The 71,826-nt window shown below is 33.6% G+C and overlaps 6 protein-coding genes and 1 long non-coding RNA gene across 8 annotated transcripts; 2 read left to right on the top strand and 5 right to left on the bottom strand.

Annotated features, from left to right (window-relative positions):
- Nucleotides 1–270: 270 nt before the first annotated feature.
- Nucleotides 271–2,092, bottom strand: LOC106407092 (AAA-ATPase At1g43910). The gene is made up of 3 exons (XM_013847885.3): nt 1,595–2,092; nt 960–1,530; nt 271–878 (listed from the first exon to the last, which is right to left on the bottom strand). Exons 1-3 carry the CDS (start codon nt 2,026–2,028, stop codon nt 444–446), a joined length of 1,440 nt encoding a protein of 479 aa, XP_013703339.2. The 5' UTR covers nt 2,029–2,092; the 3' UTR covers nt 271–443.
- Nucleotides 2,093–2,239: 147 nt separating this feature from the next.
- LOC106352017 lies at nt 2,240–3,528 on the top strand. The gene is made up of 3 exons (XR_007317065.1): nt 2,240–2,730; nt 2,823–3,107; nt 3,207–3,528. It is a non-coding gene; the product is annotated as an uncharacterized LOC106352017 (long non-coding RNA).
- Nucleotides 3,529–10,041: 6,513 nt separating this feature from the next.
- Nucleotides 10,042–12,230, bottom strand: LOC106414149 (pentatricopeptide repeat-containing protein At1g43980, mitochondrial). The gene has a single exon (XM_013854857.3). It carries the CDS (start codon nt 12,104–12,106, stop codon nt 10,196–10,198), a length of 1,911 nt encoding a protein of 636 aa, XP_013710311.2. The 5' UTR covers nt 12,107–12,230; the 3' UTR covers nt 10,042–10,195.
- Nucleotides 12,231–24,889: 12,659 nt separating this feature from the next.
- On the bottom strand, nt 24,890–26,283 carry LOC106416069 (magnesium dechelatase SGRL, chloroplastic). Of its 2 annotated transcripts, none has more exons than XM_013856904.2 (4): nt 25,910–26,283; nt 25,451–25,795; nt 25,227–25,373; nt 24,890–25,130 (listed from the first exon to the last, which is right to left on the bottom strand). In XM_013856904.2, the coding sequence occupies exons 1-4, from the start codon at nt 26,081–26,083 to the stop codon at nt 25,023–25,025; spliced, it is 774 nt and encodes a 257-aa protein (XP_013712358.2). In that variant the 5' UTR covers nt 26,084–26,283; the 3' UTR covers nt 24,890–25,022. The 2 variants fall into 2 exon arrangements, with proteins under 2 accessions (XP_013712358.2, XP_022549500.2); XM_022693779.2 differs by having other exon boundaries at nt 24,890–25,121.
- Nucleotides 26,284–35,855: 9,572 nt separating this feature from the next.
- LOC111201349 (amino acid permease 5-like) lies at nt 35,856–39,268 on the bottom strand. The gene is made up of 5 exons (XM_048742706.1): nt 38,782–39,268; nt 38,143–38,376; nt 37,879–37,972; nt 36,766–37,120; nt 35,856–36,688 (listed from the first exon to the last, which is right to left on the bottom strand). The coding sequence occupies exons 1-5, from the start codon at nt 38,870–38,872 to the stop codon at nt 36,032–36,034; spliced, it is 1,431 nt and encodes a 476-aa protein (XP_048598663.1). The 5' UTR covers nt 38,873–39,268; the 3' UTR covers nt 35,856–36,031.
- A 7,927-nt stretch (nt 39,269–47,195) lies between these two features.
- On the bottom strand, nt 47,196–50,958 carry LOC106411749 (aspartic proteinase Asp1). Its single transcript, XM_013852567.3, has 8 exons — nt 49,408–50,958; nt 48,804–48,921; nt 48,512–48,738; nt 48,197–48,424; nt 47,963–48,101; nt 47,679–47,876; nt 47,511–47,583; nt 47,196–47,425 (listed from the first exon to the last, which is right to left on the bottom strand). The coding sequence occupies exons 1-8, from the start codon at nt 49,563–49,565 to the stop codon at nt 47,385–47,387; spliced, it is 1,182 nt and encodes a 393-aa protein (XP_013708021.2). The 5' UTR covers nt 49,566–50,958; the 3' UTR covers nt 47,196–47,384.
- A 14,688-nt stretch (nt 50,959–65,646) lies between these two features.
- Nucleotides 65,647–68,756, top strand: LOC106452095. The gene is made up of 2 exons (XM_013894115.3): nt 65,647–66,403; nt 66,853–68,756. Exon 2 carries the CDS (start codon nt 66,860–66,862, stop codon nt 68,585–68,587), a length of 1,728 nt encoding a protein of 575 aa, XP_013749569.2. The 5' UTR covers nt 65,647–66,403; nt 66,853–66,859; the 3' UTR covers nt 68,588–68,756.
- Nucleotides 68,757–71,826: the final 3,070 nt, after the last annotated feature.

Raw genomic sequence — 71,826 nt, 5'->3', positions numbered from 1 at the left:
GTCTACTTGTCGTCTTTTCTCAAATCCTAATGACGTTGGACCGGGCGTCTGTACTGGGGTAAAACCCGTCTCCAACAGGAAATATCATCAAATAAACGGTTTCAAGACACATACGCATGGGGTTACTGCGACCATAATACTTGCATGGTTGTAATTCGATTCAAGGTTTCTTAAAGAAAATTAATGCCATAGTATTTTGTTGTTAATTTTTCTTTTCCAGTGGATTTTTTTCAACCAAACAGTGAGTTATACACAAATGAAAAAGGGATATATACCAACTTATGAGACTCTATGTCCCAAATTTTTCATACATAAACTTGTAGTTCAGCCACAATTTGTCTCATCTTCTCTCAACAAACGATTCTAATTTGCAAAACGAAACTGAAATACAAGATTACTTCAAATTAGTCTTCAAGACATAATCAATAGCACTAGAGATCCACTTAAGTTTCTTCTTCTGGTTCTGCTTCTTTAGTCTCAGCATCTTCAATCTCTCCATCTTCTTCCACTTTGGTATCTTCTTCCTTTTTCATCATCTTTGTTTTCAGGAACTCAAGGAGACCTTTGAGCGCAATGTCAGCGACCTTACTGGCCATAAGTTGCTGTGTGACTTCAGCAGGAGTTGCACTCACTTCAAGGACAAGCTTCTCAATGGGATCAAACAGGGCGTGGTCATCAGTCTTAAGGTACATAGCCACAAGCTTCTTGAACACAAAGGGTGTGCAATTGTCCATGAGAATGTGAACGTCCATCCTTCCCGGCCTCAACAACGCCGGGTCGAGCTTCTCCTTGTGATTCGTTGTGAAAATTATGATCTTTTCTTCTCCGCAACTCGACCAAAGTCCATCCACAAAGTTCAGTAGACCGGACAAGGATATCTGTCCAGAAACAAGAAGATTCATGAGCCAAAGAAAAGAACATTAGGTTATAACAAAACATAGGATGTTTTGTCAACTTACACCAACTTCAAACTTCTTCTTGCCCTTTTGTGGCTCACCATCATCTTCACCGCCATCATCTTTCTTTTTCTTGGTCTGGCGTCTACGAGAAGCATCGGCTCCACAATCAATGTCTTCAATTAGAAGAATTGACCGGTTCTTAGTGGAGGTGAGAATCTCACGCAACTCACCATCATCTCTAACGCTCTGTATCTGAAGATCATATATATGATACTTCATGTGATTTGCTATTGCAGCGACCATAGAGGATTTTCCAGTACCGGGAGGACCGTAAAGAAGATATCCACGTTTCCAGGCACGTCCCACACTCTTGAAGAAGTCCTTTCCTTTAGAGAAAGCATCAAGATCTTCGATCAAGGTGTTCTTCAGTTGCGGCTCAACGGCTAGGGTCTCAAAGGTCGTGTGGTGCTCGAAAATCGCGGATTCCCATTTGGACCGGTCTTGGTTGTAAGTGTAGATCTTGAGATTCTCTCTATGGCTCATTATTTTCTCTGCTGATTTCGCCAAGTACGTGAAGTAATCTGTCATTATCTTCTCACGAAACTCCTTCTTACATGTCAAGTGAAAGTACCTTCAACATCAAACCAACACTGTTAGAACAAAAGAAGAAAGATTAAAGAAAAAAAATAGCCTACCGTTTCTCTGGGAGATACTTCTTTGTCTCAACAGAGTGTAGAGTCCATTCAAGATGAATCCCTTCAAACTCATCAATGATTTTAGTATTCACAGGGATTCCAAGTTTTGGCTCAGCCGCCGGATTCTTAAGATTGCTCGAACCCACGAGGAGTTTGCCGGTGGAGAGTCCGGCAAGACGTGTTGGTAAGTAAACTTCAGCCGCACGGAAAGTCTGGTTCTCCACAAACTCCCAACGTTGCTCGATCACGAACGTGAAATTCGACTGAAAGTAAGATGAGAACAAGTCCATAGCTTTCAGAGCGACGTATTCTCTGATTCGCTTGGGAACAATCTCGTTGAGGATTGTACGAAAGAGCATCGTGATGGCAGAAAAAGATGTGTAGAGAGAGAAAATTGCAGATACAGAAGGAACTTGATTATAGAGGGTCGCCATTTTTATTTTTTTTTGGCTTTGAAGGAAGGTGATGAAGCGCTTTGGTAAAGACAGTGAGATACTTAGACCATCATTAACGCATGTTTTAATGACGCCTCTTAAGGCAAATAAAATAAAAAAATTAATAAAAAAAGAAGAAAAGCATAGACTCGCCTCTTCCGTAAGGCGTAGAAGGCCCGCCTCTTCGTTGCCACGCGTCAAGCATAGAGACGCTCTCTCTTCGGTCTCTCTCTCTTTCTCTCGAAATCTCTCTCGACGAAAGGGATTCGGTTCTCCTTCACGAATCCCATCCTCTTGATCTCTCCAGTATCCCATGGTTCCATCTTATCTTCTTCAAATCTTCTCATCTCTCTGTTTTCCTCGTAGATCCCTCTGTTATCCCTTTCTATCCTTCACGACACGGCTGAGGATCAGGGTTTGGGGCTTTTGCGTGTGAGTGATTGGAAGATGGCTTTGATTATGAGGTTGGGGCTGGAGGTGAAGGAAGGGTTGTTGTTGTGGTGGCTTTCGAGAGGGATGACGGAGAACTTGTTTCGGTGGAAGTGATGAGGACGACACTTGTTGCAGTAGTGTGTTGACTGATAAAGATTTGTTTTTTTTTTCTCTATTGGTTGGGGCAAAGAAGGGTCAGTGATTAAGCAGAAGACAAGTGCTTGTCTCTAGTTATTGATCCAAGTTCACTCAGCTCTCTTGGACTCCTAGGTTGGTTTGTTTGTTGCATTTTGCTATTAAAAAAAGAAAGAACTTTGTGGTTTGATTGTTTTGAAGATCTAAGTATGTGATATCTTCTGCAGGGTGTTTTTTTTACAAAGGACTTCTTACAGATGAGGAATGTGATCATTTCATCAACTTGGCACTATCAATCAATCAATCATCTTCTTGATTATGCTTTTTGTTTGTTTGAGAACTTAGTGATGATGATCATGGAATGTTTTGAGACTGTGTGACTAACGTCAACTACTTTGTTTTTTTAGGCGAAAAGGAAACTTGAGAAGTCAATGGTTGCGGATAATGATTCAGGTGAGAGCGTGGCAAGTGGAGTGCACACTAGTTCTGGAATGTTTCTTTCCAAAAGACAGGTGAGAGCTTCTGTTCTGTAAAGGTTTCAAAATTTTGTTATTTCTTAATTTACATGGAGAATTCATTGAAAAGCTGAGTTTGTTATTTCTTTACAACAGAAGATGAGTTTTGCAGAGAGATAGAGCTTCTCGCCAGGCTGCATCACCGCCATCTAGTTGCTTTGAAAGGCTTTTGTGCTAAGAAGAACGAGAGGTGAACTATTATTACACTTTTGCCTCCTTTCTTTCTCCTCTGCTCATCAAACCTGAGAGTTTCCAGGTTCTTTATCTACAAATATATGGCAAATGAGAGCTTGACGGATCATCTACATTTTATGCTCATGACTCCTAAGTTTTCTTGCTATATTGTAGATTTGACTTCAGAATTTTTGACTTTTTATTTAAGAACCTTTAGTTTAGTTCTTGCATTGGAGCACTAAAATTAATTGTCTCTTAACAAAAGTTTTTAGCTTAACTTTATTATTTAAATATTCATTAAGAGATCCTAATGGGTTTCATGGTTAATGATGCTCTTATGTGCGTATTTATATAGAGTGGTGAACAAGAAAGCTTGCATTTTTAACATTTAAATAAATGAAATTTGTCCTTTTCATCATTTAATGAAAATAGAAAAGAAAATTTTGATTTTTAGGGAAAGTGTAGGAAACTTGGTGGAAAGCTCCGAGCATAGATGACAAAGTGGAAGACGTCATTTACGTCAAGAGAAAAAGACAAGGCGAGTCACATCTCACTTTTAGAAAAATACGTCCACAGATTATAAAACAAATTAACTGATTTTTTTTTCTGTTCCTATCACTATATTTATTTGCTTACAGTTCTAAAATGAATGTATTTACACAAATATCTGTCATTCATCTTTGGTCAAGAGACTGCATTTAATACATTGTAAATTAAATCAATGGCAATAAAAAAATGATTAATATTTGATGTGAGACTACTTGTGGTAATGAACATTAGCATGATATATTTTAAAAACAATCAATATAAGCTCAATATAGAGGCGTGCAATATATTATGTACATAAATATGCTTTTGGAGGGCTTCCAAAAACTTTAAATTTCTTAAGGTACCAAATATAGTCAACATCATGATGGTTTGTGGAGTTTCGAAGATTACAAAATCTAATTGGATCGGCAATGACAAGAAAATGTTTATAACATTTGTAAGTGGCAACAATGATATATTGAAGTGGTATATAGTGGTATAAGATGAGTTTTTAACCAAGATATACGCTTTCAGTTTAAATTCTAGACTCTTAACTATATTAGGAGTTTTATAGTTAAACCGCCCGATTGAGCGTAGGTGCCGTAACCTAATACTCGCAAACCAGTGGTGGAGGGAGAGGAGTAAGGGGGCAGCTGCCCCTTATAAAATGTTCAAATAATTTGCATTTTTATTGATAATTAGAAAATTTCATAGTTTCAATGGTAAAATCTCTTCTAATGCCCTCTATGAATTTATGTTCAAATCTCATGTTGCCCTCTTTTCATCTTTTTCTTCCAAATTTTGTCATTTTATTAGTTTTAATAATAATATCACTTATATTTTCTTTTATTATATATAGTATGCCCCCTATAAAATTCTGGTCTAGCTCCGCCATTGTCGTAAACACTAGACAACAAAACAATCGGGATGCTTGAATTTTTTATTTAAATTTGATATTGTATGTAAAATATGACACGCAAGGAAATAAGTGGAAGCTGACATATGAATGGACTTATATGTACAGCAAAAGAGACTGGTCGGTCTATTTCAAAGAAAATAAAAAGGGGAAATAAATAAACAAGAAAGTACTTGTTGGCGAAGTTACAAAGATTCTGAATGGAGGGTGGCAATTTGTTTGATTCTTTTTTCTTAAAAAATATTATTGAAAGACTAATGTTAAGACTTGAGATGGTCGCGGTGCCAGATGGAAAAAACAATTAGATGAAAAGTTTGAATTAGAAAAGCGATATATATCATCGTGTGACATGAATCTAGTCAAAAAGTATATATAGTGGGTTTCTTTCATATATTAACATTGCTAAGTGTGATTTACTAAAAAGTAATTACATCTAACGATTTAACGATGGTGCTACTTGGCCACTTAAACTGGTTTGTGAGTCAGACATTCAAGAAGAAGAAAATAGTTATATTACAGTATAGATATTTTTTTTCCAGAACAATGCAGTATATTCATGTCCACGACAATTTCACCTATGGAGGAGTAAACTGATTTATTTTGAGGTGAGTATTATACCTGTTATTAACCCAATTGTTGTAAGAAAGCAACTTGAAGGGGACACTACAAATAAACTGCAAAATAATGATAATTAACACAATTGTTGTAAGAAAGCAACATGAAGTAGACACTACAATAAACTGCAAATCCGTAATCGCCTTCAAAGTTTCAGACTTGCAAACCCTCGGGCCTTGTGGCGATGACTCAGCTTTGGTTTCGGGGATCATAAGCCGAGCGGAGGTAACATGATGACTACTGCATCAAACTCATGACGATCGCCTCTTCCTCTCTCTCGGTTTAGAAGATACAACTGGACCTTCCTCCTTAACTGCAAGTGGGCTTGCTATTTCCTCTTGTATGTGTATTTCTTTAAGAGTAAAAATACTGTGTCTTTTTCTTGACAAACTTAAGTCCATCTAAGCTTGTATGTTTTTTATTTTCTTTTTTAAATATGAATGAAAGTCAGCTTACAAAAAAAAAAGAAGTAGACACTACAATAAACTGCGAACTAAACGATGGTTACATTATTAGAAGAAAGAGAAACGATGGTTACATGCATCTTTAGTCTTCGAAGAATTCTAAAATAAGTTGTTGAAGTATTAGCAAATCATGAACAGTTGGTTGGAAGCCGAAGTGGGACATGTGCCCCTAAGAATGCCCCACCTAAATCCAGATTGACCCGTCTAGTAAAAATAATAGAACCATTTGGTGAGAAACCCACCACAATCAACAAGGCTATACTGCAAACGGCTTTCGAAAAATTGGGAAAACGACACATCGGTCGTGAAAACATGACAGAGTAACACGACATTAAACACCTCATGAAAACATGATAGAGTAACAATAGTCACGACCATGATCTCCAAAAAGTAGGAGCAAACGTCAGGCCTAACAACAACTCACGATATCCATAACTGAATGAGCAAATTGGCAATAAAAGATTGACTTCTCTAGAGAAGATGGATACAAAATCCTAAGAAGAAAACCTACAAATCACTACAAACTGTATATTTTTTTACTTATATTCAATAGCTCGTCCCGTAAATGACTTGTCTCTCTTCTTGTATTTGCTAAATTTTTAGTTTTACAAATGATAGGAGTCTCTCCAAACTCCACATTTATATAATTATTTATTTACTTTTTCTAAATCATCCAACATGTAACTTAGGATTCTTCTAATTTACTTCCAAACAAACATAGTATTTTATCTGAAATCTGAAGAACCGAATTGAACGAAAATACCAAATCCAAATCCAGACTGAAACTCACAAATACGTGAATGTTCTTGTTTCTTTAAATACCCATATACTAGGATAAGACATGCGCCTTACGCAAGGTAAATTTATATAAAGATTATTTAAGAAATATCATATGGAAAAAAATAATATTATTGATCGAATGAATATATTTGGCTCTTAAACAATTTTTCAAAATCTTTTTTTTTGTTAATTACATAATTTGTTTACTAATGAATTGACTCCATTTTTGAAAATATTTTAGGTCAGAAAATTATTTATCGCATAAAAATCTAACGTTTAGGCCGAAGAATCTCATGCCTACTATTCGGTTACAATGAAACTATGTCAACTCGGTTTTATATCATGATTTAGTAATTTAAAAGTTAATTATGGTTATGAAAAATTTATGTTCACGTGCCAGTCATATCTATCTTCACTATGTTTCTCCTTTTTGTTTCATTTTGATTATTGCTCGATATAAATATTGATTTTTGAGTTTATTCTCATTTTTTTCTTTTATTTTGGCATGAGATTTAGAAAATATTTAAGATTCAAAATTATTAAAGAGATACATACTTAGATTAAGATCTGCGCCTTGTGCAGAATAAATATTTATTTTATATTTTTCTGCATATTATGAAATAATAAAATAATAATTATATATTAAATAACTAAGAAATCAGTTACTATTATGTAATAAATTGGCTTGCACATATAAATCAAATGACCGCTCTTGTTTAATCGCAATCATTTTAGAATAAATAAGTCAAAACAATCAATCTTATCTATCGTATATGATATATACTTAAATTTAAACGATATGAAGTATACATATATATATATATATATATATATATATATATATATATAAACATAAACACATATTAAAATAAAATTATTTATTTATATGATTTATTATCGTTGTATCTTATTATAGAAAAAAAATTAAACATTGATCACAAAAGTTTATGTGAGACTTTTAATAGTTTTAGTAATTTATACTCGTTTTGAAAAATTCAAAATACAACATATACAAAAAATATAAATTTTTAATATATAATTAATGTAATTGTGTAATTTATTTTAATAGTAAAGAATTAAACAAAAATGATAGAAGACATACATATTATTAGCAAATCTTCATTATTTAAATCATTAATTACTATATATATATCATAATCACATTAGGTAATTTGGTAGGTTTTATTTAAGGAAATAATATATAATAAATAGCTATCTTGGTTTAGTTAATATCATATGATATCATATAGTTGGTATTAAATGTTTCTAGTGAGATATAAAAATTGAATTGGACCAACATGTTTTTCAATATTAATGTGGGACTGACACGTATAACTAATTAAATGTCTAATTGATTGACACATAAGTAAATAGTATTTTTTAATTATTACAAAATTGAAGTTACATCTTTTCAAATGTTCCTCAATTAATATATAAGTGATTTGAAAGGATAACTAATAACCATATAATATACGTTCATAATTACATATTACTAGGTTAAGACCCGCGCCTTGCACGGGATGAACATTATATATATAAATTATTTTATATATTATATGTTTATAACATATTATGATATAATAAATATATATTGAATAATTAAAAAGTCATTATATACTACTTATATAATTAAATTTGTGCGAACATATAAATAAATTTTATAAATCAAAAAAAAAAAATTCTATTTGATATGATATATAATTAAATTTAAATGATAGTAACATATATGTGGTATATTTTAATATTAATATTTATTAGATGATGCTTTTTGCTCATATTTTTTTTTATCATTTATATCTGTTATAGCAAAAAGGCTAATTAGTGATAACAAAATTTTCACTGTGAGATTAATGGTTTAAATAATTTATAATATTTTAAAAACTTAAGTTGTCAATATTTTTCAAAATTTCAATCAAAAAAATGTTCAAAATAAATTTCAAAATTAAGATATTTATGTATTTTTATATGGCATATAGTTTAATTTAAAATGATACATATATTTATATATCTTTTATTTTTGATACTTATTAAATGAGACTTTCAACTTATATTATTTTTTAATTATTTGTATCATGTCATAACAAAAGTTTTAAATCATAGATCACAAAATTTGAATGTGAAACTTTTAACAGTTTTAGTAATTTATACTCGTTTTTAAAAATTCAAAATATAATACTCTCTCCGTTCCTTAATGACAGACTTTCTAAAAAAAAACGTTTGTTTCAGAAAGATGTATTTTTGTGTTTTCTATGAAAAAATTGTAAACTTCAAAAAAATTAATTGTCTTTATTGAATTATTATTGGTTAAAAGTTATTAAAAATATAAAATTACAGAAAACGATACATTTATTATGGTAGTTTAATGTGTGTTTCTTAATATGTGTGAAAATACTAAAAAGTCTATCTTTTAGGAACGGAGGGAATATATAAATAATTTTTTTAATTTTTATTATATGGTTACTATGATTGTTTAATTTATTTTAATAGCTTAAAATGAAACAAATATAATTATAATACACACTTATTTTTATCAAATCTTTATTATTCAAAATCATTAATTGTTATATATACTTTAGCCACATTAGGCAATTCCGTAATCTTATTTAAGGAAATAATGAAGCACATTAATAATGTATTTATTGTGGTTTATAAAAAGCTTATTATATATTTAGATTGACCAACATATTTCTCTAAGGATTCTAAGAATCATTCTAATGATGACATGTGGCTACAAAAAAATGTTGCAATGCTTCTCAAATAATATATAAGGGATTACCAAAAATTCAAATTACCCAATATGTTTCAAATTACTCATTTGGAAGTTTGTTCCAAATTACTGATAAATATATATTATTACCAAAAATTAAAATTACCCAATATGTTCCAAATTACTCATAAATATATATTATTACCAACAAATCAAACTTCCAATTGAATATACCCTTCCAAAGGGGTGTGTATATTAAGTTTTAGGTGATTTGCAACAAAATGACAAATCCAATATTATTCAAAAATAAATTTTAAAATTTCATTTAAAATTTAGTGTTATTAAATTTGACATTTTATAAACTATTCTCAAATCCAGTATTATTGAAAATATTTTAATTTGTGGAGTTTTAAAGTTTTCAAGTGATTTTAGAATGTTTGGGTGAATTTTTTTATTTAAAAATTTTAAATTCAAATCTCATGGTTTTTGGTGATATTCTAGGGTGGTTTAACAAAAAAATCATTTTAATTTCCGCAATTAAGTGAAATCATCTAAAACCTCATTAAAAAACAAATCACTTTAAATTTTAGATTGAATACACCCCCTTCAATGTTTATCTTGAATAAACCGAATCATCTGATATTTTAGTGAATTGATCGGAATTGCCAAAAAACCTGAACCAAATACAATTTTTTGGGGGTATTAGTTGATTTCCAATACTTTTATGAGAACTAAACCAAAAACCCATAGAGCCAAACCAAAACTGACCATAATCTTATAAATACCCTAACTGTTAACAGAATGAGGTATTGAAAATTAGACGAGCTCCACCATTAATTGGAACATCCTAAGGTTAAAAGTATATGAAAAAAACACTCACTAATAATAGTGAGTAATCATGTTAGACAAACTGTTCTGCAGACCTCTGATCATCAGAGTCCCAAGACAGTAATTCCAAGGTTGCCCAAGTATCATGACCTCCATGAATCTGCAACTGGTTAGCCTCAAAGCAGTATACACTGTGCTTTATACCGATCTTGCTTGATCCCTGAGCGCATTTCAGCTTTTGTTTATCCAGGGCGTATCTTATTCTCACCGAGTTCTCCCAGCGCCAAGTCATCTCGTATAACTTAATGAGAACAAGATAAGGAAACGATGACTTTGGTTCAGATTCTAACATTCTTTCTGCTACTCTCTCAGCGAGTCTTGTGTCTCCAATATCAATGGATGCATAGAGAATAGGTTCCCAAATATGAGAGCTTGGTTCAAAAGGCATCTTCTCAGCAATGTCATTTGCTTCATTGATCATACCAACCCTGCACAGCAAATCAACTATACAGGCGTAATGCTCATTCTCGGGATCAACTCCATGAACCTTTTTCATCGAAGAGAATATCTGAATCCCTTGGTTAACAAAGTTAGCATAACAACAAGCTACCAAGACACCCATTAAAGTCACTTTGTCCGGTTTCAGACCTCGGTGGATCAACAATTGACGGAAAATGGCAAGGGACTCATCTGCTCTGCTGTTTCTTGCCAAACCCATTATCACTGTGTTCCAAAATAACAAATCTTTCTCATCAGTTGTTACAAACACTCGCATTGCTGAATCAACCAACCCGGTTTTGAAGTACATCTCCATGAGTGAGGTTGCCACAGGTGTGTCCAGATCAAACCCTAACTTGACAGCCAAAGAATGAACTTGAGCTCCGTGATCTACCATCACGACATTCAGTGAGCTCAAAACGCTACTGAAAGTGAACTTATCCGGCTGAACTCTCTGCCTCATAGCGAGAATAAAAAGCTTAAGAGCCTCTTCTCCAAAACCATGCCACGAATAGCTAGCAATCAAAGAGTTGCACAACACCGAGTCCCATTTCTCCAACTGTCGAAAAAGCTTAACCGCATACTCCAATCTGTTGCATTTGGAAAACATGTCAATCGCAGCTCCTGAAACAACGGCGTTAGAAAGAGACCCCATCTTGATGCAAAGAGCTAGAGCCTGCTCACCCTTGCACAAGTCTTGTAAATCCGAGCAAATAGATACAACTGTCGAGAATGTGTATTCGTCAGGTTGATACCCCATTTCTCTCATTACTCGAAACTGATCCAAAGCTACTTCTTTGTTTCCAGAATCAGAACAACACAAGATCAAAGAGTTCCACGAGATAACATCTCTACCCTCCATTGTTAAAAACACGGATAAAGCATAATCAAAAACTCCTAGCCTTCTATACATATCCATAAGAGAATTCCACACCACCGGACTGGACAAACTTCCACCGCTGCAAATAACATTACCATGAATTTGTTCCCCATGGCGTAGACAAGTAACCAGTGTAGCTAGAGTGGAAAACGTGAACTCCGTTGGCCTAATAACATATCTCTGCATATCCAAGAATGTCCTCATCGCATTTCTCGGATACCCACAAGAAGCAAACCCTGATATCATTGTGTTCCAGCTAACAGCATCCCGTTCAGGCATTTCCTCGAACAGGTAGAGTGCGTGATTGAGATAATCGTTTTTTAACAAACCCTTTAAGCAGACGTTCCATGATATGTTGTTCTTTTCGGGGATAGCCTCAAACAATTGCAAAGCATCGATGACGGAGCTGGATTTGAAGTAGAGCTGAAGACAGCGATTTCCCCAGAAAGTATTGTCTATCAATCCAACTTTCACGAGTTGGGCATGGACGATTCTGGCTAAAGTCGGACATTTTGAGAGCAGCGAACGGTCTACGAGACGCGAAAAGTAGAAAGAGGACGGCATGCAAAGTCCATGAGCTCGTCGTCGTCGGTGCTGTGAGAACATACATGTGCGGAGTTTTTATTTATTTATTTGAATTATCATGGCGGCACTAATTCTCTCAATGTTTAGTGTTTTTTTTTTTTTTTTTTTGTAAATGAAATATATATTTACAACGAAAATCGATTATATTATTCAACATAAGATGGTCTAGAGAGAATAACCAACAAAACTAATATCCCGAGAAAAAAATCCAACGATTCTAGCTAAAAGAATCATCGATTTCATTAAATTTTTTTTTTTTTTTTTTTGAATTAATGTTAAACTCATTCAAAAAAGTCTGTATACATCAAGTGCATCCTCTGTTTCTATAAAGAAAACTCAAGATCAACTACCCTCCCCTTCTTACATATTAGCTTCCTATTTACATTCTAGTAAGAAACCAAAATTGCATCAGTTGCTCCATGCCCTTCACCCTATCCCTTCTCAACAAAGAGATCTTGTTTCTAATTCCTTTCTCAGCCTGTGTTTTTATAGTTGGAAGAGGCAACAGCTTCTCTCCATGCATTAACTTGTTACGCTCTCTCCACACAGCATATAGCGCCGCCTGGAATGCATATCTTATGCAATATCTACTCATCTTCTCCCTTTTCTCATCCGATATAATCACCAGTATCTCAGACCAATCTTTAGTATAAGCAGATCCCAGAATACCTTTAGCAACATACTCCCATAACTGAGAAGAGTAATCACACTCGAAGAATAAATGGCTTCTCGTTTCAGTAGCTTTTTTACACTAAACACAACTTGTGTCTACCCCCTGACTCCATATAGCCACTCTGTCCATAGTAGACAATCTATTCTTTATCGCTAGCCATGCCATGAAAGCAAATTTTGGAGTAGCTTGAGGAAACCAAATACCACATGACCATGCACAATGCGGTTTTCTTTCCCTTAAAATGATCCACGTCTCTCGTGATGAAAACCTCTGTTTGTACCTTGATTTGCCTTTCCAAACATTTATATCTTCCTTCTCAGGATCCAATTTACTAGCAATAATATTTAACTCCCTTTCGATATCATTCAACAAGTCAGTACGATGCCTCCTCCTCCTTCTGACACTTAAAACAGCTTCCTCCAGGGTTGCATTCCTCCTGACCCCCAAGTCAATGATTCCTCTAAGACCCAAAATATCAAAGATAGCACCCCTCACCGACCATGTATCATACCAGAAAGAGACATGTCTGCCATTACCCAACTCTTTTTTATAAAACAGCTTCGCTTCAGTTCTCATTTTTAACATTTTATGCCACATCCAAGATCCATTCACCATTTTCGAGCTTAGTTCCCAAAAGCTTTTTTCCTTTCAGTAAATTTGCTTCAATCCACTTACCCCACAGTGATTCACTCGTAAGCATTCTCCAAATTAGCTTAAGACCATACACCTTGTTTACTTCCTTTAAATCTCTGATACCCAATCCACCCTCACACTTCAGACTACAAATATCTCTCCACGCCACTTTGGCACTCGTTGTTTTGAGACTTGGACCAGACCAGAGAAATGCAGCACAGATTTGCTCCACCTCTTTAATACAAGCGCCAGGAAGCCGAAATACAGCAGACCAAAATTAGCAATGCTCATACGAACAGAATTGATCAATTGTAATCTGCCTGCATAGGATAGAAACCGACAGGTCCAAGAACTGATTTTGCCTCTGATTTTCTCCATTAGAGGTAGATAGTCTTGCTTCCGCATAACTTGGGTCATAAGAGGGAGACCCAAGTATCTCACTGGTAGCTCACCAACAGCAAAGGGGAAATTGGTCAGTACACTTCTTTTCTCAGCCTCTTTTACTCCCGCCATGTATATTGTTGATTTCTCCAAGCTAATACTCAAACCTGACCAACTTTCAAAGTCTTTAAACACTGACAGAGCTCCCTCAATAGATTGCTTCGAACCTTCCACAAACACCATAAGATCATCCGCAAAACACAAATGTGTAAGAGCCAGACTTTTGCAACCTGGATGAAGCGCGAATTTCTTATCTGCCACTGCTCTATCAATCTTCAGTGATAGGACATTCATACACATCACGAAAAGGTAAGGGGATAATGAACAACCCTGACGAAGACCTCTGGAGCTTTGAAAGTAGCCTGCAAGATCCCCATTAACCTGTACCGAGAACCAAGGGCTCGTAATACACAACTTTATCCAATGTATAAACTTCTCCGGAAACCCCCAAGTCCTCAAGCTTTTCAATACAAACTCCCACTGCACTGAATCGAATGCTTTCGATATGTCTATATTCATAACACACCTAGGGGAGATGTTTTCTTTATGATATCCTTTCACCAGCTCAGAGGCAAGCAGTACATTCTCCATAAGAAGTCGTCCTTGCACAAATGCAGACTGCGATTCAGTAATAATTCTTGGAAGAATCTTTTTAAGTCTGTTGGCCAGAATCTTTGAGACAACCTTATATATAACATTGCAGCATGCTATCGGGCGATAATCCTTCATTTCCATCGAGTCTAACTTCTTAGGGATTAAAGCAAGTATAGTTGAGTTTATACCTTTTGGTAGAAACCCAAATCTAAAGACTGATTGTACTGCGATGGTAAAATCACGAGATAGAACCGGCCACGTAGTTTTAAAGAATTCACAAGGATACCCATCTGGTCCAGGAGATTTATTGTTTGGCATTGCAAAAAGAACTTTTCGGATTTCTTCTTCAGAAACTTCTGCTTCCAACTGATCACATTCTTCAGAAGAACATCGAAATTGCAACAGATCCTCCAGTTCCCCCTCAGATGCCCCCTTGTAGTTGACTGGCTTGTGATTCAAAAATTCCTCAAAGAACCGTTCTGCTTCAAGCTTTATCTCAGAATGAGTAGATACCACACTTCCATTCCCCCTTCTAATTTCTCTTATCATATTCTGAGCGTGACGGGATTTGATCGCCCTATGAAAAGTCTTATTGTTTTTATCTCCAACATCAAGCCAATGTAGCTTAGCTTTTTGTTTTAAAAAATCCTCCTCCAGACTGGCAATATGCAGCCACTTTCCATAAGCATCTGCCTCCGCTTGGACTGCAATATCGCTTGGATGTGCTAATGTTTCCTTCTGCTTATCACATAACAAATCAAAAGCCTCCTTCGCCCGTTTCGACAGATTACCCAATTTATCTCTCCCCATCTCGCGTATCAACGGTTTCAGAAATTTTAGCTTCTTGGAAAATCTGAACATTGCTGATGTAGAGTGATATAATCTCTCCGTTGAATCCCAATACCTCTGAACCATTGGTAATAAATCAGGTATACTTCCAATTACGTTGATGTACTTGAACGGCCTCTTGATCTTTTCTCCTGGAGGAAACAACTGCACAACAATCAGGTATACCTCATCGATTTCATTATATTCTCTCAGTATGTAGGATATCGTGAAGGCATGAAATCTTCTTCGAAGCTTTGCTATCTCCAACAATTCTATCGAGAATGTTAGCCATGCTTGAGGTTCTTTCAACATCGCAATCAAGTTTTTGAAATCTGTGTCTAAAGTTTTGGCATGTAAAATTTTGTAACATACATTCCATTGTTCATCTGAGCGCTTCTATCTCTGAATGTAAAATAGATTCTCTTTATCTTTGATTTCTTGTATCCATGCGCTGGTTTTTCCAGAAGTATCTTTCCTAACCCATCCACAAGCACTAAAGATAGATGTTGAGATCAAAGAAACATTTACCAAACATATATTCTAAAAGCATAAGGCTCGAGAAGGTAATGTTGAAGTTGAATCAAACTATCAGCTGGTGCATTTGCCGTGAACCAGACTTGACATTCCCCTTCTGCATATCTGATTAACTCACGTGAGTCCCTGTCGATCCTTCTGAATAATATATCATTCCTTACATTCCGTAGATACTAGATTATCCAATGATAAGGATTTATGTCCAATTCCGGATCTTCAATTCTTTTTTCGCCGAAAAAAATCCATATAGGTGTATATACAGGAAATGGCCAGATGAGAAGGTGTAGCTAATAAGGCTCATGCTTGTATGGCAGACGGACATTCAAAAATAACATGATTTGTAGATTCATATGGTTTCTCACATCTTGGACAAATATTGTCACATCGCATATGTCTACGTGTCAAATTCCTTCTGACAGCCACATGTGACTAATGGTTAGTTATGGCAATTGGACCACGGGTCGACCCGTAAACAAAGATATGTCTAGTTCCATTTTGGAGCGGGCATAGCGGAACAAGGATCATGCGGTTTGGGCTAGTGCGGGATGGGCTTGATTTGATCTTGCGGGCAAGAAAATAACCCGCAACAAATCATCATTTCGTATCTCTACCTGAAAAAGAGAGACGAAGAGAAAACAGATTCAAGTTCTCTAGAGCCACGACTTCCACCGACAATCATAGAGGAGCATCACCACCAAACGGTTCTTCTTCCCCTCTCATATATATGTACAGTGACACCGACATAATGAAGTAAACGATGATGACGATTGCGGTTATGTTGTTGATCTCGGCTCCTCTTCCTCTTCAGTCGAGGAACACAAGCTGGACAACTCATAGTCTTCTCCTTCTTCTCTTGTGAAGGTGCAATCAAAGACTTGTCTTATTCTTTTCATTTCTGCACGTCTCTTCACAGATTCTGAAAGAGTACTTCACCTCTTCTTTGATCGACGACTACAAATGATCATCTTCTTCTCCTTGTGTAGATCGACCAAGACGACCATGCATGCGGAAGGTATTTAGTTCGTGCCTCTCTGTTTACAAGATTGTAGTTGTCACACCCTCATTTACCTCTAATCTATAGATTATATGGTTGTTTAGGAAACAAGGAGAAGTTTGGTGGTCGTTTAAGGTCGAAGGAAACCGAAACCGAGAAGATAATTGTATATATTCGATGTTTCAAATGAATATATTTGGTCACTCAGACCGCTTGAACTTGTATGTTGTTGTTTACTCTTAATATTGTGATATACCATGGATTTTATCCAGTTTTAGCCATGGTATATAGGTGTTTTAGGAGCTATTTATTATATATTGGAGACTTTTTAGCACATTTACAGGTTCATGAGTGTTTTGGAAAAAAAGTGATGATTTGGGTGCATTTTGGAAATAAAATGAGAGAATCCCGTAGCTGACCATCGAACCAGTCCGAAGGTCGACATTCATAGTCAAACATCGATCGATGACATCCCGTAGCTGACTATCGATTCCTGGACATCAAGCTCAACTAGAATTCTTCTCTATTACTTGGGAGAGCCTTCATGGCAACTGTAGGAGCAGTATGACATGCGGACCAAGAAGTTGTGCCTGACACTCATAAACCTTACTGTCTACTATGATCCAGTGAGAGTTGTCAAGCAACAGACATGCTACATGAAAATTGGAGATAATCCATAATTCATTGCAGTTTTCCACTGCGACTATGAAGCTGAAGAGGAATCAGAGGCTGAAACATAGATCGATACTCAAACTGCCGTATCAATCGACAAGAAGCTTGTCGCGACGATCGACAATGAGTTTGAAGCAGCAATTGACATTGATCATGCGAATGAGATAGATGATTTTCCAAAAGGGTCTATCAACAGTTGGGAGAATGATTACTACCAACCTAGCTTCGAGATTCAGACTACTACACCTTCAAAGAGAAAGATTTGTGAAATGGAGCCATATGAGTATAATGAGGAGTACAAAGAAGAAAAGATCATTGAGTACCGTGGATTTACCATGGAAGAAGCAGAAGTTCTCAAGATTTCCCATGAGACCATAGGGGAAACATCGATCGACGGAAACATCAAGACATCGATCGATACTCATCACGGGACAAAGCCGAATGCTAGAGCAGAAGAATCGACATTGATCAATAAGAGAGATCAACCATCGATCGACGGTCACTTCGAGTTTGGACAGAGAGCTTATGATTTCAGCAGCAACAGAATATTCCAGTAGAAAAGAAAAAGATGAATATGGTGTATACAGAAACGAGCATGGATATGCACGAGCACCAGATGGCGGAATCATTCATGTGTCTAGGAAAAACATCAGAGACATTCTGGAAAGAGCTACAATGCATGGACAAGCTCTTATCTGTTTACCATAACATGCAAAGGAGTTCACCTGAACCTTGCCACAGCTAGGCAGTTACAGCAAAGCAGATATCGATGATATTGTCCATGGGATCTACAGAATCCAAGATATGTCACTGGATGATACCTATAAGAGGATCAATGATGTCTACTACCCACTTAATGACAACATTGACATGCTGACTACACGCATGGATGAGCTGAAAGAGGAGATGGACGTGATTCCAAGACATAATGCAGTCCGACCAGAAGCATCGATCGACGGTTACACTCGACCATCGATCGACGATAGGAACGCATCTTTGCAAACAAGGCTGGTAACAGTGAAGTTGTTAAAGAACAAGCTTGATGAGATTAATTTTTCTCAAGACTTGATAAGAGAATACTTCTCCCAGAGATTGGGGAACGTCGAGGAAACAATTCATGTCCGACTTAGAATGCAACATGGCAGCATTAACAACCTTCGGAAAAGAATGCATGTCAATGGGGTTAATAAGGAGATACTGAAAAACCAGTGGACCAGAGGAGGCCATAAGAATCTTTGTTGGTACATGGTTTCAGATGAGCAAAGAAGATGTAGACACTTGTTTTTCAACAAGTAGTCATCCACCTCCTTACTAGTCCGGCTAAATGACTTATAACAAAGCGTTGAGTGGGAGGCAGCCCACTATTAGGTAAGTTTTACTTAGTTTTATTTCAAATTATTACTGATTTTTGCATTTAATTTATTTATGTTCATTACAACACCAGCACCGAGGAGACGATTTCCCAGCCTATCAACTAATGAGATGTTTTCCTAGCTTATCGACCGATGAGACCTAGTCGACATCGATTGATAGTACAACACCAGCACCAATCGATGGACACTTTATTGTGTCGATCGACATCAAACATCAGCGGGCATGTATATCGTTCTACCTTGTTAATTTTGCACTTATGATTTATTTCTCACCAACCTTCGACTAAATATACACCAGAGACAGTGTAATTTTAGTCTGGGGGGGAGGTTTACTGATATCTAGTTTATTGCATGAGTTTTATAAAATGTTTTTCAAAAAGTTTTTATTGAGTCAAGAAGAGGATAATGAACTTTATAATTTCACTTATTATATAACCACTCTCTAGCACCACTCTTGGATTTATTGACTACATAGTATATTAGAGATACTAAAGTGGATCACCTGCCAATTATCCACACTTGCTGAGAATGTTTGAAGGAGCTAAAGCTGATCTCCAACCTAAAGGAGCTTAATTTGCTTGTCTTGGGACTTGGTATACATTAGATCGGATTCTTCCTGCAAGTCTGGAAGTTAAAAGTCTGTGTGTAGCTAGTTCCCCTCTCTCTCCCCTTCAATTTTTAAAAGGATTAGAACATGAGTTGGTGGCTGCTTAAAATTTCTAAAAAGAGATAAAGGTCAAAAAAGAAGTGAATAAGATCTGGTGGCTACAACCATTAGAGTTTGATTCATGGAAACTTGTCCAAATATCTCAGTTAATTAAAAAAATAAAATGATACTATTTAAAAAAGGAGATATTGACTGAGAGAAGTGAGAAGAGAGAGAGGAAAGGAACTAGAAAAGACTACATGTGTGTTCAGAAACTTGCTTGAGTTAGAGTCCATGTATCTTTTGATCCATACTCTCAAGGTAAAGCCAACACTATTTATATATGTATTAAATGAGATCAATAGAGGGGCGAGTCAGACAGTATTAGCTAATTTGCTAGTTAGATGAATTTTGTTGCTAAGCTAGGATATGGTATATAGAATACCTCTAAAATTAGAATTGATTTGATGTGGCTTGCAACATTGTAGAGCTGATGAAAGTGAGTTCTTAAATTGTGTGAGTTCCTGCTGTTTTCAAACCTCTTTTATAAAAACTACTCTTTATTTTGCTTGAGGACAAACAAAATGATAAGTCTTGAGGTGTTGATATACCATGAATTTTACCTACGTTTAGCCATGATATATAGGTATTTTAGGAACTATTTATTATATATTGGAGTATTTTTAGCACATTTAAAGATTCATGAGTGTTTTGGAGAAAAGTGATGATTTGGATGCATTTTGGAAATAAAATGAGAGAATCCCGTAGCTGACCATTGAACCAGTCCGAATGTCAACATTCAGAGTCAAACAACGATCGATGCACATCATGTGCCATCGATCGACAGCGAAGTGCGCAAGATCCGGCTAGGTTTTCAGCCGACTTAAATCCCAAGTCACTGCATAATTACAGAAATACTCCTGTCTGATTTTTAACCTAATATTTATGTACTCTGTCATTGTTATAGGCAACACACGCTTTCCTACTTTCTTGTTTTTCGCAGCAAATAACCTCTAGAGTTGTTAGTAGATTTGGAGAGAAGATCCAAGACTCATTTAGATCTTTGTGTTGGAACTCTAGCTTTTATACTCTATTCTATTTATGCAGTTTTATTTACATCTTGTTATGAATTGCTTTGCTATGTCTGAGTAGTTCAACTTGTTAGGTTTATGGTTCAAATAGGATTATGAAGGAGTTGCCCCAAATATATAATTTCTGAGTTGTTAGTGATATCCATCAATTGAGTTGATCTTATTGCTTGTGTTCTAGAGTAGCTAATTAGAACCCAGATATTATGATAATTAGGCGCAAGCGGAAGCCTGGTCTTTTACTTGAACTGATTCATATTGTGCTAGGATTGCTAGAAACAAACGGAAGTTGATCTAGGAAACCTAGTAAACATAATTCAAACATTCTCGCTAAAGCTTGTTGGAAGGAACATCGATCGACAACCCTATATGTGTATCGATCGACCTTCTGAAAGGTGTATCGATCGACTCTCCATCGATAGTATCGATAGAAACTTTCTCCAGATCAACAAACGACAGTTGAGATATGAGATTCAGACAATAGAAAATCTAAACAAACGGAAATTGATAGAATAGTACTTAGTTTGAGTTCTAGAATATCCAATATACAACCCTAGCTTTACTATTATAATCATGATTACCTGCATAGAAACTCTAATTCTAACACTTTCTCATATTGTTTACAAACCTCAAAACCAACCAACCGAACAACTGCCTTGTTCACCCTGGAATTTATTATTTACATTATTTACGTAGCTTAATCATAAACTGTTTAGATCTATTGTGTGCCCTAGATCCTTGTGGTTACACTGCAATTAAACCTTTTATTTGAGAGAGTAAATCACTCCTTAGAGTAATTTGAGTGATATCATGTTGTCACTGTTGTAGCTTGAATTTGTGTTTAGACTGAATGTATATGGCCATGTTAAAATTGTTGTGTGAATTGTAATTTGAATCTGTTTTTTGAATTTGTATATGGATAGGTTACTTGAATTTTTGTTTGAAATTCTATTTGAACTGTGGTTTGAATTTATTTCATGACTTGCGGTTACACTGAATGTATATGGTTAGGTTTTCGGATAGGGACATTTGCTTGTTGTTTGTAACTTGCTGAGTTGCTGTTTGTACACTTATTCAAGTTCACTGTTATTTTGTCACTTGTTGAGTTGATGCTATCAGAATTTATCAAAGTTTTATATTGTTTGTCAAGTTATGGTAAAACTTGTATTGTTCTATTTTTTGTTAATCTTTTCTTGTTTGTTATGTTTCTGACTAAGCTTGTCTTGTTTTGTTTCTGATTTTTGGTTAGCATGGCGATGAGTCTGGTGCTTGTATGATGGTGAAATTTGAAGAAGCCGAGATAAGTGCATAGGGAAAGCATAGCGATTCTGTTTTTTACTTGCTTCACGGATTCAAGTTCTACTCTTTCCAATGATTATTCGTTTATTATGTATTGTATGTTCTTGTGCATAGAAATGGTTATTAGTTTAGCTAGTCTTGTGTAGTACGAAATTGAATCATGCTAGGTTCTCGTTTGTTGTTTTGATATTGCTTGATCGTTTTGTCTAATATGACATGAACTGTTAGACTTTAAGTTAAACTATTAGAATTTTAATTGATCGTAATTTAAGGAGAGCTTAGATATCAAAATTTACTATTATAATATTTGATCAATAGGGAATAAGGAAATAATTGTTAGATTTTTAAAAATACATAAATATACAATGAAAATGTTTAACAAATAAAACCTGAACTGATGGAACCAAGTCTCTCATGATTTATCGTGATTGTGTGAAGAAAACCAAAACACATAGAACGAAACTTAAGAGACCAAGAAAGCAAGAGATGGATCTTAATTTTGAATCATTGGATATATGTGACTTTGAAATTCAACGACTGTTAGGAGCTTTTTAACGATGTTGCTGGGACTGAGATTACTTGTTATGAGGGAAAGAATCAAAAAAAGAAACGAAGGATAATTAAAGTAGCTGATGATGAAGATGATAGTGATGTTGAAATAACTATTACCATATAATATGGTGCATCTTCTGAGAAACACTTATTTCCCAAGCAGGCTTGGAGCTTCGTGATGCTTGGCTCCAAATATATAACTTCTTCCTCGAGCTTTAGGATATGTTTGGCAACCTAGTATGACTTAACAGTATATAAACCACTCCTCGTATAGCTCGAACAATATGTGTTTTGATGTGGGGTTCAACTTATAGACAAACCTCGAATTACGATATATCTTCATGCACAACAAAAGTCTCCAGCATTTCAACCCTCACCCTTTAGAAATTTCTCTAATAACATCACTAACTAATGTTCTGGACCTGGACAGCCTTGCAGATGAAGTAAGAATCCAAGGATCTTCACATGCCTTCACCTCAAAACCTGAATGAATTTTCTGTCTTATTCCTAATAGCAATAATTTCCACGCAGCTGATAAGCTAGTCTATACATGTGAAGGGGTATGTATATAGCACTATTTCGCAAAGGTGAACTAAATCTATAATACCTGCTGCACAAAATCCAAGCCAAAATGAATCATGGATATTGGACCAATGAATTCCTATTTTGGGTGGATTGAAGCTCCACCAAAAGTGTGCAATGGCATTCGTTAGTTATTTACAGATGCCCAAAGAGAGAAAGAAGTTGGACATAACATATGTGAGGAGAGCTAACACAATGGATTTGATAAGGATTTTTCCTTTCCTCCTTTTGATAACCATTGGCTTGACCATCCATTTACTTCGATTTGTAGAAGAAGGCAAACAAATTGCATTTCGACCCACTGTGATCTTCAGGTATCTCCAAATAAGTCCACATACCAACTTCATGTTAGATTCCCAAAGAATCTTTGATTGCTTGTTTTCGATCCCCAAGAATTATCTTACCAAAGATTATAGATAACTTTAGTTAATGCATTGTTTTGAGGTTTCCCCATAAATCTTTACTGCTTTCATAATTTCTTTACATTTACAAGACTCTGCTTTACAAAAGAAAAGCTACATCATGAAAAAGTTAGACATAGGGGACTCACGCTGGAGGCGCGCATCCTTGATATTTTCCTTGACTCTCAACATGATTAATAAGGCAAATGAACCTTTCGTTCATAGAATAAATAAGAAAAGAGACAAAGTATATCATTGACGTACAATATTCCTTTTAACTGGCCATTCATGAGAACTTTATACTTAACAATATGAGATACACTGCATAATCCAATCGATCCAAGTTGTAGAGAAGCCCATATTTTCCTTTACAACTCTAATAAAGTTTCATTCCATCATGTCATAAGATTTTCTAGTATCTGATTTCATTGATATTGTTTTGGTCATATTTTCTATTTTTGTTCGAAGCAAACATCTCATAAGCAATCATAATATTATCTGAGATCTGTCGCCCATCAACAAAAGCTGGCTGAGTTTCTAAGATATGAGCATGTGGATCTTTCTTTAGGGTGGAGAAGTTATCAATATTTTGTTGGAACTGGTTTTTTACGAAATTATTTTAGACCATTTTCGGTAAATTTTCGGGCGAAAACGTTCGTCAGAATAACCGGATGTTAGACATTATAAAGTAGTGTAACAACATGTCATAATCGGAGTTGATTTGAATAAAAAATAAAAGTTCAAAATAGGTTACCTAAAGAGTTTAAAATGTAATACTTGTAAAATATCCCATTATAGTATACAACATTTATGTTGTGAGTGTCGCCTATGTTGCACAGTTACAGACGAAAATGTTATATTGTCCGGTTTAGTAAAAAATTGTTACATCCTCCTTTCATAGACTGTATATATGTTTGACCTACTTTTGCAATAGAATTGAAGATGATAAAGACGCCACATATATGTTTTCCACAATTTGAGATATCTCATAAATGGAATTTCGAACTTTTTAGCTAAGACTGTGAGATCTTTTCATATAGAACTTTGTTACATTAGTTGTTCTATTTTGTTCTAGTTACCGAGACTGCCTCAAATTTGAATAATAGAATAGCCCTTTGTTGTAAGAAAAAAAAAAGACTGCATGGTTATTTTTTTTTTTTTAAATTCCTACTACGGACATTTGCATAATTCACCATAAACTTAAAACAAAAATTGTTTCGTCAACACATTTAATCATTTAATTAGGTTATTAAATATTTTGATTTTTTATTTATAATGTTGTATTTTCTGTGGGCTCAAAAGAGAAAATTCAGTGGCTAAATTTTCAAAAATTATATCATTTTCATGTAAACTTTTGCAATAAATGTGTAATAATGTAAAATTTGAGAATATCGTTCTATATAAATTAATGTTTAAGAGATTTTTATATAAGTCCCCAATCTAGATAAGTGCGGGTTTATAATCAATTCAAATGGAACTCTGAAAATGATCATGTGGGTGAAGATGTTTTACGAGCAAGTTTCTTATAAAAACTTCGAGTATGAACAACTGAAAGTTGGCAGATTGTAATTGTGTCAGATGCTCATCACTTGCAAAAAATAAAGAAGAGGAGAATGTACAACTTGTCTCACAGAAGAAATGTAAACAGGGTATGAAAAATAGACTTAGGCTGAATCAGTTTCCTCGAAGAAGTATTTGAACTCAAGAAGCCTTGATGATTGCCAATCTGCTTTCCCTTCACCACCAAATGAAAACACACACATAACCAAAGATTTCACATTTGTACGAAAGGAAGCATGAGTTAAGGAGCAACGTGAATGAGGTTATGTACCTTTGCAGCGTCCTTGAGAGGTCCCCAACACTCAATCCGATTGTATTTAGGTGTGCTTGAATGGAAATAAACCCATACATAAGCATTCATTAGCTCAGGGTTCTCTCTAAACATGACTGAATCTCCATAGATCACAACTTTTAGCCCCTATGAACCACAATGCCAAAGAGTTACGACTCATTACTCATTTCTGCATTTCTTTTGAAAAAAGGGAAAAAACTAACCAAAGGCAGTTCCTTGGAGAATATGTGATACCTAAGCTCTGCAGCCACATCCTGCAATACACTAAGCCCACTAACACAACAATGAATATGTAACCGCATCTCGTCGTTCACCTTCTTCCACTCAGCAACCACATCGTCTCTCTGGTACCAGCCTTCTAGTTGATCCAGGTTGATGATGTTTGAGATGGTTAAGGTCAAGTTAGCGGTGAAGTCACAGTGTGAAAGAATATATGTGCGAGGTGTTATAATCCCTCCGCTAGCTTTAGTCTCCAATGTCTCCCCTAAGAACTCCACTTTGAGCTTTGAGGAATCAAAGTTTGCTTGTGGAACTAAAAGCCTTACAGCCTAATTCAAAATCATTAACATTCACAATCTGAAGCATCTCAATCGAACATTAAGAGTTCAATTTCATATACATATGGTGAAATTTTTTTTTAAAAAAAAAAAACTTTGGCTCACCTTGGAAACTAAAGTATTGTGGGAGATGCCACCGTCGCTAATGGCTGAGCTTCGAGGAACCCTAATTCTTGTCCTCAGGAGCTTGCTGCAGAAACGGGGATGGTGGCCGATGAATTTTCGATTGGGATAAAACAGAATTGGATTGTGGTAATAAGGAAGGATGTGAGAAGCCATGAGAGGAACATAACAGCATGGTTAATGCATGAGCTGATCCTTCTTCATTGTTCATCTTCCACCATTTTTGTCTGAGAGAGAGAGAGATAGAGAAATGTGGGAGAGAGGATGTTATTATTCAAAGATACACACAGCCACAAATTGAGTGTCTCTGCGGAGCTTTTTTCTCCACACAATCAACAATTTACAATTCATTTGAGATTTTTCCAAATATTATTATCTTTTCTTATTGAGTTCAGTATTTCTCCACGTAAGCAACCCCCTCTGGATAAAATGATATGGTCCAATTATTATTGAATTTTTTACATCTAGAAACACTTTCTCACATCTATCTTATTAAAACTGAAGTACAAAATGAGATTGTTTGGAAACATGTATATGAGTTTAAAAAATAAGAGTGTTTGGTAACATGGATTGTAGTCTTTTAAAAAAATATTACTTTTGTTTGGAAATAAAAATAGTAGTATTTAGCAAAAAAAGTAATGGGCTTATGTTATTAAGAAAAATTGAAAGTCCATCATATTATAAGAAATTATCTATTTGGGTCAGTTTTAAAATGAGTCAAATCATTTAAACTTTTTTTTCAAAACTAACCATAAAACAAAATTTAAACTTTATATACATATTTCAAATCAAAATAATAATTCAAAATTGATTTACATCATAAATTAATTGAAAAATATACATATATTCAAAAATGAATTTTTACTAAACTCTTTTTCAATAACCATTACTTTTGTTTGAAAACAAGGATAGTATTATTAAGCAAAAAAGTAATGGGCTTATGTTATTAAGAAAAATTGAAAGTCCATCATATTATAAAAAACTATCTATTTGAGCCAGTTTTAAAATGAGTCAATCTAATTGCCTAAAACTTTTTTTTCTAAACTAACCATAAAACAAAATTTAAACTTTATATACATATTTCAAATCAAAATAATAATTCAAAATTGATTTATATCATAAATTGATTGAAAAATATACATATATTCAAAAATGGATTTTTACTAAACTATTTTTCAATAACCATTATAAAAAATGTTGTCAACATATATATAAGAAAAATACAATACGAAGCCCAATTTGAAATACCAACTCAAATTATGGTTTTTATATTTCATATTAAGTTTTTAAAATATAATATATGTAATTATTTATATGATGGTACATATAAAATACGATTAATTATATGATGACAATATACGATACATAATAATGACTAGGGATGGACTTTCGGTTACCCATACGAGTTTGGTTCTGATCGATTTGCATTTCAGATTTCCGGGGTCAAAGATTTCAGCCCTATTAGGATGTTTCTAAATTTTGGTTTGAGTGTGATTCAGACCTTTGCGGGTTTGGTTCGAGTTTGGATCCATTTAAATTATTTTTAAAGGTTTAAATCATTATATATTTTAAATTTCTCAAAATCTATAAATAAAATAATATATTTCCTATAAATTTAAATAAGATATGTCAGAATACCTAAGCTTAACATATCAATTGGCATTTAAAATTTTTGGATACAAAATCAATAAATATTTTAAGTATTTTTGGTGATTTGAGTATACCTTAACTATTTCAGATATTTACTTTTGACTATCTATATATATTTTCAAGTATTTAAACCAATTTAAAAGTATAATTCTTGATGTTTTATATACGTTAAATCTAAATATAATTAAATATATAAGTATCCGAATACTTCGGTTCAGATCAGATTTGGATCTCTAAATAACAAAACTTTGAATAATTTGAATATTTAATCAATTTATGTTCGGGTTTGGTACTATATTTTCGGATCGGTATCGGGTCTGTTCCTCGGATTCATTTTGCCAAACCCTAATAATTACATGAAAAACAAATATCAACATATTTTTCAAAATATACATCCGCGCAGGCGCGCATATTAAATATTAACATATTTTTCAAAATATTTTGCTATCAATTTCGGTTCGGGTTTGGTATTACACTTTCAGATCAAGATCGGTTTCGTTCTTCAGATTTTGATTTTTTTCAAGCACTAATATTAACATAAAAAACAAGTAGCAAAATATTTTTGAAAAATACACCCGCGCACCCGCGCGGGTTAAAATCTAGTTGCAATTACAGTACAAGACACTTATCACTTGAGACATACTTTTTTTTGATAAAAAAGACTCTTATGACCCTAAACTAAAGAGAATTTCTCTCCTCTTCTTATTTCATTTTATTATTTTTCTTATTCTACTTTATGTATTTATTTACTTTTATCTCAAGTTCTAAAATATATTAAACAAAAATAATTGTCATAATAAACTATTATTCTCCGACAAAAGGTAAACGATTCTTCGATTTTTCTCTCTACACATACTCACAATATCATCTCTTTCTCGTCTTGATTGAAGTTTAATTGCAGATAATTTATCAATTGAGCTGAAGAAGCCAATTGTTTGTATTGGAGATAACAGAGTCCGTGTCCACGTTTTATGGTATAATCTTAATAACATGAGTCAATGTCCACGTATTGTTGTATAGTTTTATGGAATCAAAACAGAGAGTTTATCCACGTTATCTACTATAAACACATTAACATCACATTACTCATCACTCATCCACACATCACCCGTCCACAAATCATTCAACCACGCACCACTCGTCCACAAATCACCCCTTCACAAGTCTCCTTTCCATTAAGGGCAAAATTGTCCACAATCTGTTGCTAGCCTACAACAAAGTGTGTCACATGTAAGAAGTGTCTCTAGGTGTAATAGAAAGTCAAAAAGTATTTCTTAGTGTAATTAACTTATTATTATTTTTACTTGACACTTATATCATGATTACGTTACATTCGCAGTCGCATTTTGAGGTTTACTTTACATAATAAGTCATATTAATGATCAGGGACACACCAAAAAGGGGAAAACCACCCAAACTATTTAGCTTAACGGAATTACTCAAGTTCATAATTCATAGTTAAGAACGAGTGGGTAACTTTCCTTAATAAATTATGTGTGTTTAGAGAACGTAAACATGAATTTCACAAGGTCTAAAAATGATAATTTTTTTTGCAATTGACTGAAGTTTTGTAGAAATTTGATTTTTCCAAAGAAGTCTTCTTACAATCTCACGAAGTCTCTCAAATCTAGTAAGAAATCTGCATATGTTAAATTTGCAAATGATAATAATTAATAAAACATTTAATATTAAAATTAAATAATTAGAAGAATTCTTGAAAATATTTCTTTCATTTTATTCCGAAATTTTTGTCAAAACTTTGGTCTTGTAAGCAGACTTCTATAGAAGTCTTCTGGTAAAAGAATTCTATAGAAGTGTTCCCATATAAGACTTTTCTAGAAGTCTAGAAGCTTTTCTTATAAAGTCAAACATCGTCAGTTGTAAAAATTAACCTACGTAGACTTCTTACGACACTTCAGAGACTACACATAACAGTAAAAACAAACTTTCCGATAAGTCTTCTACTGGAAGATTTCTCGCGAAGTCTTCTATGAAAAAGTCAAATTTCAACGAAATTTTGGTCAATCGCAAAATTAATCTAATTATCATATAAGATTTTTCTAGAAGTGTCTTCTCTGAAAAAATATAAAAAATTAAATGCCAAGAAACTCAATAATTTACAAAAGAGACTTCCTAAGAAGTTTGCTGAATGCAAAAATATCCATAACAAAAAACCTATAGAGAAGTATGCTGGGATAATACTTATGAAGAAGTTTTCTGGTGCAAAGACTTCTCAACTCGGTTAGTTTTTGTAAAATTTGCATTTGTCCATATTGAAAATGATTTTTTAAATTTTTCTTGTTAATTCATGTGTATTTTTCATTAAAACTTATCAATTAAATTTATAACTTACTAGTTTATAATTATGAGGTTAGAAATATTCATATTTATTTATGTTTCTAGTTAATGAGATAAGTCTTCTCCCGTTAGTTTTAGTAAACTTACATTTTTCATATTTAAATGAATTTTAAGTTTTTCTTGCTAATCCATGTGTATTCAAGTTTTAATAAACTTGAGATGTCAGATGTTTAAGCTTATGCATTATTTTTTTTTAACTTAAGTTTATAATAATTATTATGAAATTAACAATATTCATGTTTATTTATGTTTCCAGCTAATGAAAGCAGAATTTTTGAGAAGTCTTCTATGTTAGTGTTGAAATAAACTTGCATTTGCTCCATACATAAATTGAAATTTTAAGATGTTCTTGTTAATTCATGTGTATTCAAATTTTAATATGCTTACAAATTCATATGTTTAAACTTGTGTATTTTTTTTTAACTTATGTGACATTAAAGGTGTAATATGTTGAACTTGTGTCAAGTGTTATATTATAAATCTCTGCATAGTACGTATACTTTGTTATCATCATTATCATCCAAATTACACAAAACTGATAAAGGACAACACATAAGCATCCCCTTTAAGTTGCACAACCATAATCTTAACAAAAAAATAACAATGAAGACAATAGTTTATCATTACAAGAACTGAAGTAAATAATTAGGAAAATAATTTTTATTAGATTAGAAATGAAGTGGATGCATTATTTACAATATTATATAAACTATTAAAAAAGAATTTCTTAACCTTAAAAGGGAACTAAAATTGTCAGGGAAATTTTACCGCAAATTAGAAGATTTCTAGAGAAGACTACTAATTCTCTAGAAGTCTTCTAGTTTGCGGTCAAATTTCATTTAAACTTTTATTTTTCCGCTTAAATTTTAATTTTTCGTTTAATTTGTGGTGAAGTTTGCTGAGTAGTCTATGAGAAATATATCTCAGAAGTCTACTCTGAAGTCTGATATATAGTCCTCAGGTCTCTAAACCATGCATATCTAATTTTTTTAAATGATTCAAATAGAGGATTTTTCTTTTAAATAAAAATTGTAGGATTAAATAAGAACAAAACAATTGCAATAAATTTAATATATATTTTTATTTGAATATAACACACAAGAAATATTTCATGTTGTTTGAATCTAGAAAATTTTATAGCTAAAATATTAATAAAAGTATATAATCACAATGGTTTTGAATTTATATGTGTATTTGGTTTTATGACACACAAGAAATGAATATATCGAAAATATTAATTTTTTTATATCTTAATTTTTTAAAAAGAAAGATAAACCATAAAAATAAAAATTTCAGCTAAATTAATAAGAAAATAATCATATTAAAGTTAATCTTTAACTTTATTTATACTAAACACACAAAAACAAAAACAAAACTGGTCAAAAATAAGATCTTTGCAATTTTCGCAGTTTGCATAACATACTTCTCCAGGAGTCTTTTTGAGAAGTTTGCTAATAAAATCCGAAGTCTGATATTGTCTTCAAATCGAAAAACGCTACAAATGAATTTAAACCAGAGAAAATCTTTTAAGATAGAACTTTTTATGCTTCAATAATAAACAAAACAATCACATTAAGTTGAATCTATTGTTTCGTTTGAATCAAACACACAAAACATAAAACTAAAAAATACCTATCCAACATTTATAGATCTACCTTTTTAGAAGCGGAAGATGAAAACTATGGAATGAAAACAAGATAGACTGGTGAGAAAGATATGAGACAAAAGATGAAACATTTAATATAAAGTTTGGTGTCTTCAAGTTCAGAGAGATTAGGGAGAGGTTATAGAGTTTTAGAATGAGAAATATTACCTTTTTGTTGTAGTCATCTGAGAGAAAGAGAGAGAATGAGTAAATTTTCTTTACATAGGAGTCAAAAATTCTAGCTAGGTTAAAACAATTTGGTAGAGAAAACTTCCCAAGAAGTTTGCTAATAGAAGACTTGTAGAGAAGTTTGCTATTAGAAGATTTCTGAAGAAGTATGTTAGTGAATAACTTCTTAAGAAGTATTATACTTATAAACCCTAAAATCAAATATTTTAACTCAATAATAATAAACACTTCATTAAACATGAAATCAAGTAAAAAAGAAAAAAGTAACGTATCGAAGCGGCGATGAGAAAGGCGACCTAGGTTTTCGATGATTTCACGGAGTTGGGATCCTGGGATAAGTGTCCGTCGTTAAAAATGTTTTAATGCTTTAACCAGCTTCGGTTGGACATTAAGTGGGAGTTATAGGTTATGATTGTTTAACAGATTTATAAATTTTTTTTGGATTTGGAAATCTTTGATAAATGTACTGATTTTAAAAACAAATAAGTGGATTTCAGAAGAATTCAGATGGATTTTAGAGTCAAATTAATATTTTTTTATAAATTAATCCAATAAATTTGTAAGAACCATGACCGATTTGAAGATACAAGCCAGAGAACACTTTCTCCTATGTGAAGAGATTTATTGGTATAAATCTAAGCATGTTTTTATAGAGTTGTCTAGAATGAGAACGAGAACATTAAGCTGAGCCTCTTGCTAGTCACAAACAATTTACTGATGAGACTATTTCAGCATAATTTTAAGACAAGTCAACATGTAGCATCTTCCCATTATATGTATAAGAATCTCGGTGAGAATTTCATGATAAGGTTATAGTTCTAAGTGGTGGCGTTCTGTTCTCGTGAACTGAAAATGCGTGATTATAAAACTGAAAGACTACACTAATATCCTCTATATATTATTTGAGAAACATTACAACTTCTTTTTGTAGCCACGTGTCATCACTAGGATGATTCTTAGAATTATTAGAAAAATATGTTGATCCATCTAATTATATAATAAACTTTTTATTAAACTAACCATAAATTCATTATTAATGTTCTTCATGATTTCCTTAAATAAAAATTACAGAATTGCCTAATGTGGCTAAAGTATATATGGCAATTAATGATTTTGTATAATAAAGATTTGATAAAAATTAATGTATCTTCTATCGTATTTGTTTAATTTCAAACTATTAAAATAAATTAAACAACCACAATAACCATATAATAAAAATTTACTTTTTTCTGTTTATGTTATATTTTGAATTTTTAAAAATGACTATAAATTACTAAAACTGTTAAAAGTTTCACATTCAAATTTTGTGATCCATGTTAAAATTTTTTTTTATGAAATACAAATGATTAAAAAATTATATAAGTAAAAAGTCTAATTTAAATAATTATTAAGATTAATACATATCGTTTTAAATTAAATTATAAACCATATCAAATACATAAATATTTTAGTTTCGAAATTTAATCTGAACATTTTTTTGATAAAAGATTTGAATGAACATTGACAACTTAATTTAAAAAAATTTTAAATTACTAAAACTATTAATCTCATGAAAATTTTGTTATCAGTAATTTAAAGTTTTTACTATAAAATATACAAATGATCAAAAAATCATATGAGTAGAAAGCATTATTTAATAGACACTAATATTAAAAATATAATATGTATGTTAATATCATTTAAAATTTAATTACATATACTATCAAATAGAAAAAAAAATTCTTTAGATTAATAAAATTGATTTAATTATATGTTTGCACCAATTTAATTATATATGTAGTAGTTAATAACTTTTAATTATTCAATATATATTTATTATTTCATGTAAAAACATATAATATAAATAATTATTTATATATATAATGTTCATCCTGCGTAAGGCGTGGATCTTAACCTAGTACTACTAAAAACCTAATAACCACAATGTTTTTAATATATTTCAAAACACTATAATAATGGTCAAGATTTCCTGGATCATTTTAATATGTAAGTTTTTTTTAAATAAAACAGAATCATCATAAAAATTCAAGTTTAAATTATCTTTATATTTTATGAAGATTTTTAATTTTTAATTTTTTTTATTTAGTACAGCTAATAAAACTAGAAAATATTTAAAGGTTTACTATTATTATTGTTTATAAATATTGTATAATTTTGCCTCCAGGAAAATAAATGTCTATATCCGCCATTTTTAGGATAGATAGCATATTTTCCGTTTATCTATGCAAACAAGACAAAACACCATATTTGTAATAAGATGGAGATAATGAGTACTTCAGAGGCGTAAAGAAAAACAAAGAAAAAACTAATTGAATTTGTGCATTTAAATAATTGAAAAAGAAAGTAAGTTTGTGCTTGTATTCTATTATTTATGGGGTATAGTAATCTTTTAGTTTTTAGATTTATTGTTATCTATTCACCTTTTACTTTTTGTTTGCTCATTTGTTAAAATTTAAAATATATAAATAAGTATTGAAATAATATATTATGATTTTATTCTCTATATTTTGACATCCATTTTTATATATTTCAACATTTTGAACATGAAAAATCATAGACAACGTTACGTGAACATAAGTTTTTAGATACGGTTTGGTGAACTAAATTTTGTGAAAAACTTTTGGTGGACGGAATTCTATGAACTATAATATGTGGACCAATATTTTTCATTATTTTGTATTATTAGTGTTCTTTTCATTTTTGTGTGTGTTTTGCTAATTTTTTAAATAACTAATTTGTTTGATATAACTAATTATATTTCTTTTTTTACTTTTTATATTTAACATCTATTTTTATATTTTAATATATATATAATGTACAGAAAAGAAAATCGTGGATACAGATTTGGTGGACAATAGTCTCATTGATATTTTAATAATGTGGATAAATCATTTCAAAATCATCGTTGTATAATCATATGTAGAAATAATTATATCATGGATATAATAATTCATCTATAACTTATTAAACTGACATTTTTTATTTTATTTTGAAAGATGTTCATTTCACATAGTTTCATGTTAATTGAACACACAATATAGTTTGTCTTCACATTTTTCTCAATACATATATTTTCCAAGTTGTTTCTGATTTTATCCTAAAAAGAAGTTTCATAGATAATGTTTTCAATCATACTATCAAAGATGAGGTTTGGTGGACAAAGTTTTCAATCCTACAAAGTTTCATGGACAAAGTTTCTTTGGATGAGGTTTCACAAATCAAGTTCTCAATCCTAGAAAGTTTTGTAGATGAGGTTTCGTGGACGCTATGTTGTGGTGAATTTTGTACACGAGGTTTCTTGGATGATGTGTTTACTCTGACGCATAGTGTGCACCTCCTTTCTCTCCGCCATTCGCCATCATTGGTTTGGCGTTGAGTTTCTTGTTAAGATCAGTGCCCATGTTTCGGCTACAGAAGGTGATGGGCTCTTGATTGACGGTCATGGTTAATGGATTTGATGGTAATCATAAAATTATTCATCAATGGAACGTGATAGTCATTCTATATGAGATGTGTCGTCCGCTCTGCAAAAAGAAAAAAACTCAACTCTGTAAAATATACATATGAGGATGGAAACAGAGAAATTTTCTTTTTTAATTTTTCATATAAACTTAGATTAAATATACTTGCAATTATGTTTTAAAGGGAAATTTACTTATTTATTAAAATATCAAACTTATTTGGTGGATTTTTTTAACGAAATCAATTCATATACAAAATATATTATTTTAAAATTTTGAAGTGTTTTTCTTTTTTATATATTTGATTTTGAAACCTGAATAAATTGTTAAAATTAAAATCTGTGACAAAAATATCAGTAAGGCATAAATATTGTGATTTTGATATTATGTTTAAAGGTAAATTATCGTTTAAAAATATAAAGCTTAGTTTTAGTTTCCTTTTTTAAAATCAAAATTTTATATATATTATATCCACATTTTAGAATTTTATAAAAAATATTTATCTTTAATGATTTGGAAATCAATTTGAAAAAGAAAGCAAAAATTAAAAATCTAATTAACAATATATGAGAAAAACAAAAAAGTTATAATAATTATGTTAGATATAATAATTTAATTTACTAAAGATATTTTTGTCATTAACCACCGTTAGAATTAACATGAACACAACAAGTTGAAAACTAACTTTTCGAATAATGTTAAAAAGATTATAAGATTTCTTTTAAACATTATTTAAAGATTACAACATCTGCATTCTAGTTTCATCCGTATTGCAGGATTTTTACTTTTTCTGGTAGCCTCTCAGAAATCCGACTGGAAAGGTTTGTAAGTCTTGATTTTACTAACAATGCCAACTACAGATCCTGCTGCCGCGGCTAAAGAGATAATAAGACAAACCAAACTCAAGACTTGAAGACAAAGCCATCGTCTGCTCCAGCTCGGTAAATTCTTCTGTGCAATGTACATTTCCACAGGGAAATAAACCGTTAGAGGCCAAAAGCCAATGGCCCCCAAGAGACCAACAACATCGTTAAAGAAAGGCATTAGCATTGAGATCAACGTTATTGTAATCACAAAGACCGTCCTCCACACGAGCCTAAAGAAATTCAAACAGAAGGGCTTGGATCCAGAAAAGAGTGGAATCTCTATCTCTTTTGTGACGAACTTACTCTCTGGATACATCTTGGAAGCTTTTTTCTCGACAAAGGCAAAGATTGGTTGGGCATAGACTTGGTAAGCTCCGATTAGATGGATCAATATGGCGAGATTGGCTATGTTAAGCAACCAATACGGGTTTGTGAAGCCTCCAGCAGCGAGGAGGTTTCCGGGTGCAGACTCTCCGAATGCTGCATACCCCACGCAGCCACAGAGCGTGTAGAAGAAGGTCGTTACTGCCACACTTACGAGAGCTGCTTTCTTCATCGTGATTTCTTCAGAAGGCGGTGATTTTAACGTGTCCTGCAACCAATCATATCATTAAACCAACTCTGAGCTATTATTGCACGTACACACACTCGTATATAAAAATAAAATACCTGAATCTCGACGAAAATCATGGAGTAAGCATAGGCAAACGCAATATTTCCAAGAGCCTGAAAGGTTCTCCACATTTTCCCGGTGGGTGTCACTGTCCCAATGCTGACTCCAGTGAGAGTGCCTTTAATCTCTTTGTTCTCAACCAATTTGGAGATTCCAAGGCCAAGCCCAATGGTGGAGTAACCAAAAGACATGACTGCAGCGACGAGGGACAGCCACCATAACTGATCAAAATCAGGAATCTGCGATAATAAGATTTGTAATACACCGAACCCAATAATGTAAGCACTGCCATTGACAGGACATGGTGCTTTTCCCCCATTGTTATGGTGGCAAGTTGTCCTCTGGATTGCTCTGTTGTTTTCCCCCATCATAATTAGCAGAAAACAAACAATAATTAAACCAGGAAACAGTCACAGCTTTTTTAAAGTAAGTAACTGTTGCAGATTATTTAATCCGCGCCGTACACAGAGCAAAATAATTGACTAAATTATTTATTTCACGTTGTAATAAGAGATTTATCGTATAGTTTTTCAAGGGATGGACACAAATATCCGTTTGGATTTAGTTGATCTATTCGAATTTCAGATTTATAGTGCTAGAAATTTAAAATATGATTCGGATATTTACAAATTTTAGTTTGAATTTGGTTTGGATTTGGTTCGAATCATTGCAGATTCGGTTTGGATTTGAGTTCGGATATCTATTTTAATTATGTAATTTTAACAAAAATCCAAATATACTTAATCTTCGAAATTCGAAAATAAAAATAATATAAAACATAAAAGTTTGAATAATGTAAGACTAAATACTTAAATTTACATTAAAAAATAGTGTGTTCCCACATTAAATTGTCTATGATAGAGTTAAGAAAATTAGTGTGTGAACACATTAATTACTAATTTGACTGGAAGGATGACACGTAAGCATTCTAAAATTAAAATGATTGTGACGGTGACACATGTCAATGTGTGTAAAACATATTTATTGAAATGTTTCTCTTTTGATATATAGGAGATGTCTCATTCATTTTGAAAGTGCATTGCTGAGTCGACTTGTATTCAACCGCAAAGAAACTAACAAAACAGTTTGAAAACTAAGTTTGAACTTACATGAGGCTTATAGCTGATGCAATAGTGTAACCAATTGCAGTACCAAAGAGATTAACATACTGCACAATTCCACATAATTTCACCTTAATGCCACCTGATAATTTTACAAAAGAAATCAAATGTCAATACCCTACAAAAAAAACATCTTTTAAAGTTTAATTAGTGAGGAACTTTATTTTCAACTGCATTACCGGTATTTGATCTTTTGACTATTCTACTATTCATGGGATTATTCTAAAAGAAAACAGAGATGGGTGGATTTACCGAGGTTTGAGTGGATAGCGTCCATGTAAGTGTAGTTTCTCTTGCCGGTGACAGGGTCCCCGGAGCGGTAACAAGAAGCGAGGAGAGTAGAAGTGTAATAACTGACAAAAGAGAAGAGTAGCATTGCCACTGGACCAGCCACCCAACCAAGCTGAGCAATAGCCCATGCCAGAGACAGTACTCCTGACCCAATCACTGCTGTTATGATATGTGCACTTGTTGTCCACACCGTCCCTGAACCATCCCCAATCAAATGTCAAAAACAATTTTAAAGGAGAGTCAAAGTTGCCTCTTGAAGCGTCTACAAACCACAACGATTTACGTAAACGTCGAACTCGCATGGATATATATATTTTTCTCTCAGTTGCACAAATAAAAAAAATTTTCCAACAAAATCATTTTTTTTTTTTTATAAAGTACAAATGGTTACAGAATTAGAAGAATAAAAGTGGGCTGAATAAAGCATTACTCTCTTTCTTTTGTTCCACTCAAATTCATGTGTTAATTTCTCATGTTTACGAGTATGAATGATTTATTTTCAAAACAATTAAGTTCATTTTGACCTATGTTCTAATAGCCTGTTTAGCTTCAATCAACTGGGAAAATTATATACATTTAAATTAATTGGATGAAATTTACCGGTTCGTTTGGGACGGCCATCATCGTCTAATAAGCCGGAGCTGCTTCGAGGAAGTACATCTCCCTGAACGTTCTTGACATCCTCGACCATATTCTTCTTTTAGACAGACACAATTCCAAATAATACTCAAAATTTTATTTTTTTTCCGACAGAAACCTGCTTTGACGTTTTTGGCTGTTTTATCGGTTATATCTCGAGTTTTGAATGGAAAGGAATGAAGGAGAGATTGAATTTTTTTTTATTTCCAAATATAACAACGGTCAGGAGAGAAGTATGTGTTCTGGCTTTCTCTGGACCGAAGATTCTGTATGGAAGAGAAGAAATTGTGAAGAAAGGTCTGTGAGATAGTAAATGCCTGATGGTAAAAATCACTGAAGCTAGAATTCATTAAATAGATAAAGCCTCATGGCAGACTGAGACATATAAACGTACATGCAGAAGAAAGGATACGAAACCGCATGTGCTTCTCTTTCTTTCTGTCTTCTATCTCTCTATATATGTATATTTAGTGTATAACATACCTTCAAGAATATATAAAATATGATATTTTAAATATATATAACATCTTTCTAAAGTTATTGGAAGACCTTATGGAATTTGAATTATATGTATATTTAGTGTATAACATACCTTCATGAATATATATTTATGAAATTTTAAATATATATATATATATATATATATATATAACATCGTTCTAAATTTTTTGGAAGACCTTGAATTTGATATCTAAATTTAATAGAGATATTAGACATATTTAAAATCAGTTTTATAAATGTTCCCAAGATGTTATATTGTATTGAGTAAAATTTTCTTAAATCTATATATAAATCAAATTCAGAAATATGTCATACATATTTACGAAGAATTTCCTAAATATACATACATGTCACATTCAAAAAGTCTATTTACCCATTTATGAAAGCATTCCTAAATTTAGAATTTTTTTTAACGATTTTAGGAAGATAACCTACACGTTCAGGAAGACCTGCCTAAATTGGATTAAAGAAAAATCGCTTAAAAGATGTTTTAAAAAATTGATGATTTTTTTTGAAAATATTTTGTTGAAAAAATCATTTTGCTTTTCTTATTTTTTATTTTAAAATATTTATTTATATTTTAATATTTATTTATATTTTAATATTTAATAAATAATTAATTACAGTTATACGTGAGGATATAATTGTCATTTACTCTTTTAGTTTAATATGTTTTGGTTACTTTAACATTTGCTGGTGATATACCTTGGATTTGACCCATTTTTATCTATGGTATATAAGTATTTTACTATATATATATATCTATGTTTTCTACTCTTCTAGGTATGTTTTCAGGTTCAGGTGTATTTCGGAGTAAAGCTATGACTTTGGAGCATTTTGGAGCTTAAAGGACATTTCGCCCGAGCTGACCACTTAGAGGTCGACGAGAGAAAGAATAATCGATCGATGCGCATCAGTGCAGACGATCGATATCAGGAAATGCCTCGACAGATGAAGATTAATATCGATCGATGAACACAAGTACCATCGATCGATGTCGAGACACCATACGCGACATTTTGGATTCAGCAGACTTAAAAACCAAGGCCAAGCCAAATTACCAAAATGCCCTGACGAGTTTTGAACCTAGTAGAATATATACTGCCTAAGTGTTTTGACGGCAAAAAGATGAGAGCTTTTCTAGACCTAGTTTTGTTACAAGTTTCATTTGGGAGAGAAGATCACTTGTGATTGGAACTCCTTGTTTCTATTTCTTTTCATCTATTCTATGAGTTTCTATTTCTCTATTGATATGAATTGCTTTACTATGTCTGAGTAGTTCAACTGTTAGATCCAGGGTTCAGATAGGTTTGTGGGATTAGCCCCAAACTATAGATCTACCTTATTGTGATATTCATGATAGATTTGTATTCATTGCTTGTTTTAGTCTTGCTAACTAGAACTTGATCATAGGATTGCATATTCAAGCACCCTTGTTATCCCATCCTGACATCTATCTATCATATTAGGATTGCTAGAGAGGGCTAACCGCATATTCAAGCACCCATGTTATCCCAACCAAGTTACATTTATTATTTACTCGCTTGTTACTATTGCTATTTCATTTAAACATTTACAACCTTTAGAATTAATAAACACTAGATTTAATTGTTCCTTAGCTCCTTGTGGATTCGATCCCTAAGTACTACATCTGAACCTCTTTTGATGAGAGTAACACTCCTTAGGGTAATTTGAGTGGTATCAGCTGGCTATTTTGTTTTGTGCAAACTCATTTGTTGGCTATTTAAAGAACAAAAACTTTAAAGGAAAAAAAAAATTCTTTGCCTTTTATAACGGAGAAATTACATGTTTACCACTTTTCATTTTTACCACCATTAGTGAGACATTTTCAAAAATACCTTATTCATTAAGTGGCAAAAGACTCTTATTCCCTTGTTATTTATATATATAATAAATCATTATTTAAATAAAATAAATTAAAAAAAAAAAAATGAAAAAATAAAAAAACAAAAAAAAATATAATTTTTTTTTTATGTTTTCGAATTATACTTTTTCAAATTCAAACTTTTTATAAAAAAAAAATTTTTGAATTTTTTTTGCTCGAATTGTTTTTTATTTTTTTTCAAATTTCTTTTTGAAAAACGAAAATTATGTTTGAAACTATTTTTAAAATTTTTTTATATATTTTTTAAATATTTATTATATATTTATTATAATCATAAATTTCACATTCTAAAATCCTACCCCACCCCTCAACTCTAAACCCTAAGTCTAGATTAGTTAACCCTAAGGATATAATTGTATTTTACCCTTCATTAAAAGTGAAGGTAAAAATAATTAGTGTAAACATGAAAAGTGGTATTATGATTGTGGTATTTGTGGCAATTTCCCTTTTATAACTTCTTTTAATTTTATGTATTAGAGTCTCGCACATGTCCACCACTATTTTTTCATCAATTTTAACAATACTTCTTTTATAAAACTTTTGATGGTTTGACATTTTTATTCAATTTTATAAAACTAGATTTTTTTTTCGTATTTAGGTATTGAGTTTTCATTAGATTTGGGTTTACAACTACTATATTTATACTTGTATATTAATATTTCATTTTCATTTTTAAAATAAAAGTATTCTATGAAATATGACAAATCTCTTAAAAGATTTTTTTTTTTTTAACAGCAAAGACTCATGTAGACTTTGTAAACCAAGGTGGTAAATCTGCATCCATGTGCACGATGAAAGACAGTTGTTGCCGAGTACTACGTGCAAAGCTATCTGCCCTTTTTTTCTCCGTCCTAGGAACATGAACGATTTCTGAGTTGACAAAACTTTGTCGCAAAAGCTTAATATCTTCTAGGTAGCTTTCAAATGCTGGTCATTCCTCTGGTTCCGAAACCATATTCACCAGTTGAGATCAATCTGTTGGAAACGTAACCTGAAACTGCCTTAAATTTTGCATACATTCCATTGCCCAAATTAATGCATCCATCTCCGAATGAAAATGTGAGAGGGATGCCCTTACATTCCGTGCCCCCAATAAGCCATCAAACCCTGGTGACTTACTAAGCCATCTTTGTCCTGAAAATATATCTTTATCTTTCCAAGAACCGTCCGTGAAACACCATCTTCCTGTGGTCCCTAAATCAAGCCTTCCCTGTACTTCATGTACCAACCTATGATTATTAATAACATGTGTCTCAGCCCACAGTGTTGATTCAACTTCTGCCAGTCGAAGCGTGTCTCTTGGGTCAATGTCAAGGTTACTGAACACTTTGTTGTTCCGGCCCTTCCAAATATACCATAATATCCATTCAAACTGATGATCTTTCATTTTTGGATTAACTCTCCAAAATAGATGGTCCATATTAGCAAAAAGAGAACCAATTGGGAAAATGTTTGGATTTGACGGGATCTTGGATAGAGCCCACACTTGACGTGCTGGAGGACATTCAAAGAACACATGGTTTATTGATTTCTCCAGGTCTCCACACCTGGCACAGCAAGTATCTCCTTGTATCCCTCGTGCTTTTAGGTTTTTCGTTACCGCTATAGGAATTATAATCTCCAACACCTGAATAGTGGCCCTGCATCTAATATCATTTCCAACCTAAGTTACATTTATCATTTACTCGCTAGTTACTATTGCTATTTTATTTAAAACATTACAACCTTTAGAATTAATAAACACTAGATTTAATTGTTCCCTAGCTGCTTGTGGATTCGATCCCTAAGTACTACATCTGAACCTCTTTTGATGAGAGTAACACTCCTTAGGGTAATTTGAGTGGTATCTCCTAACCTAGAACTATGAATAAAATAAATCTTTAGTCGTCAACAATGGCTTAGAAAACACATAAATAGGGTTTTAGGTCGTCCAAGGGTATTCTGGTAATTTATGGTTACTTCTGGGCTTCAATCGGTCATAAAATATGCCTGGATCATATTCTTGGATCACCGTCGATCGATGGCAAGGGTGCACCATCGATCGACAGTCTTTCATCTCCTCGACAGCTTCCTCTTGCGAGGCAGACTAACTACTATTCAGTAAACGGGCATAACGTCTGCTATAGGATGCTGATTGACCTCAAACCGGTAGAATTGGAAAGGTAACTCAAAGGTATATCTTATGTTAAAATATGGGTTCAATCTAACGGTGGGAAGGTCTCCATCCATAGCTAATCTGACGCGTATGTGCAGCTCTTCGCTCAAAAGAATCTAAAAGACACCAAAATCACCACTTTCCTCCTAATCGTCTCTGAACCTGTAAACACTATAAATAGACTCCATATCATAGTAAATATATCCTAAAACACATATATACCATGGTTTATAATGGATAAAATCCATGGTATATCAGTTGTCCCATCGACTTACCATCTTTGTCAGAATAAAAAACAAATAATACAAAAAATTATAAATATTAAAAGTATAAGTTGAAAAGATAAAATAAATTATAAATAATTTTTGTAAATAATTTTTACACTGAATCTTTCTCTTAAATTTTAAAGAAAAATGACAAAATATAAGTTTGAAGTTTGAACAATGAAATTTGTGGAAGCCCATTGGCATAGTGGTTAACAGTGTAAAGTAGACCTGAAATATAATTTTTTGCAGATTATAAGTTGAAAATCTTATTATAAGTTCCAAAATGTTGTAGGCAAAGTCCTTCATTGCTATGGAGAAAACATGTTCATTGACGAATTCGTACATAGAGATCCATTCGTCAATTTGAGGGTTGCAGAGGAACTACATTAGAAAATTGTTGTCCATGAAGTAGTTCATCAATATTGCATACTACTGGTTGGTCAGAGATTCGCATGGATAATTTGCATTGATAAAAAATTTTATTTAACATTTGTTTTTATACTGAACCATTTATTTTTATATTCTTGTATGAATTGGTATTTAGGTGGTTCCTTTTTTTATTAGTATTGTTCATTGAAAATTTTTAGTGTTAGGAGATTTAGTACAAGTTTAGCTGTGGTTGATTAAATTTTGTCTTATTTACATACCAGAAGTGTCATATCGTAATAATTACACACAATCTTTCAACCTCGTCTTAATTATACTTATTAGAAGTATTAGAACTTATTTCTCTCCAATCCGAAAGATCAAAACTTGTATCTCCATAATGTATTAATTGTGAACTTCAATCCACACAATCTGATTTAGATCAGTTTACTCCTCAAAATTTTGAAACATAATCAATGGCTAACCTAATTGAACCGATAAATCTGATTTTAAAAATTTAACAAAGTTTGATTCGAAGGTTGGTTGGTTTTGTATTTGGATCTCAGGATGGGTTAGGTATTAAATTCGATTCAGAACATACTATTTTGGTATGACTTTACGATCAAACCATTAAAACCAAATCAAACCTTCAGGGATACAAATTTCAATCTTTCTGATTGGTGAGAAATAAGTTTTAATACTTCTAATATGTGCAACTAAGATGAGGTTAAAAGATGGTGTGTGTTTGTTGTTATATGATACTTATGTTATATGAGGTTAACAGATTGTGTATGTGCAACTGAAATAGCTTTTTTTATTAGTATTGTTGAGATTTGAATAAGCTATGTTATGGTTCTAATTTGGCGGTGTTACCTAAAAACTCTCTTTCAAAACAGCGCCGCCTCCACTCCGGTTCGGTGCCCTGCCGATGCCGGAGGTAAACTCTCCTTCCCTGTTTCTTTTTTTCTTTCTTTTGCTTCCCTCTTCTTCTACCTCACTTCAGAACCGATATATTTTCTGCTCTGAACCTATCGGCTTCTTCACTGGCGACCCCTTAGCGGTTAAAGGTAACGTGGCAATCGACGGTCTTGGAGGAGCGATGAGGATTTGAAGCGGTAGCCGTGAGGGAGGTCAGCTTTTAGGGCTAAATGAACCGCCAGATCTAGTTTTACCTTTTAAGATCTACGGTGGCTCTCTTCACGGCGGGGCGCGTGACTCAGTGGGAAGCTCCTCCACCTTTGGTTCCACCTACCTATGCGCCGGTGAGACTATCGGAGGAGTGTTGTGATGAGCGGTGAAAAATGGTTCAGAGATCCGGTTCTCGGTGAAGGATGCGTTGCAAGGACCCACACCATCGGAGTGGTCAACCGGAGGAGTGTTCTTTGCAGGTGGCACACGGTGGTGCTTTACTTCCCAGCGTCGGCGGCGGGGACTCTGTTTAGCCGGCGGTACGAGCCCACACTATTGGAAACTTTGTGTGCTTAACCAGTCTCGTTGCTGCCGTCGAAGTCCGTCTTTCTCAGTACGAAACATGTTTCCGTCCTTTTGGGTAAGGAGCAGGACACAGAGCTCGAATGCAATGGTCTACGCTGGATATGCACCGTTCTGGTGTTGCAGTGTTGGTCCGAGCTTTCACTCTAATCATTTGGCAACCAATGCTATGGTCTCATGAAGTCATCTTATGTAGATCTTATTGTGTTTGGGTTTGTATGTATCTGTCTCGTATGGTAGATATAGGTGGTGCAAGAGACGGTTTATCTCGAGTCGTGGGATAAACTTATTCTCGTTGTGGTGAAAAATGAAAGCTGATTCGATTGGGTAGCGTATGATCCTTCTTAGTGTTCATGAGTGATACTAGATCACGGCTTTGTATGTGGGGTTAAAATCTCTGTGAGGTTAAAACCTTTGTATTCACATACTTGGTTACTGAAAGTTGTAGTTAAGCCAAAAAAAAAAAAATTCGGCGGTGTAGATGTTTTAATATATTTTTTATTTTAATTCATTTAGTTTCAGTTATGCTCTTATGTAATTTTGTTGAATTTTTTATATTGCATATACTTTTTTTGGATTGTGCAAAAATGTATTTTTACTTTCACAACAATATTATAATTATTATCAAGCTTGAATTCGTTTAGTAGATAATATTTTAACTTACTTAACTGATGATCGGTCAGATTCTTAGCTGTACAAAGTGGACTGGCTACTTTACTGCCTGACCCGTTCGAGTTTGGAATGTCTTCCGACTAATGTCAGGAGATTGACCGATCATCAGTTACTGCCTACCATATGAACCATTTGGGCTAAAACGCAAGCACAGACTAACTAAGTAAAGATAATTTAGTTCCTACGGATAATCGAACTTAGGACTAATGTGGGAACACACCAAACCCCAAGACTACATCTACTTGGTTATATTTTCAAATTTAGTGGAATATAATACATTTATATCTTTTGTTTTTATTCATTCGTCTATTTACGGATCATATATTTATCTTACCATTAAAGATTTTTTTTTATAGAAATGCATTTTTATTAATGCTTGTTCTACTTTGACTTGATAAAAAAGTAGGATAAATTTTCTTAAAATCGTGTTCAATAAATTCAATAAGTTCAACACATAAAAATGAATTATCTCTCTTTTCTATTTTTGTTTTGAATTTAATCGTATTTTATACAATTTTAGACGATGAAAACAAGGAAATGACAATTTATTATAGGTAGAAATTATTTTAAGTTAGGTAGCACATGAAAACCTAATATAGATCGTTATTATTTAGAAATATATAACTTTATTTGAATCTTTCATATGTTATCTTGCATATGCTCTTATACTTGAACACCAAATAAACCATGAATGAATTTTCAAAATTAATGAATTTTCATAATATGATTTGGATAATGGTATTTATATTTATTAATATTTCCATTTTATTTTATATAAATTACCTTTGAATTTAATAGTATTTTATAACATTTCTTAAAATTGTTGCTTTAGACGATGAAAAAAAGGAAAGAGCTAATTTATTATGTTTATATTTATTTGATCATCAGTGTCATAGAAAATAGAAATATTGATTTATATGATGATGTATTTGAGTATTTGACCAGTGTAAAAAATAAAAGAACTATGGAATTTTTAAATTTTTCCTCACATTTCCTTGTATCAAAAAGTCGCACGGTATAGTTTAGTAATATTTCCGGTATATTCTAGTGAATTTGTCTTACGTTAATCGTTTATGGTCAATCAATTGTTTTATTTGTGAAAATTTCAAACTATGAAGTTATATAATATGGTGAAATCGTTCAATATATCTATCATCACTTGGGAAGCTTATCGCAATCAGCAGAAACCCATCCGAGTTGTTGTTTCTCATTGTCGTAGACCACCATCACCCCCTTGCATAGATATATCTTCGAAAAAACATATGAAGACACAAATCAGTTTTTGCTTAGCCAAAAAATAAAACATTATTGTTAATAGTTGTTCCTTCTTCACCTCCGATTACGTTAGAGTCTTGTAATCCTACTTCACTTCCATTGAGTATTCCCAAACAGACGTTCCCAGTTTTCTAAGAATAAAAATAAATAAAAATCATTTTTTCTTTAATCATTTTCACAATCTTGAAAGTAATAAAGGAGTTTCTTAGGTCTTTATATTTCTTACAGAGACGATGAGATAAGACTCGGGTGGAATCTGGAGCTGAGAGTTTGTTCTGCCATTCTTAAAGTTGATTGTTAAGGTCTTGAACAAGTTCTTGACCTCAAGAACAGATTTCAAAGGCTTAGCTCCTTTCCAACATATTGCTAAAGTCTTATCATCTTTCACATCCTTCACCGGTTTACCTTTCAGATTATTTCCAATCTGAGACACACGAAAAGATACTGCATTAAGCGACGAGAAAAATACATACATTATTCTTGAGTTTCTGTATAATTTTCTTCAGTTACCAGGTTAACTATTGCTTGGTATGTCTTGCGGTTGAAATAAGTATAGGTGCTTCCGGAATCAAAGATGAGTTTGAGGCCATTTAAACCTGTTGCCTTCCCGTTGTAAAGAAGCTCGGCTGGTCCAGTCGTGTAGTGGTTGCTTAAAGCCGAATGATAGACGAATCAGTAGTTATATAAAAAACAATACCGATTTCTAAATGAATATGAAAGAAAGAATTGAAGAAATATTTATACTTAGGTGACACTAATGTTGTCCAGGATACACCAGTAGAAGGAATAACATTGTCTCCAAAGAACAAATAGCCTCCACCTTTAGAGCTTAAGCAATGACCAAACACATTTCTAGTTAGTCTGGCCGAGACAAGCTGTGTCAAGATGCTGATTTTCCCTTTCCCAAGCCCCAAAACTCCAACAGTAGCAGGTGGAAGATGTGCACTAGGGAAATGCTGATCATAACCACACCTACAAACACATTGCAAGAATCAACATTTTCATCTGAAGACTCGCATTATTGTGTTAATGAAAATACAATTCCCTTAGGTAGCTCACCCGAATGCTAAGCGAGGTACAAAAGACGAGCCGTCTAGGAGTTTTAATGAAAACTGATCAACGACAAGTGCACCCATTGATGAACCTTGATCAGCATATTCAACCTCGTAGTCGCATTGCTCTTTCGGGTTTAGACATTCAGGCTTCTGTGGCCAGTGTAGAGCTGAGCAAATTGAGTCTGAGCATGGGACAGTGTTTGACTTAGGCTTGTACTGAAGTTCAGTACGCTACAAAACAAACAAATATAAGAAAGAGGTCGATTTTGACATGAGAAATGAATCGAATGATATACCACAGTGCAACCAGAGCAAGGAGCATCGCATTGAACCCATGTGAGATCACTGCCAGTATCAACATCAAAGGTAAAGTCCTTTGGAGGATTTCCTATTTGAAGAGAGACCGAGTAATATCTGCAATACAAAGTCCATAGGACTATCAAATAAACATTATAGTAGTATAATTTACTAATAAAGACACGAATACTGATGAAGAAGATAAAAAGGGACTAAAAGTCTACGTTGAGAATTTAAGCAAACAGAAAATAAAAAAGTTAACGTTGAGAAAGAAGGTTTGACCGTTCAAAATTAAGGAAATCCACAATGTTCAGATTTAGTTTTAAATTTTTACAGTTTGATTTTCTTGAGGTTTTAGTTTTTTTAAATTAACTTTTTATAGTTTTTTAATTAAAAGAAAAATGTATAACACCAAACTTCTAAACAGAGCAAAAAACAGAGCAAAATTCAACCAAAGCTCTTCTTCACCAAGGAATCTACACATATTTTAGGGTTTACGGTTTAGTTTTAGACTACACATACGGCTTAGTTTCCAGATTAATTGTCCTAAATCTGATTTTAGGAGCTACGTAATTAAAGAGATAAGAAGAGAACATTGTTTACCCGAGAGGGAAGACATTGCCGGAGAGAGGGAAGACGAATGAGTAAGGAGGATATTTGGGAGATAGCGTATTTGAGAAGGTTTTGAAGATGGAACCTTGAATTGATTGAGGAACTATAATCAAAAGCAAGATCAGAAGAAGAGACAATCTCAAAATCATCTTTTGCCTCACTTTCTTGCAAAGCAATCTTCACAAGCAAATCAAACAGTTACAGAGAAGATCTTCTGAGAGAGAGAAAGTTGATATATGCATCTAACGATCAAGATCTCTGTTTCTTATATATACTAACAAAGAAAGAAACAAAAAAACAGCATGCATTCATTTATTTTTTTAAAGTCTTCACATTAATTTTTAAAAAAAATACAAGACGTGAGGTAAAATAAAATAAAATAAAATAAAGGCTAAACCGGGATGGTACAAACAAAATCGAGAATTATAGATGCAAAATATAAAAAAATCGGACATAAAGAAGATTCGCCAGATCCAGAACCGGCGCGGAGAGTGTCCCTGAAATTTTGGAGGCCAAAAATAATTTAGTAAGGGTTCTTACAAAAATTTTCTTTTACAAATTTGGAGATATTTTTCATATAATTTTTTTCAAAAAATTTGAGAATCCTATGCCAATGTTTCACTTTGCTATGCTCAAAACCATCCCTACCGCCACCGCGGAAACCTCACAAGCTAATGTCCTCGCCCACCAGAACTCCAAGGATAAGAATTCGAATGAAGAAATATCTTCCACTGAGCTTGTCGAAAAAGCTAAAGGGAGCGAGCCATGCAACACCACCCACAAAAACAATGAAGAAGCAACGCCAATTGAAAAAAAAAAGAATGGAGTGATGACAAAGAATAGTTCAACAAAACGAAGGAGCTTTGCCAGTTCGGGACCAGTGTGTGGATAAACTGAAGTCCCACCCCACAGCCAACTTGCTTCCAATCCCACTGGAAAACCGCCATTCTCAAAGCAAGCAAGAGAAGAGAGGGACAAACCAGTCGATCCAGACTTTGTCCAAAGCTTAAATTTTTCATCTCGCCTTGTCATCTTGTTAGCCTCGAAACACCTCATTGCTAAAAAGAGAATGTACCACTGTCGTAATTCAAATCGGAAGTAACAGAGGGAGGCTTGAGGTGACACAACCAAGATCTGACCCCATAGCTGAAGGTCATGAAGCTGAGAACATCAACATTAGCGGAAACCACCGTTACGACCACCACCACTTCAGATCCAAACCACCATAGCTCAAACAACAAATAATTGCACTGCAGATTGAAGCATACGGACTGAGATACACAAAAAAATAAAAAAAATAAAAAAAAGTTTTAGTTGCCTTTAAAAAAAATGTCTCTCTCGCATAACCGGAAGAGATACCGGATGCTGAAGAGGGAAAATAAAAAAAAGTTTTAGTTGCCTTTAAAAAAAGAGAAAGAAGAAAGGAGTGGAAAAAGAGAGATCATGCATTAATGATTAATTTTTTGTTTTCAATTAATTTATCAAAGAGTTAATTGAAAACAATTAATATGATTTCTCAAAGATAAATATGATTTCTATAAAATATTGTATTTTCCTGTTTAAACAAAAAACTACGCATAGTTTTGTGTATTCTTACTTTGGGAAAAAATTGGTGTAGTCTAATATACGAATAAATTAGGTAGTGACCCGCGCTGTGTGGAGCGTAAGATTGTTGATTAAATTATTTATTTTATATTGTACTAAAGGATTTATCTTATAGCTTTTTCTAGGGATGAGCATTCTGATATCCGTTCGGATTCAGTTGATCTATTCTGATTTTTGATTTTAAAAGTTAGAAAATTAAATTTAATTTAAATACTTACAAATTTTGGTTTGAATTTGGTTTAGATTTTGTTAAAATTATTGCGGGTTCGGTTCACATTCGAGTTCGGGTACCCATTTTAATTATGTTACTTTCATCAAAAATCCAAATATATTTAAGTCCTCAAAATCCAAAAAAAACAAATTAATATAAAACATAAAAATTTGAATATGTAAGACTAAATACTTAAATTTACACAAATTAGTTCAATTTAAATATCTGGATGGAGAACAATATATATTTTCAATATTTTTTTTTAGATATTTACTTGTGACTACTTTGATAATTTTTAGATATTTTCATATTTTGAATATCTAATAGATATCACATTTAAAATTATTAATTTACTTAAGTATATTATTGTAATTTAGATATTTTCGGTATCCAAAATATTTCAGTTTGGATCAGTTTCAGGTTAGGTTATCCAGATATTAGATTTTTTTATCCATCTGAGTTTTATTATGTGTTTAGTATTACTTTCAAATCAAGTTTTGTTCGGTTCTTCAGATCCAAATACCCAGACTTAATTTCTTCTACTAACATAAAGCAAAATAATATAAGCGTAAAACAAATATTTTGGGCTTATTTTACATATATAATTACTCGACCATACTTTAAGAATATCAATAAAAAAAAGGTTGGCTGTCGTGTCAATATTGTTGGACTTGTTGTAAAATTGACATACTCTATAACTAATAAAGTGTACTTAAAGAAAAAAAATTCTTGGTAGATATAATAAAAACACGATACAATTGAGTGAAAGGGGGTTAGGGTTGCGCAAAAATAATGATCTTTTCCCTCGGCACCTGAATTCTATTTTTCAATCGATTTCGTAAATTTTATTTTCTTTTAAAACTTTTCTAATTTCTGAGGTTTTTTTAGCAAGATTATTTTTCTAATTTTTTGGATTATATGAAAACTCTTTAAAAACGCAATATTTGGCTAAACTAAAGATCTGACTTTGTGTGTGATATTTTTTACCTTAGTTTCCTTAATTCATAACTAATCACAAGTATTTATTGCATTCGTGTACAGAAGCATCAACTATAGCTAAGTTCGACAAGGTACAAAACTTTCAAATTTTTAAAAACATGATGAGCTCAACATTTTTAGTTTATGCGAATCTTAATGATTTTGTAATATCTTCCTTTCAACAATCATATTATTCAATAGTTGTAAGGAGAGAATTTCATTCGCTACTACGAAGATTAAAAATGTAGAAAATAAAAATGAACTGATTAAATAAAATTATAATGTGAACACATTAATTATAGAGAATTTGTACTCCCTACACACCACTTTTCCCCTATTTGCACTTTATACCCTATATCCCTCCAATTTTCTTCCCCCAACATTACCATTTTCTCCCCATTCAATGATATCTCAACTTTGTTAGTATATTTAGCTAATTTACTGTTAATTATATGCACTGACATTAAAAATAGTGTGAAAATATTAATTAGTGTGAGAACACATGAACATTTTAACTTTTAAATGACTGTAAAATTGACAAGTGTTAATTATTGTGTAAACACATTTATAACATATGTTTTTTGTTTAATATATAGGAGATGTTTTCACCGGTAATTGGATGGTTTTCTTTTTCTGTTTTGTAAGTTATGAGTAATAAGTACTAACTAAATAAAGAGCCGAGGTAGCTTTGTAGAAAATATTGGAGGACTTCAAATGGTCATGGTCTCCGTCAAATTCTAATATGCGAAAATACAAAATAACACAATTTTGGTAAAAAAGCAGAAAAAGAAAAGATATTGTTTGCTTTTTTTTGGAACAAAGCTCTTCCGAATTTTCAGCTGTTGATGTCAACAAGTGCAATTAATTTCTCTTAAATGAAGAACAGAGGAAGCTTCGTAGTAGATTCAGGGGACCCGCGCGGGGGGTGGGGGGTGTTAACGCGGATTTGACGCGGTCACGTTTGTTCTATGTGGGGCCGGTTGATGATTTGACACTAGATTAAATAATGACCAATTCAGATAAGATGAATTGCATAAAAAAATTGACCTACAACTCAAAGTCAAACACAAAACTAATCTTTTTTTTTTTAGAAATTAGTTTTACCTTATTCACACCACAAGTTCATATAATTCACGAAAATATCATCAATTTTTTTTCCGAAAATAACATTTTTACTCTCTCACACTCATCATCTTAAAGTAATTACAAGATTGTCATTGTCATCAATACCCTAACTACCATGAACAACCAATTTGAAGCTCTTAATGCTCCCAAAATCGATTTACCCTTCTTTTTCTCCATTCTTATGAACTAAACACAACATCTCTCTCACTTTCTCTCCACATTAAGCTTAAAAAAACCAAAATTTTGATTCTACATTTTTTATGGTTCATAAAGTCAAAGAAGCTAACGATTCTGGGTGGGTCACTTTCGCTTGAGATTCAGTGTTCTTGGAGAAGCCTTATGTGTGCTAAGGAAGTTTTCGAGATCTGTTCATCCAGACGACTTACAGAAAGTCGTCTGGTCAACGCAGAGGTTATTTTTGCAATTGACTTTGAAATCTGTTTTCTGAGACGACAGAAAGTTAAGTCATCTGATTTTGTTTGGTTACAAAAAAATCTCCAAAAAACCTAGACGACTTACATTTCAGTCGTCATAGGTTAGTTTTGCATTTGACTGGATTATTTCAGAAGTTTGACTTTCCTTGACGACTTACATTTCAGTCGTCTGGTGAAAATTGAAATATCAATATTTAATTAAAACTAGACGACTTACAATTAAGTCGTCATAGGTTAGTTTTGCAATTGAAAAAAAACTTCAATATTTAATTATACCCAGACAACTTACAATTCAGTTGTCCGCCCGACGACTTACATGTAAGTCGTCCAGGATATTATTTCAAGATTTTGGTCAAACCTCGTGAATCCTAGACGACTTACATGTAAGTTGTCGGACGGACGACTGAATTGTAAGTCGTCTATATATAATTAAATATTAAAATTTTATTTTTCAATTGTAAAACTAACGTATGATGACTTAATTGTAAGTCTTCGAGTTTTAATAATTATTGATATTTGAATTTTTCACCAGACGACTGAAATGTAAGTCTTCCAGGAAAGTCAAACTTCTGAAATAATCCAGTCAAATGCAAAACTAACCTATGACGACTGAAATTTAAGTCGTCTAGCTTTTTGGAATTTTTTTTAACCAAACAAAAGTAGACGACTTATTTTTCAGTCGTTCCAGATAACAGATTTCAAAGGCAATTGCAAAAATAACCTTTGCGTTGACCAGACGACTTATATTTTAGTCATCTGGAAGACTTAAATTGAAGTAGTCCGCGTCGACCTAAATGGACGACTTCTCTGGAAGTCTACTAGATGACCTCTGTAGATGTCGTCTGCGTCAATGTTTAATAAACTTGCATTTTCTCTAAAACTATAAAGACTTTTTAATATTTTCTTGTTAATTCATGTTTATTAATGAATATTTGGGCTACTGATTGAAATTTATAACTTAATTGGTGATATTTATGAGGTTACTAACATTCACGTTAATTAAAGTTTCTAACTGATCCGAGAAGACTTCCGTGGAAGTCTTCTCCGCTAGTTTTTAAGTCTTCTATGCTAGTTTTTGAATAACTTGTATTTTTAAGAGTGATAAGTAACTTCAAGATATATAAAACTCATATTTTCAAAATATGTTCTCTCCCTTAGATTTACTAAATTTGACTAAGTTTTTCAACACAAACTTATAAAAATATATGATATGCTTTGACTAGTTACTATTGTTTGTTTCCATCTCTTAAGTATTATTGTTATAGACACTAATGATAATTATTGTTATGAGTTGGAAGAATGCTTAAAATGCTTCTTAAAATGTTGTATCAATATGAAGCTACCAACATTAATCTTGTTTATTAAGATGAAAAAAAGGCCATTGGAGTTTATTATTGCATATGAGAAATCCAAAGATATGAAAAAAGCTACTGAAGTCTATTATTTCATTGATTTGTAAATGTGTAAATACATTGTTAGCACATGTATTACATCTTAGAAAACATTATTACTGATTTTACAACAAATTCACAACTAAAAGAGTAGACATGCAATTCACAAAACAAAATCAGATGACTTAACTTTATGTCGTCTCAGAAAACAGATTTCAAAGTCAATTGCAAAAATAACCTCTGCGTTGACCAGACGACTTTCTGTAAGTCGTCTGGATGAACAGATCTGGAAAGCTTCCTTAGCACACATAAGGCTTCTCCAAGAACACTGAATCTCAAGCGAAAGTGACCCAACCAGAATCGTTAGCTTCTTTGACTTTATGAACCATAAAAAATGTAGAATCAAAATTTTGGTTTTTTTAAGCTTAATGTGGAGAGAAAGTGAGAGAGATGTTGTGTTTAGTTCATAAGAATGGAGAAAAAGAAGGGTAAATCGATTTTGGGAGCATTAAGAGCTTCAAATTGGTTGTTCATGGTAGTTAGGGTATTGATGACAATGACAATCTTGTAATTACTTTAAGATGATGAGTGTGAGAGAGTAAAAATGTCATTTTCGGAAAAAAAAAATTGATGGTATTTTCGTGAATTATATGAACTTGTGGGGTGAATAAGCCAAAACTAATTTCTAAAAAAAGAAAGAGATTAGTTTTGTGTTTGACTTTGAGTTGTAGGTCAATTTTTTATGCAATTCATCTTATCTGAATTGGTCATTGTTTAATCTAGTGTCAAATCATCAACCGGCCCCACATAGAACAAACGTGACCGCGTCAAATCCGCGTTAAACCCCCCCCCCCCCGACTTACATTTCAGTCGTCATATGTTAGTTTTGCATTTGACTGGATTATTTCAGAAGTTTGACTTTCCTTGACGACTTACATTTCAGTCGTCTGGTGAAAATTGAAATATCAATATTTTATTAAAACTAGACGACTTACAATTAAGTCGTCATAGGTTAGTTTTGAAATTAAAAAAAAACTTCAATATTTAATTATACCCAGACAACTTACAATTCAGTTGTCCGCCCGACGACTTACATGTAAGTCGTCCATGATATTATTTCAAGATTCTGGTCAAACCTCGTAAATCCTAGACGACTTACATGTAAGTTGTCGGACGGACGACTGAATTGTAAGTCGTCTATATATAATTAAATATTAAAATTTTATTTTTCAATTGTAAAACTAACGTATGACGACTTAATTGTAAGTCTTTGAGTTTTAATAAATTATTGATATTTGAATTTTTCACCAGACGACTGAAATGTAAGTCGTCTAGGAAAGTCAAACTTCTGAAATAATCTAGTCAAATGCAAAACTAACCTATGACGACTGAAATGTAAGTTGTCTAGCTTTTTTGGAATTTTTTTTAACCAAACAAAAGTAGACGACTTATTTTTCAGTCGTTCCAGATAACAGATTTCAAAGTCAATTGCAAAAATAACCTTTGTGTTGACGAGACGACTTATATTTTAGTCATCTGGAAGACTTAAATTGAAGTAGTCCGCGTCGACCTAAATGGACGACTTCTCTGGAAGTCTACTAGATGACCTCTGTGGATGTCGTTTGCGTCAATGTTTAATAAACTTGCATTTTCTCTAAAACTATAAAGACTTTTTAACATTTTCTTGTTAATTCATGTTTATTAATGAATATTTGGGCTACTGATTGAAATTTATAACTTAATTGGTGATAGTTATGAGGTTACTAACATTCACGTTAATTAAAGTTTCTAACTGATCCGAGAAGACTTCCGTGGAAGTCTTCTCCGCTAGTTTTTAAGTCTTCTACGCTAGTTTTTGAATAAATTGTATTTTTAAGAGTGATAAGTAACTTCAATATATGTAAAACTCATATTTTCAAAATATGTTCTCTCCCTTAGATTTACTAAATTTGACTAAGTTTTTCAACACAAACTTATAAAAAAATATGATATGCTTTGACTAGTTACTATTGTTTGTTTCCATCTCTTAAGTATTATTGTTATAGACACTAATGATGATTATTGTTATGAGTTGGAAGAATGCTTAAAATGCTTCTTAAAATGTTGTATCAATATAAAACTACTAACATTAATCTTGTTTATTAAGATGAAAAAAGGCCATTGGAGTTTATTATTGCATATGAGAGATCCAAAGATATGAAAAAAACTACTGAAGTCTATTATTTCATTGATTTGTATGTGTAAACACATTGTTAGCACATGTATTACATCTTGGAAAACATTATTACTGATTTTACAACAAATTCATAACTAAAAGAGTAGACATGCAATTCACAAAACAAACCACAAACAAAACTATTGTAGATCATTCCTCTACAAAGACAAGCTTGGACTCCATTTAATATGGAAGAAGACTTTGTCAGAAGACTTCAAGGAAGTCGAGACGACTTCTAGGAAGTCCAGACGACTTTCAGGAAGTCCAGACGACTGAAATGGAAGTCGTCTGGAAGACTTCCTAGAAGTCGTCTAGTGCATTATATTTTAGACGACTAACAGGTAAGTCGTCCCAGAAGTCTTCCAGATCTGAAAAACCTGCATATCAAATCCAGATCTGAAAAACTTGCATATCTAAAAACGTTCAAATAGCTTAAAGCAGAAAAAAATGAGGATTATGTTTGATTATGTAACTCCAAACTTACAACATTTTCCTATTATGTTTCCTAAAATAATATACATCAAATTATGCATAATATTACGATAATATATTATGAATATAAGCCAATTAAATTAATTAAATGCAACAAATAAAGTTGATCGAATTTTAACCTATTTAAAATCATGAAACGTTTATGGTTTAGTTGAGATGAATAAAAACGACCTTTGATGTCCAAAAATAATTGAATTAATAAAAAAATTTATAACCAGAAAAGAATAAAAATAAATTATCAAATAAATAATAATTAAATATTATAATTATATAAATTATAAATATTTATGTCCGTGCATGAGCACGGGAAAACCACCAAGTTAAGCTATTGAGAAGAATAGATAAAAACCTACAAGAAATTATTACATATGCTGAAGGGGAATGTCTCGCTTGGCATAAAGCAAATATGACATTACTTGTATCTGATGCACAGAAGGGACACACAAGACACAAGTCTCAAACTTGAAAAATATTTGTCTAGTTGATGGATCTTGGCGTCATGATACACCTTTCAGTGAATGTGGGTGGGTATGGAAAATGATGAATGGAAGAACATAGCTTCAACGGTCTAAAAACCAATGCATATTTATCTCCATTCCATTCTGAAGTTGAGACACTTATGGTCTACGGAGAGTATGATTAAACATTCAACGTGTGATTTTTGGAACAGATGGTCGGGAGCTAATCAAAATGATTCAAGATCCAAAAATTGCAAGGCTAAAAGGAAATCTCGGGAAATCCTCAATAGTATTTGTCCCTTGTGTGCACAATGGAGTTGCAGATTCATTAGCAAAAATGTCTACAAATCTTTGTTTTGTTGGTTGTTATATTCTGGTATGGTTACCCAGGCCGCCTTGAGTTTGACTAATAAAATAACCGTTTGACGTAAAAAAAAAACCCCCTATTTCTTGAATCTAAAAAAAAAAAGAAAAAGAAATTGGAATCTCTAGATGATATATACAATCAAAAGAAACAGTTGCCTAAAATAATTAAATGGCATGTTTAACCAATTCTTGTTACTTTTCTAGGTTTTGACGGCCGGATGCGATAGGAAAGGCGATTGTTAATCTCTTCGATGATCTCCTTGAGACCTTCGGATCATGATGATTGTTGCCCTTAGGTTATAATGTTATTCTTCTGCTTTTCACGGCTGCTCTCCTCTATCTCTTATCCCGGATCTGAATGGATGTATTAGAGTTGAAGAAGCTAATGTAACCATGAGAAGTGAGTTTCGAGCAGAAGGAAGAGAGATGGTTTGTGGTGAATCCAAGATAAGCCGTTTGGAGCGTATGTTGGAACTAATTACGTAAATACCATTCGACTTGGCTCATGATGAATGTGACATCATAATAAGACTTCTAGGAGCCAATGTGATGGGGAAGTTAAGTATTTTATGTCTGAATTCTGGTTGAGTTGATCAGAAATTTCAGTTGGACGTTTTGTTTTATCAGTTAATTAGACAAGGTTGAGCTGGTTGGCGACTGTCCTGCTTCAGCAGCTTGTCATGCTTTACCTTCTTTCCTACCCGATTCACCTGCTTGTGCTTGTGTGCTTCATCTTATTTCATACATTTCCACCTTGTGTCATGTTTCACCAGCTATGTAAGCTGTTTGCTTCAGCTGCTTTTGGTGACACGGAACCGAGTGTCGACATTTGTCACTCTCTAAGGTGGGTTGGCGGCTGAGGAGATGATTCAGGCCGACCCTATCATTTAGTATAAATAGGAGAGATATATTCATTATGAAACCAGAGATCACACATGAAACCAATAGAAATAATAGTTAGATGTCCGACTTGCTATAGAAGGCCTCAGAGAAGAATTCCCGAGCATCTTAGGTCGGAAAGACTTCGGATAAGTTCAATTAAGTTTATATTTCCTTTCCGACTTATTTTTATGTTAGGAATACAAATCCGAGGTTATCTTTTATAATTATTTTTGGTCCATCCTAGAACCTAGGTTTTGTCTAGGAGACCCGTAAATCCGACATGACCCGTAACGTGTCTTTTATTCCGCTCCAAAACACAAGGGTGAGTTGGGGTTATGATACGTCCTAAACTGAAGGATCACTCAGCCGGACTTGGATATGAACTCAGACGGTTTGAATGAGAACTGATGGATTGAATGTTGACACAAGAGGGGCAGAGAGTCTCTTGATACTACTGAACTCTGATTGTTGCTTGATATGACGCACAAGTCGAAGAAAGGAAGAAATGGTGGATCGAAGGGTCGCACAGCAGATGCGGAAGGCTGCTGATCCCAATTCAATGTCCTAGGATATGATGCACCTAGACGACAAAGAGGATGATTCCCTGGATATGACGCGCCAGGACGAATCGGTTTGATCCTTTGGATATGACACACCAAGACGGATCGATAGGATCAATGGATATTACACACCATTGAAAGAAAAGTGAGAATCACTCTCAAGGTTTCAAAAATAATAATCAAAGCTTATTTATTTCATTGATCAAATGACCTTTATATAAAAGACAAATCATACAAAAGGTTAGAATACAAAAGACTAGACAAACATAGAAATTAGGAACTTATAAAAACAAGGAAGACTTGACCAAAGACTTTTATTTGACCAAAATCATAAATGTCTCGACTTGACCAAAATTGAAATATTGTCGTCGTAAAACTCTTCGGCTGGTCTCGTGCTTCAACATGGTCGACGGACTCTGAATTGCCACCAGATTGATATATTATACGATTATCACTTATAATTTTTTGTTGGGCCTTTCTTTCTTTGGGCTGAAACATGTTCATAAACATATGTTCTATATACTTCAAGCCCATCTCGTTTAATCGCAAACCCATAAGCCAAACCTGCTGGTGATTCGGGGCGCATCATTCCCTCCTCCTTTAAAAAGATTTGCCCTCAAATCTGTCTTTCTTTAGCTTCAGATGGTATGATCTTTTGGCTTTCCGTAGAACTTTTTTTTATATAAAGAAAAGAAGATGAAAGGTAGAAGATGGAAAGATGAGAAAATGAACAGACAAGTACCAGTTGAGTGGCACTGATACCACTTGATACGCTCTAAATTGAAGGATCCCTCAGCCGGACTTGGATATGAACTCAGACGGTTTGAATGAGAACTGATGGATTGAATGGTGACACAAGAAGGGCGGAGAGTCTCTTGATACTACCGAACTTCGATTGTTGCCTGATATGACTTACAAGTCCAACAAAGGAAGAAATGGTGGATCGAAGGGTCGCAAAGCAGATGCGGAAGGCTGCTGATATTTCCAACTCAATGTCCTAGGATATGACGCACCTAGATGAAAAAGAGGATGATTCCCTGGATATGACGCACCAGGACGAATCGGTTTGATCCCTTGGATATGATGCACCAAGACAAATCGATAGGATCAACGTATATTCCACACCATTGAAAGAAAAGTGAGAATCACTCTCAAGATTCCAAAAATAATAATCAAAGCTTATTTTATTTCACTGATCAAATGGCCTTTATATAATAGGCAAAGCATACAAAATGTTGGAATACAAAAGACTAGTCAAACATAGAAATTAGCAACTTATAAAAACAAGGAAGACTTGACCAAAGACTTTTATTTGACCAAAATCATAAATGCCTTGACTTGACCGAAATTGAAGGATTGTCATAGTAAAACTCTTCGGCTGGTCTCGTGCTTCCATATGGTCGACGGTCTCTAAATTGTCCTCAGATTGATATATTATACGACCGTCATTTTAGATTTTTTTGTTGGGCTTTTCTTTCTTTCTTTGGGCTGAAACATGTTCATAAACATATTTTCAATATACTTCAAGCCTATCTCGTTTAATCGAAAATCCATAAACCAAACCTTTTTGATTTGTTTCTGCTGCTGATTCGGGGCGCATCAGGTTATGCTTGTTGTTTTACTACAGAGCATGTATGATATATTGTGATGTTGATAGATAGTCATGTTTGTGGTTTAGTTATTCTTCATGCTTGGTATGTTATAATTTAATATTATATTAATGGTAGCATGACTAGGTGGTTAGTTAAGTGAACGAACTTGCTTTAGTATTTTTATGTGAACCTAGATAATCTATATATATAAAGAAATGTTCGCCTCTCTCCCGTGAAGCCACGTCATCAATTCGTGCGTTCTGGGAGTGACACGTGTCCCATTTTATATTTAGGGCCAAAATAAATAAATACAGTTAAGGGTAATTGAACCCAGCACCTCTAGCACTGGTAATTTCTCTTAGAACCACTAGGCTAAAGTCACTTTTTATAAATATGTGGCCGCGAAAATACTTATTATCGTGTCAGCTGGAAGCCCATGCTTCTTCTGCTTGTGGCCAGGGCCGACACTGAACTGACGTCAAGATGAAGATCGTGAAGTTAAAAACTTTGCTCCAAACAGTTTTGCAATGTTTCCAACCTTTATAACTTGATGCATATAATATATATCAAAATACATTTGTTGTACACGCTTTTATTAGTTTTGCTTTTAAAAGAAGGATTTACAGTTATAAATGTTTTGTGCCAGTGAAGTAATGGTTGAAAAATCTCTATACATATGTCATTTTAAAATAACACTCAACTTCTATATATTACAAAATAATATATATTTAAAATCCATACAAAAAAAATAAAAGTTGTTATAGGTCTCTTTCTAACACATGCACACTCCACTATGGATAAGAATTAAAAAAAACAGTATTGTCATCAAACTTTATCACAAATCCACATTTGTACATCTATGATTATGAGTTAGACAATTAGTTAATTTGATACAATACCAAAGCAAGAATAATCGAAAAACAACTATACCACCGCATACTAATAAGTAAGACATAACAGATAACCAAATTCTTGAATCTTAAAATAAATTTCAACTCGAGCATTTAGTGAATATCAAATTAACTAATATCCCGCCCATAGGGCGGGCCGACCCTAGTAGTACCATAATTAGACGTAGTTGTCATGGTTATAAGAGATAATGGTAGTCGTGATTTATACTAATGATCTTGAATGATATTGATTGTTGTGATTGATATGGATGATTGCTTGTTGGTCAATCATTTGGTCAAGGATGATAAATGTTGAATAATTATGATATGCATGAGTATTATCATTTGATATTAATAATATTATGACAATGCATTGTGGATTTGTGCATGTGGAAATTGTTTTTATGGTCACTTGAAAAACCATCATTGTGAGTTATGTTTGATAGGAAATGTGTGCTTGGATGTTTGAACTAGGGCTTCAAGCTTCATCTTTGGAACCTTGAATTAAATGTCTTTGTACGAATTGTAGCATCTTCGGTTTGGTAATTGGGTTCAAGTGGTTGGCCGTGCATGTTCTTGTTTGATTGTTGCACGGCTAATCAAGGCAACTTTGACTTAGACCGGATTTGGGATGTTACAAAGCAAGTTTCTCACTATTCACCCATACTGGTCCATAGTCAATCCATTTTTGATGAAATCCGAATCAAGGCCCATAGTTTTTCTCGGTCCAAAACTTCATGGATCAAACTTATTAGATCCCCTTTCCGCCCTTAGAATTTTCTTGATACCATTTCAGTCCATTACGTCTTTCTTTGGTCCATTGTGTACATGGTTCTTCCACAATCTTCAAATCTTTCAAGTTGATGCTAATCTAGGTTGTACCAAACCCCTCCTATTTTAAAAAGATCTATCCTCAAATATAAACCTTTTGTATGATCAAAATCATGCATATCCTGCTCCCAATGCACTATTTCAGACCTCATCGCATAAGGAGTCCCTCCAATCTTAAACACAGAGTATTACAACCCCTCCTCACGCCTCAACAACTTCATGGATCTTTTCTCAATGCAAATGATTCCTAAGTTATGCGGTTCTTCTTCTTTGTTGAGCTTGATTCATATTGCTTCTGTCTAGTTGGAGTCAACAGAAGCCCTGCTCATGTACATGTGGGCATATACTCTTAGCTTATACTTCTTTCGATCAGGTGGTGTAGTAAAAACAACTTTCATACTCCTCTTTGAGTTTTGGATCGTTTCTGACCATTCCAAACTCTTGCAAATCTTTGGCTGATACATGTAACTCCGACTTTCTTTCTTATTTCTTTCCTTGGTTGCTGATTTTAGTTACAATATCCCCTCATCCTTGAAAATTATTTGACCTCAAATCTTGTTCTGCAAGAATGAGTGACCCGTGTAAGCTTAGCTTCAATGTTGCTACCTTTTACACTCATAAGACTTTACTCATGGTTCAAACACAAAGTACTGCAGTCCCTTGAAATTTCAATTAAAATGTCAAGTATACTTTATTAGCTACAATCCCTAAACCTTCAAGTGGCTCTCAAACCATTTGCTAAGGATTTGGATAGGAATAACTCGTCCCAATCACACTTGAAGGTAAGATGGGTAGATACTTGATCTTTGCGGCTCTTGGATGGTGTATGAACTTCGTCTTAGAGCCACAGATGCCCTAAAGATGTGTTGCTACTCTTGAGACACATCATCACCATTCTCAATGTCTAAGATAATTCATAACATATCACTCTCCTTATTGTGACGGTTGGTGTTCACAGAGAACCATGATAAAAAAGTCTCCTAAGAGAGAATTTATTGTGTCAAATCTTAATTTTATTGAATGAATGTTATATTTAAATGTAAGATACTGGATTACATAAATAGGAAAGACCGAAACAAAATCCTAAGGTAGAAAACCCTAATCCTAAACAATCTTAGCTTGTGAGAACAAAATCCTAATTTTGCTCTGTTTAGAAAACCTTATTCCTATTCCTAGTTGGTTTATTAACACCAAAACTATTTCTATTTCTTGTACACATTCACAAAATCCTAAATACATGTAAGGTTAATAAATAGACATGGCCGAAAAGGCCTTTTCTCTACCAGATCCTTCTTGGGCTCGGTCCATCTTTTTCTGGTTCGGCCAAACTGCTCCTTACACTCATTTTGTTGAAAACATCTCTGATTCTTTATCTTCCATTTCCAACTCATTTCTCGCTCATGTCGGTTTGACCAATCCATTTCTAAATCATAACGGATCGCCCAGCCCATTTCATGTCCAACCAAAATTTTCAAAACTATTTTATGTCCATCTAGGTTCGTCAAGCACATTTCCTGATCAAGCAAATCTACTAAATAGTTCATTTTATTTTTTGTCCCCTAAATAGCCTTTAAAGTTCAAAGTGACCAAAATAGGTTTCATTAAAGTGGTTATTGACAACTCTATCATTATTTGTTATTTTGATTAACTATTTAATAAATACTTAAGAATAAATAAATATTAAAAATTAGAAATAAGAAAATTGAAAATATATGTTGTTCAAAGTTTTTTTTCAAGACGAAATTCCTAAAAAGGAAATTTCAAAATCATATTTTTCAAGTTATCGCAAAAGTTATTTTGGAAAAAAAATTTCTTCAAAAAAGTTTTGAAATTTTTTTTTGAACTTTTATTTTCTTCCTAAATTTGTAAAACGTTTTTTCGAATTCAGGAATACCTTCATAAATGTATAAACATATTTCGATAATCTAACTTGTATGTATATTTATAATGTTCTTCACAAATGTGTATGAGATCTTCCCCAATTTGATGTATTTTCATATTTTGAAGAAAATATTACTCAATATATCACATCTTTCGAAAATTAACAATTTTTTAAAAAATATGCATAATATATTTATGAAATTTAGATATAAAGTTCATGAATCCTTCCACAAAACTTTAGGAAGATGTTATCTATATTTAAAAATATCTTATTAAATATACATATAATTAAAATTCAGTAAGGTTTTCATAAATATATATCCATGAAGCTCTTCATGAAAAACATTTAAGAATGTATTTTTAATACACATTTATGAGTTGTTATAAAAAAATTCACATTTATGAAAATCTAAATTTTACGAAGTTCTTATACATATTTATCAATATGTTCCTAAATTTTGTGAATATATTATACTTATTCATGAATCTCTTCCTAAACTCAAATTCAAGAAGATATAATACATAGTTAAGGTCTTACTAAATTTTTTTAAGATCTTTTCAAGAAATTTTTTTTTTTAAATAATTTTTTGATTTTATAAAAATATTTCTTTATTTTTTATATTTTTAGAGAAATATTTTAATCATGATTTACCTCTTTAATAAAACCTATTTTAGTTATTTTGACCCCTGAAGAAAAATTTGGGAAGAAAATTTGTTTTGGGGTATTTAAGACTATTTATTTCCCAACGTAAAAAAAGGGAGGAAAACGGCGAAAAAATGGCGATTGCCGATTGAAGATGGTTTTCTTTTCGAATATTTCTGTCTCTGCGAGTGTTGAGAATCTGATTACGAAGTATTGTAAGATCAAGGGGGTTTGGGAGGATCTAAATGAGGTGGTGATTTTTGAATCAATTTTTCTGGGATTTTGGGGTTTTCCCAACGAAGAGTGTTATAGGAGATTCTGTAAACATCAGATCGGGGATATGGGATTTGTTTTGCTGATTAGCTATTCGATTTCATTAAAACTGGATTCATGCGAAGGGTGGAGAGCGGTCTAGAAGGATTTCTTCAAAAGTGTAAGCTTTAATCTCTTGAAATTTTATTTCTTTAGATATATTCTGGGAAATTATGGGAGATTTTGGTTTTTTATTGAAACGAGTGGGGGATATGGAAATTTTCCCAGTTTTAGGGATTTCTCTGGATCTGGTGGATCCTTAAGAGAAGCTGATTGTCATGTATGGCTGATTAAGAGAATGATTTATGGGCGTAGAATAAGATTGGCGAATCTTCTTGATTCTATTTGTGGGATGATTGATTCTATGATATTAAAGCAGATTGGGAATATTAATTTTGAAAGTAGAAATGGTGATTTACGATTTGGGCAATTAAAGTTTTTGAGTTCGGTACGAGCTGGGTGGGGCGTCTGTATATATATGATGTCTAATGTGTTGCTGTTTAATCATCTTTGCTATAAGCTTTTATCAGAGATATTCTTACAATTTTGGTTGTTTTATCTTTCTTTGAGGTTAATTATGACTCAAGGGCAATGGTTCGTTAAGTCTGGGGGACAGAAGAAGCAAGTACCGAGTGTAGGCTTGAAGATTTCGATCCCGAAGTTTGATAACTCCAACCTCATCATGGGGTATTCAAAGACGCTGATTGGCCGCTGTATGAATCCTTTCAAACAGGATATGCAGGATTTGCTTTTCCATCTCCCAAGAATCTGGAAAGTGGAGGAGAGAGTGGTGGGTGCGGATTTGGGACTTGGAAGATTCCAATTTGATTTTCAGGAGGAAGAGGATATCACCGAGGTGCTTAAGAAGGAGCCTTTCCATTTTGATAACTGGATGTTATCCATTGTGAGATGGGAACCGGTGGTGGAGGAGAATTACCCTTCCAAGATCACTTTTTGGGTGAGAGCTATTGGAGTTCCCCTGCATTTTTGGGCGGAGCCAACTTTTAGGAGCATCGGTGAGGCGTTGGGAGTAGTTTGTGGAGAAGATGCTATAGATATAAATGAGGGGAAGATCCGTGTTATACTGGATGCTTTCAAGCCTTTGATTTTCTCTATTACTGTGGAGTTTCACAGTGGAGAGGAGACTGTGATTGCCTTGAGGTATGATCGACTTCATGGCTTTTGTAGGATGTGCTCAAGCTTGAGACATGATCAGTCAAGGTGTCCCACAAATAACGCTTTGGTGGAGGATGGCGTGGGTCCGTCTGAGAAGCCAGACCAAGGAAATAAGGCTTTGAGTTACAAAGGGGCAGTGGAGTCTCGCTCTACAGCGACAAATGCTGGTGGGTATAACGGGAGGCCGAATCAACAGTCGACGGGGAGGAATGAAGTCAAAGGAAAAGGAATAGATTATGAGGGTGGAAAACAAGCTGGCTTAGCTAAAGGGGGTCCTGTACGGAAGTATAGAGATCAAGGGAGATCAACGACGAGGTATGTTCGGCAGGCGGGATATCTACCACCTCAGGAGCTAAGGGATAGCTATGCTATAGCTACGGGGGGTATCAATGGTTTAAAAAATCAGGAAGTCGGGAGTCATCTGGATGCACAACAAAAATTGATGCTAGATGCTTTCAAGAGTGGAGGAAAAGGAGAGGGGTCAGAGTCAAAGGCTCGTAAGGCCTTGCTTTTTGAGGAAGAAATTGCTGGAGAGGAACATTTGGAAACAACAGGAGAGGAACGTGTAGTAGGGCCTCAAGTGCAGGAAGTTATGGAGACATTGGCCTTACCTAAGGAGCTTTCTAGGGAGGTGGCAAAAAGTATGGGGGAAGTAGCTGAGAGTAAGTGCTCTGGAGTGGAGAATGGGAGTAACCATGTGGAACAGAGGGGAAACAAGGTGGAGGAGGTGATTCCGGAGATGGTGGCAGGTTTAGATGATGAAGAAGATAATTTGGAGTATGAGATGATGGAGGATGGAGAGGATGATGTGGCGCTGGACCAAGTTGTCTCGGATCAGACGTTTTCAAATGACGTGGAGATGGTGACTGAGGGTATTACTCACTTGGAGGAAGGTTTGCCAACTGATGAAAGTGCTGAACTAGCTGGAGAGAAAGAGCATCAGGTCCCAAAAAAGAAAAACGGGAAACTTAATGCGGCGGTGATGGGGGGGAATGCAAAGAAGAGATTGGTGCAGGGTTTGGTTTCTCCAAGGAAGAAGGTAATGGCAAAGCAGGCTAGTAAGGGGGTTGAGAAGGGCCCAGCTCACACAAAGAAGGCTTCGGTGAAGCCGAAATCTGATCAGGACTAGGTTCCTGTTGACCTTATGTTAATTTTAAGTTTTATGAATAAGTGTTGGGCTTTTGATATAAAGCCTCTATCGTTTTCTGCTCAGTTTTTTTGGTTTAAATTGCCTCTGATTATGTCAGGGTGTTGGAATAAAAGAGTTGGTTCTAGTTATCATAATGGTGTTATGTCTTCTTTTTCTAATTCACGTATGTTGTTAATAGTGTTTCTGGTGAATTCTGATTTTCTTGTGATTATGAGGCTCGTTGGTTCTCGTAGGCGTGTGTATAAGGTGTGGAATTGGTTAGAGGATTGGATTGGGAAATGGGATTGTTACTGGTTGGTTTGGCAAAGTGTGAGGATGATGAGGTCTGGTTACAAGAGCAGGACGTGTGGTTTAGTTATATATTTAAAGGAAGCCACATTTGGTTTGTATTGTTATGTTGTGGTTAACGTTTTAGATGACGTTTTTGTGGGATTGATGTGTCAAAACTCACACACACTGAATGGAACAAATGGTTATGAGATATGTTGGAGAACATGTCATGCGGACTCTCTTGCTCTTGGTGGTATGGACCGATTTGGGTTGTTTCTCGGGTTTTCCGAACAGCTTGGAAATCTAAATAGATTTGTTCTAGTAGAGATTCTCGTTATCGGCGGTGGTTTCTATTTCAGATTAAATTCAAAGTTGGGTATGGTAATTCTGGTTGTTGATATGGACGCTCCAGTTATTGATGTTTTGAATTTGAGACTATGGTATGTGTTTGGTTTTTCTGAGTTTTGGTGGTTAAGGAAATGGTTAAGTAATTGTTTTCAAGAATTTTGTCTGGCTAGTTGTATGAGATCCTTTTGGATGCTCGTGTTGGAAAAATGTGGAGAGGGAGCTCGGGCAAAAGTACACAGGAATCTAATAAGGTTAATCTATGATATGGATATGATAGGTGTCCTCATGTATTTTAAAATTTGCTTTTCAGTGGCCCACTTCCTCAATTTTTGGAGTTATACGATTTTTGTAAAAGGTACAAAAATCGTCAGGAGATGGGTATGGCAGTGTCTAAATATAGTTTTAAAAGAATGAAGATATTAAGCTGGAATTGTATAGGTATGGGGAGTAATTATACCATTAATTATTTAAGAGAAATTTGGCACAAACACAAACCGGCGTTTCTCTTTCTTTCAGAGACAAAGCAACAGTTTGATTTTGTCCAGAAGTTTCAATTCCATTTTGGATATAAATATTTACACACGGTCGATCCGGTTGGGAGGAGTGGTGGTTTAGCTCTTTATCATAGTTATGATTCCCCGGTGGATATAATATATTCGAGCAATAGAATTATAGACATCGAAACGAGTTATAAAGGGAAAAGGATATATATTTCTTTTGTATATGGAGATCCTGTACAAGGTCTGAGGGATCAAGTTTAGGAACGTCTTACACGGATTGGTATAACTAGAACAGAACCATGGTTTGTGATTGGGGACTTGAATGAGATCACTGGTAATCATGAAAAAGAAGGAGGAGCGTTAAGGCATGCATCCACTTTTGTACAATTTAATAATATGATTGAAAATTGTGGTCTTCTGGAGTTTCCATCCTTGGGAAATACTATGTCTTGGAGTGGGAAAAGGCAAGATCATACGGTTCGATGTAGATTAGATCGAGCTTTAGGTAATACGGAGTGGCATAATTTGTTTCCAACTTCATATGTGGAATATTTGGGGATGATTGGTTCGGATCATCGACCCATAGTTGCAAATTTAGATGAGAAACAAATTAAGACACGCAGACAATTTCGGTTTGATAAGAGGTGGATTGGGATGGAGGGACTTATGGAATCTATCTCAACGGGATGGGCATTAAGGAACCAGAGGAATACTACGAGGGTAGTTGATAAGATTAGTAACTGCAGGCATGAGATTTCGGTTTGGAGGAAAAATAATCCCCCTTATGGAAAGGAAAAAATAAATACTCTCCAGAAGGCTTTGGAGGATATTCAGTGTGATAATACAAAAACTTATGAAGAGGTACTAGAGGTCTCTAGGAAGCTAAAAGAAGCATATAGAGATGAGGAATTATTCTGGGAACAAAAATGTAGGACGAACTGGCATGCCAAAGGGGATCGCAATACAAAGTTCTATCATGCTCTAACGAAGCAAAGACGGATCCAAAATAAGATTGTGGGATTACATGATAGTGCTGGCAATTGGGATACATCGGAAGCAGAGGTGGAAGGGGTTGCGCTAGATTATTTTAATGATCTTTTCTCAACCTCTTTGCCATCAGGTTGTGAAGAATTTTTACAAGAGGTACCAACGCTGATTACTGATGATCAGTACCGATTCCTAACTTCCTGGGCATCGGAAGAAGAAGTACGATCGGCTTTATTTTTAATGCATCCGGAGAAAGCTCCAGGTCCGGACGGAATGACGGCCTTATTTTTCAACAATCATGGTCAATTATTAAAACAGATATTACCGATATGGTTAATGAATTTTTTAGGATGGGATCCTTGGATGAGCGGTTAAATATGACCAATATCTGTCTTATTCCAAAAACGGCAAGGCCGAGTAGAATGACGGAACTTCGACCTATTAGTTTATGTAATGTGGGTTACAAAATTATTGCAAAGGTGATTTGTCAGCGGCTGAAAGGGTTATTTCCAAACTTAATCTCTGAAACACAATCAGCTTTTGTGTCTGGGCGGCTGATCTCAGATAATATCCTGATTGCTCAGGAGATGTTTCATGGGTTGAGAACGAACAAATCATGCAAGGAGAAGTTCGTAGCTATAAAGACGGACATGAGTAAGGCCTATGATAGGGTTGAATGGCCTTTTATTGAGGCGATGTTACTAAAATTGGGCTTTGCCCAGCGTTGGGTATCTAGAATTATGGCTTGCGTTTCTTCAGTCCAATATAAGGTTCTGATTAATGGCCAGCCAAAAGGACACATTGTCCCAAACAGAGGATTAAGGCAAGGGGATCCATTATCACCTTATTTATTCATCTTGTGTACTGAGGCACTAATTTCAAATATTAGGAAAAAGGAAGAAGCGAAACTATTAACAGGCCTGAAAATTGCGCGTGGTAGTCCGGCAATTTCACACTTACTGTTTGCAGACGATAGTCTTTTTTTCTGCAAAGCTAATAGGCAAGAATGTGGGGTTATATTACAGATTTTGAAAGATTATGAGAGAGCATCGGGGCAGCAAATAAATTTTGCGAAATCGTCACTTCAGTTCGAACATAAGGTTCCTGATCTGG

The sequence above is a fragment of the Brassica napus genome, chromosome A10, assembly GCF_020379485.1.
Source record: "Brassica napus cultivar Da-Ae chromosome A10, Da-Ae, whole genome shotgun sequence".
Classification (NCBI taxonomy): domain Eukaryota; kingdom Viridiplantae; phylum Streptophyta; class Magnoliopsida; order Brassicales; family Brassicaceae; genus Brassica; species Brassica napus.
The sequence above is the reverse complement of the archived record's forward strand: the minus strand, read 5'-3'. Positions and strand labels throughout refer to the sequence as shown.

What these genes read in the sequence shown, in the direction of transcription:
- LOC106407092 (XM_013847885.3), bottom strand. Translation starts at nt 2,028, where the DNA reads ATGGCGACCCTCTATAATCAAGTTCCTTCTGTATCTGCAATTTTCTCT. An exon ending in AAGTATCTCCCAGAGAAACG is followed by an intron (nt 1,531 to 1,594) that starts GTAGGCTATTTT and finishes TTGATGTTGAAG; the next exon opens with GTACTTTCACTTGACATGTA. An exon ending in AGAAGAAGTTTGAAGTTGGT is followed by an intron (nt 879 to 959) that starts GTAAGTTGACAA and finishes GTTTCTGGACAG; the next exon opens with ATATCCTTGTCCGGTCTACT.
- LOC106414149 (XM_013854857.3), bottom strand. Translation starts at nt 12,106, where the DNA reads ATGTTCTCACAGCACCGACGACGACGAGCTCATGGACTTTGCATGCCG.
- LOC106416069 (XM_013856904.2), bottom strand. Translation starts at nt 26,083, where the DNA reads ATGGCTTCTCACATCCTTCCTTATTACCACAATCCAATTCTGTTTTAT. An exon ending in ACAATACTTTAGTTTCCAAG is followed by an intron (nt 25,796 to 25,909) that starts GTGAGCCAAAGT and finishes ATTTTGAATTAG; the next exon opens with GCTGTAAGGCTTTTAGTTCC. An exon ending in TCTCCAAGGAACTGCCTTTG is followed by an intron (nt 25,374 to 25,450) that starts GTTAGTTTTTTC and finishes TGTGGTTCATAG; the next exon opens with GGGCTAAAAGTTGTGATCTA.
- LOC111201349 (XM_048742706.1), bottom strand. Translation starts at nt 38,872, where the DNA reads ATGGTCGAGGATGTCAAGAACGTTCAGGGAGATGTACTTCCTCGAAGC. An exon ending in GCATCAGCTATAAGCCTCAT is followed by an intron (nt 37,121 to 37,878) that starts GTAAGTTCAAAC and finishes GGAAAACAACAG; the next exon opens with AGCAATCCAGAGGACAACTT. An exon ending in TGATTTTCGTCGAGATTCAG is followed by an intron (nt 36,689 to 36,765) that starts GTATTTTATTTT and finishes GATTGGTTGCAG; the next exon opens with GACACGTTAAAATCACCGCC.
- LOC106411749 (XM_013852567.3), bottom strand. Translation starts at nt 49,565, where the DNA reads ATGATTTTGAGATTGTCTCTTCTTCTGATCTTGCTTTTGATTATAGTT. An exon ending in ACAACATTAGTGTCACCTAA is followed by an intron (nt 48,102 to 48,196) that starts GTATAAATATTT and finishes TTCGGCTTTAAG; the next exon opens with CAACCACTACACGACTGGAC. An exon ending in ACCAAGCAATAGTTAACCTG is followed by an intron (nt 47,877 to 47,962) that starts GTAACTGAAGAA and finishes CGTGTGTCTCAG; the next exon opens with ATTGGAAATAATCTGAAAGG.
- LOC106452095 (XM_013894115.3), top strand. Translation starts at nt 66,860, where the DNA reads ATGACTCAAGGGCAATGGTTCGTTAAGTCTGGGGGACAGAAGAAGCAA.